The sequence below is a fragment of the Chiloscyllium plagiosum genome, unplaced genomic scaffold, assembly GCF_037043375.1.
Source record: "Chiloscyllium plagiosum isolate Xiang-an unplaced genomic scaffold, Cpla_swu_hap1 HiC_scaffold_43, whole genome shotgun sequence".
Lineage (NCBI taxonomy): Eukaryota > Metazoa > Chordata > Chondrichthyes > Orectolobiformes > Hemiscylliidae > Chiloscyllium > Chiloscyllium plagiosum.
This window is the reverse complement of record NW_028270181.1, coordinates 12,350,211-12,422,299: the sequence shown is the minus strand read 5'-3', so window position 1 is coordinate 12,422,299 and position 72,089 is coordinate 12,350,211.

Sequence of the window (72,089 nt, the reverse complement as noted above, 5' to 3'; positions counted from 1 at the left end):
CACCCTGTCATACTCCCCTCTGACACACGCCCCCCCCTGACACAATGCACTCTGACACACTACACCCTGGCACACTGCCCCTGACACACTGCCCCCTGATACACCGACACCCGACACGCAGCACTCTGACACACTCTCCCTGACACACAGCCACCTGACACACTACACCATGACACACTGCACCCTGACACACTGCACCCTGACACAATCTCCCGACACACTTCACCCTAACACACTGCCCCCTGACACACTGCCACCTCACACACTTCACCCTGACACACTGCCTCATGACACACTGCCCCCTGAAACACTGCACCCTGACAACTGCCCCCTGACACACTGCACCCTGACACACTACACCCTGACACACTGCCCCGACACACTGCCCCCTGACACACAGCCCCCTGACACACTGCACCCTGACACACTCCCCCGACACACTTCACCCTGACACACTGCCACCTCACACACTTCACCTTGACACACTGCACCCTGACACACTGCCCCCTGACACACTGCCCCCTGACACACTGACCCCCTGACACACTGACCCCCTGACACGCTGCACCCCGACACACTGGACACTGACACACTGCACCCGACGCACTGCACCCCGGCACACTGTCCCCTGACACATTGCCCCCTGACACACTGCATCCCGACACACTGCCCCCTGACACACTGACCCCCTGACACACTGCACCCGACACACTGCACACTGACACACTGCCCCCTGACACACTGACCCCTGACACACTGCACTCTGACACACTGCACTCTGACACACTGCACACCGACGCACTGTCCCCTGACACATTGCCCCCTGACACACTATGCCCTGACACACTGCTTCCCAACACACTGCCGCCTGACACACTGCCCCTGACACATTACATCCTGACACTGCCCTTTGACTCACTGCCCCCTGACACACGGCATCCTGACCCACTGCCCCCTACCGCCCTGCCCCCTGACACACTGCACTCTGACACACTGCCCCCTGACACACTGCCTCTGACACACTACACCCTGACAAACCGCCCCCTGACACACTGCACTCTGACACACTGCCCCCTGTCACACTGATCCCGTGACACACTACACTCTGACACACTGCACCCCTGACACACTGATCCCCTGACGCACTACAACCTGACACACTGCCCCTGACACACTACACCCTGACACACTGCCCCCTGACACACTGCCCCCTGACACATTTCCCCCTGACACACTGCACCCTGACACACCTCCCCAAACACACTGCTCCCTGACACACTGACCCCTGACACACTATACCTGGACACAATGCCCCCTGGCACACTGCACCGTGACACACTGCCCCCTGACACACTACACCCTGACACACTGCCCCGACACACTGCCCCCTGACACACTGACACCCGACACACAGCATCCTGACACACTCTCCCTGACACACAGCACCCTAACACACTGCACCCTGACACACTAAACCATGACACACTGCACCCTGACACACTGCACCCTGACACAATCGCCCGACACACGTCACTCTAACACACTGCCCCCTGACACACTGCCACCTCACACACTTCACCCTGACACAATCTCCCTGACACACAGCCCCCTGACCCACTGCCCCCCGACAAACTGCGCCCCTCACACACTGCACACTGACACACTGCACCCTGACACACTGCCCCCGGCACACAAAAACCTGACACACTGCTCTCGGACACACTGCCCCCTGACACACTGCCCCCGACACACTGCACACTGACACACTTCACCCTGACATACTGCCCCCGAACGCACTGCCCCCTAACGCACTGCCCCCTGACAAACTCTCCCTGACACACTGCCCCCTGACACACTGCCCCCGACACACTGCACACTGACACACTGCACACTGACACACTTCACCCTGACACACTGCCACCTCACACACTTCACCTTGACACACTGCACCCTGACACACTGCCCCCAACACACTGCACACTGACACACTGCACACTGACACACTTCACCCTGACACACTGCCACCTCACACACTTCACCTTGACACACTGCACCCTGACACACTGCCCCCAACACACTGCACTCCAACACACTGCGCCCCGGCACACTGCCCCCGACACACTGCGCCCCGACACACTGCACCCTGACACACTGCACCCTAACACACTGCACCCTGACACACTGCACCCTGACACACTGCCCCCTGACACACTGCCCCCTAACGCACTGCCCCCTAACAGACTGCCCCCTGACACACTCTCCCTGACACACAGCCCCCTGACACACTGCACCCTGACACACTTACCTTAACACACTGCCCCCTCACTCACTTCTCCTGACACACAGCCCCCTGACAAACTACACCCTGACACACTTCCCCTAACACACTGCCCCCTGACTCACTACCTCCTGACACACTGCCCCCTAACACACTGCCCACTGACCCCTGACACACTCCCCCGACACACTGCACTCCCACACACTGCGCCCTGACACACTGCCCCCGACACACTGCACTCCGACACACTGCCCCCGACACACTGCACCCTGACACACTGCCCCCTGACACACTGCCACCTCACACACTTCACCCTGTCATACTCCCCTCTGACACACGCCCCCCCTGACACAATGCACTCTGACACACTACACCCTGGCACACTGCCCCTGACACACTGCCCCCTGACACACCGACACCCGACACGCAGCACTCTGACACACTCTCCCTGACACACAGCCACCTGACACACTACACCATGACACACTGCACCCTGACACACTGCACCCTGACACAATCTCCCGACACACTTCACCCTAACACACTGCCCCCTGACACACTGCCACCTCACACACTTCACCCTGACACACTGCCTCATGACACACTGCCCCCTGAAACACTGCACCCTGACAACTGCCCCCTGACACACTGCACCCTGACACACTACACCCTGACACACTGCCCCGACACACTGCCCCCTGACACACAGCCCCCTGACACACTGCACCCTGACACACTCCCCCGACACACTTCACCCTGACACACTGCCACCTCACACACTTCACCTTGACACACTGCACCCTGACACACTGCCCCCTGACACACTGCCCCCTGACACACTGACCCCCTGACACACTGACCCCCTGACACGCTGCACCCCGACACACTGGACACTGACACACTGCACCCGACGCACTGCACCCCGGCACACTGTCCCCTGACACATTGCCCCCTGACACACTGCATCCCGACACACTGCCCCCTGACACACTGACCCCCTGACACACTGCACCCGACACACTGCACACTGACACACTACTCCCTGACAAATTGCCCCCTGACACACTGCTCTCTGACACACTGCCCCCTGACACACTGCCTCTGACACACTACACCCTGACACACTGCCCCCTGACACACTGCCACCTCACACACTTCACCCTGACACACAGCCCTCTGACACACTCACCCCTGACACACTACACCCTGACACACTACACCCTGACACACTACTCCCTGACAAATTGCCCCCTGTCACACTGCTCTCTGACACAATGCCCCTTGACACACTGCCTCTGACACACTTCACCCTGACACACTGCCCCCTGACACACTGCACCCTGACACAATCTCTCTGACACACAGCCCCCTGACACACTGCCCCCCAACACACTGCGCCCCTCACACACTGCACACTGACACACTGCACCCTGACACACTGCCCCCGGCACACAAAAACTTGACACAATGCCCTTGGACACACTGCCCCCTGACACACTGCCCCCTGACACATTTCCCCCTGACACACTGCACCCTGACACACTCTCCCTGACACACTGCCCCCTAACGCACTGCCCCCTAGCACACTGCACTCCGACACACAGCGCCACGACAAACTGCCCCCGACACACAGCGCCCCGACACACTGCCCACGACACACTGCACCATGACACAATACACCCTGACACACTACTCCCTGAAAAATTGCCCTCTGACACACTGCACTCTGACACACTGCCCCCTGACACACTGCCCCTGACACACTGCACCCTGACACACTTCCCCGAACACACTGCTCCCTGACACACTGACCCCTGACACACTATACCTTGACACACTGCCCCCTGACACACTGCACCGTGACACACTGCCCCCTGACACAGTACACCCTGACACACTGCCCCAACACACTGCTCCCTGACACACTGACCCCTGACACACTATACCTTGACACACAGCCCCCTGATACACTGCACCCTGACACACTACACCATGACACATTGCACCCTGACACACTGCCACCTCACACACTTCACCCTGACACACTGCCCCATGACACACTGCACCCAGACACACTCCCCCCCGGCACACTACGCCCCTCACACACTGCACACAGACACACTGCACCCTGACACACTGCCCCCTGGCACACAAAACCCTGACACACTGCCCTCTGACACAGTGCGCAGTGTATCAGGGGGTCAGTGTGTCAGGGGACAGTGTGTCAGGGGGCAGTGTGTAAGGGTGTAGTGTGTCAGTGGGCAGTGTGTAAGGGTGCAGTGTGTCAAGGGGCAGTGTCTCACGGTGCAGTGTGTCAGTGTGCAGTGTGTCAGGGCGTCAGTGTGTCAGGGTGTAGTGTGTCAGGGTGCAGTGTGTCAGCGTGTAGTGTGTCAGGGTGCAGTGTGTCAGGATGTAGTGTGTCAGGGGCAGTGTGTCAGGGTGAAGTGAGTCGGGAGAGTGTGTCAGGGTGCATTGTGTCATGGTGCAGTGTGTCGTGGGCAGTGTGTCGGGGCGCTGTGTGTCGGAGTGCAGTGTGCTAGGGGGCAGTGCGTTCGGGGGCAGTGTGTCAGGGAGAGTGTGTCAGGGTGCAGTGTGTCAGAGTGCATTGTGTCAGGGGGGAGTGTGTCAGGGGGCAGTGTGTCCAAGGGCAGTGTGTCAAGTTTTTGTGTGCCGGGGGCAGTGTGTCAGGGTGCAGTGTGTCAGTGTGCAGTGTGTGAGGGGCGCAGTGTGTCGGGGGGCAGTGTGTCAGGGTGAAGTGAGTCGGGAGAGTGTGGCAGGGTGCAGTGTGTCAGGTGCAGTGTGTCGTGGGCAGTGTGTCGGGGCGCTGTGTGTCGGAGTGCAGTGTGCTACACCCTGACACACTGCCCCCTGACACACTGCCCCCTAACACACTACACCCTGACACACTGCCCCCTGACACACTACACCCTGACACACTTCACCCTGACACACTGCCCCCTGACATACTGCACCCTGACACACTACACCCTGACACACTGCACCCTCACACACTGCCCCCGACACACTGCCCCCTGACACACTACACCCCGACACACTACACCCTGACACACTGCCCACTGACTCATTGCCACCTAACAAATTGCCCCCCGACTCACTGCCCCCTGACACATTCCCCCTGACACACTGCCTCCTGTCACACTGGCCCCTGACACATGGCCCCCTAACACACTGCCCACTGACACACTGCCCGCTAACACACTGCCTCCCAACACACTGCCCCTTGACACACGGCCCCCTGACACACTGCCCCCTGACACACTGCCCACTGACACACTGCCCCCTAACACACTGCCCCCTAACACACTGCCCCCAACACACAACTCCCTGACACACTGCCCCCTGACACATTCCCCCTGACACACTGCTTCCTGTCACACTGCCCCCTGACACATTGCCCTCGGACACACTGCCCCTGACACACTACATCCTGACACACTGCCCCCTAACACACTACACCCTGACACATTGCCCCCTGACACACTACACCCTGACACACTGCCCCCTGACACATTCCCCCTGACACACTGCCTCCTGTCACACTGTCCCCTGACACATTATCCCGACACACTGCCCCCTGACAGACTCCCCCTCAAAACACTGCCCCCGACACACTGCCCCCTGGCACACTGGACATGAACACAGTGCCCTCCGACTCACTACACCCTGACACACTGCACCCTGACACACTCCCACTGACACACTGCGCCCCTCACACACTGTTCCCTTACACGCTGCCTCCTGACACACTGCGCCCCTCACACACTGCACCCAGACATACTACACCCTGACACACTGCCCCCTAACACACTACACCCTGACACTCTACACCCTGACACACTGCCCCCTGACACACTACACCCTGACACACTTCACCCTGACACACTGCCCCCTGACACACTGCACCCTGACACACTGCCACCTCACACGCTTCACCCTGACACACTGCCCCCGACACACTGCCCCCTGACACACTACACCCCGACACACTACACCCTGACACACTGCCCACTGACTCATTGCCACCTAACAAATTGCCCCGCGACTCACTGCCCCCTGACACACTGCACCCTGACACACTGCACCCTGACACACTGCTCCCTGACACACTGACCCCTGACACAGGGCCCCCTGACACACGGCCCCCTGACACACTGCCCACTGACACACTGCCCCCTAACACACTGCCCCCAACACAAGACCCCCTGACACACTACCCCCTGACACATTCCCCCTGACACACTGCTTCCTGTCACACTGCCCCCTGACACATTGCCCTCGGACACACTGCCCACTGACACACTACCCCCTAACACACTGCCCCCCAACACACTGCCCCCCAACACACGACTCCCTGACACACTGCCCCCTGACACATTCCCCCTGACACACTGCACCCTGACACACTGCACCCTGCCACACTCTCCCTAGACACTCCACCCTGACACACTGGCCTCTGACACACTGCACCCTGACACACTGCCCCCTGACACATTCCCCCTGACACACTGCCTCCTGACACACTGCACCCTGACACACTGCACCCTGCCACACTCTCCCTAGACACTGCCCCCTGACACACTGCCCCCTGACACACTACACCCTGACACACTGCACCCTGCCACACTCTCCCGAGACACTTCACCCTGACACACTGCCCCCTGACACACTACACCCCGACACACTACACCCTGACACACTGCCCACTGACTCATTGCCACCTAACAAATTGCCCCCCGACTCACTGCCCCCTGACACATTCCCCCTGACACACTGCCTCCTGTCACACTGGCCCCTGACACATGGCCCCCTAACACACTGCCCACTGACACACTGCCCGCTAACACACTGCCTCCCAACACACTGCCCCCTGACACACGGCCCCCTGACACACTGCCCCCTGACACACTGCCCACTGACACACTGCCCCCTAACACACTGCCCCCTAACACACTGCCCCCAACACACAACTCCCTGACACACTGCCCCCTGACACATTCCCCCTGACACACTGCTTCCTGTCACACTGCCCCCTGACACATTGCCCTCGGACACACTGCCCCTGACACACTACATCCTGACACACTGCCCCCTAACACACTACACCCTGACACATTGCCCCCTGACACATTGCCCCCTGACACACTACACCCTGACACACTGCCCCCTGACACATTCCCCCTGACACACTGCCTCCTGTCACACTGTCCCCTGACACATTATCCCGACACACTGCCCCCTGACAGACTCCCCCTCAAAACACTGCCCCCGACACACTGCCCCCTGGCACACTGGACATGAACACAGTGCCCTCCGACTCACTACACCCTGACACACTGCACCCTGACACACTCCCACTGACACACTGCGCCCCTCACACACTGTTCCCTTACACGCTGCCTCCTGACACACTGCGCCCCTCACACACTGCACCCAGACATACTACACCCTGACACACTGCCCCCTAACACACTACACCCTGACACTCTACACCCTGACACACTGCCCCCTGACACACTACACCCTGACACACTTCACCCTGACACACTGCCCCCTGACACACTGCACCCTGACACACTGCCACCTCACACGCTTCACCCTGACACACTGCCCCCGACACACTGCCCCCTGACACACTACACCCCGACACACTACACCCTGACACACTGCCCACTGACTCATTGCCACCTAACAAATTGCCCCGCGACTCACTGCCCCCTGACACACTGCACCCTGACACACTGCACCCTGACACACTGCTCCCTGACACACTGACCCCTGACACAGGGCCCCCTGACACACGGCCCCCTGACACACTGCCCACTGACACACTGCCACCTAACACACTGCCCCCAACACAAGACTCCCTGACACACTGCCCTCTGACACATTCCCCCTGACACACTGCTTCCTGTCACACTGCCCCCTGACACATTGCCCTCGGACACACTGCCCACTGACACACTACCCCCTAACACACTGCCCCCCAACACACTGCCCCCCAACACACGACTCCCTGACACACTGCCCCCTGACACATTCCCCCTGACACACTGCCTCCTGACACACTGCACCCTGACACACTGCACCCTGCCACACTCTCCCTAGACACTCCACCCTGACACACTGGCCTCTGACACACTGCACCCTGACACACTGCCCCCTGACACATTCCCCCTGACACACTGCCTCCTGACACACTGCACCCTGACACACTGCACCCTGCCACACTGCACCCTGACACACTGCTCCCTGACACACTGACCCCTGACACAGGGCCCCCTGACACACTGCACCCTGCCACACTCTCCCGAGACACTTCACCCTGACACACTTCCCCCTGACACACTGCACCCTGACACACTGCCACCTCACACGCTTCACCCTGACACACCGCCCCCGACACACTGCCCTCTGACACACTACACCCTGACACACTGCCCCCTGACACACTGCACCCTGACACACTGCCACCTCACACGCTTCACCCTGACACACCGCCCCCGACACACTGCCCCCTGACACACTACACCCCGACACACTACACCCTGACACACTGCCCACTGACTCATTGCCGCCTAACAAATTGCCCCCCGACTCACTGCCCCCTGACACACTGCACCCTGACACACTGTTCCCTGACACACTGCTCCCTGACACATTCCCCCTGACACACTGCTTCCTGTCACACTGCCCCCTGACACATTGACCACGACACACTGCCCCCCGACTCACTGCCCCCTGACACACTGCCCCCTGACACACTGCCCCCTGACACACTGCACCCTGACACAGTGCTCCCTGACACACTGGCCCCTGACACGTGGCCCCCTAACACACTGCTCCCTGACACACTGGCCCCTGACACACTACCCCCTAACACACTGCCCCCCAACACACTGCCCCCCAACTCACGACTCCCTGACACACTGCCCCCTGACACATTCCCCCTGACACACTGCCTCCTGACACACTACACCCTGACACACTGCACCCTGCCACACTCTCCCTAGACACTTCACCCTGACACACTGCCCTCTGACACACTGCACCCTGACACACTGCCACCTCACACACTTCGCCCTGACACAGTGCCCCTGACACACTGCATCCTAACATACTGCCCCCGACACACTGGCCCCTGACACACTACACCCCGACACACTACACCCTGATACACTGCCCACTGACCCATTGCCCCCTGACACACTGCCTCCTGACACACTGCACCCTGACACACTGCTCCCTGACACACTGGCCCCTGACACATTGCCCGCTAACACACTGCCCCCCAACACACGACTCCCTGACACACTGCCCCCTGACACATTGACCCCAACACACTGCCCCCTGACAGACTCCCCCTCAAAACACTGCCCCCGACACACTGCCTCCTGATACACTACACCCCGACACACTACACCCTAGCACACTGCCCACTGACACATACACACCAACAGAACACCCTGGCACACTGGACATGAACACAGTGCCCTCCGACTCACTACACCCTGACACACTGCACCCTGATACACTCCCACTGACACACTGCGCCCCTCACACACTGTTCCCTTACACGCTGCCTCCTGACACACTGCGCCCCTCACACACTGCACCCAGACATACTACACCCTGACACACTGCACCCTGACACACTCCCACTGACACATTGCACCCCTCACACACTGTTCCCTGACACGCTGCCTCCTGACACACTGCGCCCCTCACACACTGCACCCTGACATACTACACCCTGACACACTGCCCCCTGACACACTGCCCCCTGACACACTGCCTCCCGACACACTGCCCCCTGACACATTGCCCTCGGACACACTGCACCCTGACACACTCCCACTGACACACTGCGCCCCTCACACACTGTCCCCTGACACGCTGCCTGCTGACACACTGCGCCCTTCACACACTGCACCCTGATACACTCCCCCCTGACACGCTGCCCCCTCACACACTGCCCCCTGACACACTACACCCTGACACACTGCACACTGACTCACTGCCCCCTGACACACTACACCCTGACACACTGCCCCCTGACACATTGCCACCTCACACACTTTACCCTGACACACTGCCCTCTGACACACTCTCCCCTGACACACTACACCCTGACACACTGCACCCTGACACACTACCCCCTGACAAACTGCCCCCTGTCACACTGCTCTCTGACACAATGCCCCCTGACACACTGCCTCTGACACACTACACCCTGACACACTGCCCCCTGACACACTGCCCCCTGACACATTCTCTCTGACACACAGCCCCCTGACACACTGCACCCCTCACACACTGCACACTGACACACTGCACCCTGACACACTGCCCCCTGACACACTGCACCCTGACACACTGCCACCTCACACACTTCACCCTGACACACTGCCCCCGACACACTGCCCCCTGACACACTACACCCCGACACACTACACCCTGACACACTGCCCACTGACTCATTGCCACCTAACAAATTTCCCTCCGACTCACTGCCCCCTGACACACTGCTCCCTGACACACTGGCCCCTGACACATGGCCCCCTAACACACTGCCCACTGACACACTGCCCGCTAACACACTGCCTCCCAACAGACTGCCCCCTGACACACGGCCCCCTGACACACGGCCCCCTGACACACTGCCCACTGACACACTGCCCCCTAACACACTGCCCCCAACACACAACTCCCTGACACACTGCCCCCTGACACATTCCCCCTGACACACTGCTTCCTGTCACACTGCCCCCTGACACATTGCCCTCGGACACACTGCCCCTGACAGACTACATCCTGACACACTGCCCCCTAACACACTACACCCTGACACATTCCCCCTGACACACTGCCTCCTGTCACACTGCCCCCTGACACTTTCCCCCTGACACACTGCCTCCTGTCACACTATCCCCTGACACATTATCCCGACACACTGCCCCCTGACAGACTCCCCCTCAAAACACTCCCCCCGACACACTGCCTCCTGATACACTACACCCTGACACACTACACCCTAGCACACTGCCCACTGTCACATACACACCGAAAGAACACCCTGGCACACTGGACATGAACACAGTGCCCTCCGACTCACTACACCCTGACACACTGCACCCTGACACACTCCCACTGACACACTGCGCCCCTCACACACTGTTCCCTTACACGCTGCCTCCTGACACACTGCGCCCCTCACACACTGCACCCAGACATACTACACCCTGACACACTGCCCCCTAACACACTACACCCTGACACACTGCCCCCGACACACTGCCCCCTGACACACTGCCCCCTGACACACTGCCTCCTGACACACTACACCCTGACACACTTCACCCTGACACACTGCCCTCTGACACACTGCACCCTGACACACTGCCACCTCACACGCTTCACCCTCACACACTGCCCCCGACACACTGCCCCCTGACACACTACACCCTGACACACTGCCCACTGACTCATTGCCACCTAACAAATTGCCCCCCGACTCACTGCCCCCGACACACTGCCCCCTGACACACTGCTCCCTGACACACTGGCCCCTGACACATGGCCCCCTAACACACTGCCCACTGGCACACTGCCCGCTAACACACTGCCTCCCAACACACTGCCCCCTGACACACGGCCCCCTGACACACGGCCCCCTGACACACTGCCCACTGACACACTGCCCCCTATCACACTGCCCCCAACACACAACTCCCTGACACACTGCCCCCTGACACATTCCCCCTGACACACTGCTTCCTGTCACCCTGCCCCCTGACACATTGCCCTCGGACACACTGCCCCTGACAGACTACATCCTGACACACTGCCCCCTGACATACTACACCCTGACACACTGCCCCCTGACACATTCCCCCTGACACACTGCCTCCTGTCACACTGCCCCCTGACACTTTCCCCCTGACACACTGCCTCCTGTCACACTATCCCCTTACACATTATCCCGACACACTGCCCCCTGACAGACTCCCCCTCAAAACACTCCCCCCGACACACTGCCTCCTGATACACTACACCCTGACACACTACACCCTAGCACACTGCCCACTGTCACATACACACCGAAAGAACACCCTGGCACACTGGACATGAACACAGTGCCCTCCGACTCACTACACCCTGACACATTGCACCCTGACACACTCCCACTGACACACTGCGCCCCTCACACACTGTTCCCTTACACGCTGCCTCCTGACACACTGCGCCCCTCACACACTGCACCCAGACATACTACACCCTGACACACTGCCCCCTAACACACTACACCCTGACACACTGCCCCCTGACACACTACACCCTGACACACTTCACCCTGACACACTGCCCTCTGACACACTGCACCCTGACACACTGCCACCTCACACGCTTCACCCTGACACACTGCCCCCGACACACTGCCCCCTGACACACTACACCCCGACACACTTCACCCTGACACACTGCCCCCTGACCCACTGCATCCTAAAACACACTGCCCCCGACACACTGGCCCCTGACACACTACACCCCGACACACTGCCCCCCGACTCACTGCTCCCTGACACACTGCCCCCTGACACACTGCCCCCTGACACACTGCCTCCTGACACACTACACCCTGACACACTTCACCCTGACACACTGCCCTCTGACACACTGCACCCTGACACACTGCCACCTCACACGCTTCACCCTGACACACTGCCCCCGACACACTGCCCCCTGACACACTACACCCCGACACACTACACCCTGACACACTGCCCACTGACTCATTGCCACCTAACAAATTTCCCCCCGACTCACTGCTCCCTGACACACTGCACCCTGACACACTGCCCACTGACACACTGCCCGCTAACACACTGCCTCCCAACACACTGCCCCCTGACACAGGGCCCCCTGACACACGGCCTGCTGACACACTGCCCACTGACACACTGCCCCCTAACACACTGCCCCCAACACACGACTCCCTGACACACTGCCCCCTGACACATTCCCCCTGACACACTGCTTCCTGTCACACTGCCCCCTGACACATTGCCCTCGGACACACTGCCCCTGACACACTACATCCTGACACACTGCCCCCTAACACACTACACCCTGACACACTGCCCCCTGACACACCGCACCCTGCCACACTCTCCCGAGACACTTCACCCTGACACACTGCATCCTAAAACACACTGCCACCTCACACGCTTCACCCTGACACACTGCCCACTGACTCATTGCCACCTAACAAATTGCCCCCCGACTCACTGCCCCCTGACACACTGCACCCTGACCCACTGCTCCCTGACACACTGATCCCCTGACACATTGGCCTCTGACCACTCCCTCCGTGACTCCCTTGTCAGATCCATACCCCCCACCGACCCAACCTCCACTCCCGGCACCTTCCCTTGCAACCGCAGGAGGTGCAACACTTGCGCCCACACCTCCCCCCTCACTTCTCTCCAAGGCCCCAAAGGAAACTTCCATATCCGCCACAGATTCACCTGCACCTCCACCCACATCATCTACTGCATCCGCTGCAGCCGGTGTGGCCTCCTCTATATTGGGGAGACAGGCCGCCTACTTGCGGAGCGATTCAGAGAGCACCTCTGGGCCACCCGGACGAACCAACCCAATCACCCTGTAGCACAGCATTTCAACTCCCCCTCCCACTCCACCGAGGATATGCAGGTCATTGGACTCATCCACCACCAAACCACAACAACCCGACGGTCGGAGGAGGAACGTCTTATCTTCCGACTGGGAACCCTCCAACCACAGGGGATGAACTTGGACTTCACCAGTTTCTTCATCCCCCCTCCCCCCACCTTGTCTCAGCCGGATCCCTCCAGCCCGGCACCGCCTTCCTGACCTGCAGTCTTCTTCTTGACCTCTCCGCCTCCATCCTACTCCGACCTATCACCCTCACCTTGACCTCTTTCCACCTATCACATTTCCAACGCCCCTCCTCCAAGTCCCTCCTCCCTACCTTTTATCTTCTCCTGCTGAACACTCTCTGCTCATTCCTGAAGAAGGGCCTGTGCCCGAAACGTCGAATCTCCTGTTCCCTGGATGCTGCCTGACCTGCTGTGCTGTTCCAGCAATAAAGTTTCAACATTGCCCCCGGCACACTGCCCCCTGACACACTGCCCCCCGAAACACTACACCCTGACACACTGCCCCCTGACACACTGCCCCCCGAAACACTACACCCTGACACACTGCCCCCTGACACACTGCCCCCCGAAACACTACACTCTGACACACTGCCCCCTGACACACTGTCCCCCGAAACACTACACCCTAATACACTGGCCCCTGACACACTGCCCCCTGACACACTGCCCCCCGAAACACTACACCCTGACACACTGCCCCCTGACACACTGCCCCCCGAAACACTACACTCTGACACACTGCCCCCTGACACACTGTCCCCCGAAACACTACACCCTAATACACTGCCCCCTGACACACTGATCCCCTGACTCACTGCCCCTTAACACAATGCCCGCTGACACACTGCCCCCTGACACACTGGCCCCTGACACACTGGCCCCTGACACACTGGCCACCGACACACTGCATCCTGACACAATGCCCCACGACACACTACCCACTGACTCACTCCCACTGACACAGTGCCCCCCTGACACACTGCCCCAGACACACTACACCCTGAACCACTGCCCCTCTGACACACTACATCCTGACACATTGCCCTCTGACACACTGCCCCCTGACACACTGCCCCTTAACACACAGCCTCCTGACACACTGCCCCCCGAATCTCTACACCCTAACACATTGCCCCCTGACATACTGATCCCCTGACACATTGTCCTCTGGCACACTGCCCCCTGACACACTGCACTCTGACACACTGCCTCCTGACACACTGTCCCCCGACACACTACACCCTGACACACTGCCCCCTGACACACTGTCCACTGACAAACTGCCCCCTGACACACTACACCCTGACACATTGCCCTCTGACACACTACAACCTAACACACTGCCACCTGACACACTGCCCCCTGGCACAATGATCCCCTGACACATTGCCCTCTGACACACTGCCCCTTGACACACTGCCCCCGACATACTGCACTCTGACACACTGCCCCCGGCACACTACACCCTAACACACTGCCCCCTGACACACTGCCCCCTGACACATTTCCCTCTGACACACTACCCCCTGACACACTGCACTCTGACACATTGCCCCCTGACACATTCCCACCTGACACACTGCACTCTGACACACTGCCCCCTGACACACTACACCATAACACACTGCCCCCTGACACACTGATCCCCTGACACATTGCCCTCTGACACACTGCCCCCTGACATACTGCCCCCTGACAAGCTGCCCCGCGACACACTACACCACAACACACTGCCTCTGACACACTGCACTCTGACACACTGCCCCCTGACAAACTACACCCTAACACACTGCCCCCTGACACACTGATCCCCTTACACACTGCACTCTGACACACTGCCCCTTGACACACTGCACTCTGACACACTGCCCCCTGACACACTGCACCCTGACACATTGCCCCCTGACACACAGCACTGTGACACACTGCCCCATGACACACTGCATCCTGACACACTGCCCCCTGGCACAATGATCCCCTGACACATTGCCCTCTGACACACTGCCCCCTGACATACTGCCCCCTGACAAGCTGCCCCGCGACACACTACACCACAACACACTGCCCCTGACACACTGCACTCTGACACACTGCCCTCTGACAAACTACACCCTAACACACTGCCCCCTGACACACTGATCCCCTTACACACTGCACTCTGACACACTGCCCCTTGACACACTACACCCTGACACATTGCCCTCTGGCACATAGTGAACTAACACACTGCCCCCAGATACACTGCACCCCTGACACACTGCCCCCTGACACTATACACCCTAACATACTGCCCCCTGACACACTGATCCCCTGACACATTGCCCTCTGACACACTGCCCCCTGACACACTGCCCCCTGACATACTGCACTCTGACACACTGCCCCCCGACACACTACACCCTAACTCTCTGCCCCCTGACACACCGCCCCCTGACACACTGCCCCCTGACACACTGCACTCTTACACATTGCCCCCTGACATACTACATCCTGACACATTGCCCTCTGACACACTGCCCCCTGACACACTGCCCCTTAACACACAGCCTCCTGACACACTGTCCCCCGAAACACTACATCCTAACACATTGCCCCCTGACACACTGATCCCCTGACACATTGTCCTCTGGCACACTGCCCCCTGACACACTGCACTCTGACACACTGCCTCCTGACACACTGTCCCCCGACACACTACACCCTGACACACTGCCCCCTGACACACTGTCCACTGACAAACTGCCCCCTGACACACTACACCCTGACACATTGCCCTCTGACACACTACAACCTAACACACTGCCCCCTGACACACTGCCCCCTGACACATTGCCCTCTGACACACTGCACCCTGACACACTGCCCCCTGGCACAATGATCCCCTGACACATTGCCCACTGACACACTGCCCCCTGACACACTGCCCCTTAACACACTGCCCCCCGAAACACTACACCCTGAAACACTAACCCCTGACAAGTTGTCCTGCGACACACTACACCCTAACACACTGCCCCCTGACACACTGATCCCCTGACACATTGCCCCCGACATACTGCACTCTGACACACTGCCACCGACACACTACACCCTAACACACTGCCCCCTGACACACTGCCCCCTGACACATTGCCCTCTGACACTCTACCCCCTGACACACTGCACTCTGACACATTGCCCCCTGACACATTGCCCCCTGACACACTGCACTCTGACACACTGCCCCCTGACACACTACACCATAACACACTGCACCCTGACACACTGATCCCCTGACACATTGCCCGCTGACACACTGCCCCCTGACACACTACATCCTGACACATTGCCCTCTAACACACTGCCCCTTAACACACTGCCTCCTGACACACTGCCCCCCGAAACACTACACCCAAACACATTGCCCCCTGACACACTGATCCGCTGACACATTGTCCTCTGACACACTGCCCCCTGACACACTGCACTCTGACACACTGCCCCCTGACACACTACACCCGAACACACTGCCTCCTGACACACTGATCCCCTTACACACTGCACTCTGACACACTGCCCCTTGACACACTGCACTCTGACACACTGCCCCCTGACACACTGCACCCTGACACACTGCACCCTGACACACTGCACCCTGACACACTGCACTCTGACACACTGCCCCCTGACACACTACACCCGAACACACTGCCTCCTGACACACTGATCCCCTTACACACTGCACTCTGACACACTGCCCCTTGACACACTGCACTCTGACACACTGCCCCCTGACACACTGCACCCTGACACACTGCACCCTGACACACTGCACTCTGACACACTGCCCCCTGACACACTACACCCTAACACATTGCCCCCTGACACACTGATCCCCTTACACACTGCACTCTGACACACTACCCTCTGACAAACTACACCCTAACACACTGCCCCCTGACACACTGATCCCCTGACACACTACACCCTAACACACTGCCCCCTGACACAATGATCCCCTGACACATTACCCTCTGACACACTTCCCCCTGACACACTACATCCTGACACATTGCCCTCTGACACACTGCCCCCTGACACACTGCCCCTTAACACACTGCCTGCTGACACACTGCCCCCCGAAACACTGCACCCTAACACATTGCCCCCTGACACACTGATCCGCTGACACATTGTCCTCTGACACACTGCCCCCTGACACACTGCACTCTGACACACTGCCCCATGACACACTACACCCGAACACACTGCCCCTGACACACTGCCCTCGGACACATTGGCCTCTGACACACTGCACTCTGACACACTGCCCCCTGACAAACTACACCCTAACACACTGCCCCCTGACACACTGATCCCCTTACACACTGCACTCTGACACACTGCCCCTTGACACACTGCACTCTGACACACTGCCCCCTGACACACTGCACCCTGACACACTGCACCCTGACACACTGCACTCTGACACACTGTACTCTGACACACTGCCCCCTGACACACTACACCCTAACACATTGCCCCCTGACACACAGCACTCTGACACACTGCCCCATGACACACTGCACCCTGACACACTGCACCCTGGCACAATGATCCCCTGACACATTGCCCTCTGACACACTGCCCCCTGACACACAGCCCCCTGACAAGCTGCCCCGCGACACACTACACCATAACACACTGCCCCTGACACACTGCCCCCTGACACACTGCACTCTGACACACTGCCCTCTGACAAACTACACCCTAACACACTGCCCCCTGACACACTGATCCCCTGACACACTGCACTCTGACACACTGCCCTCTGACACACTACACCCTAACACACTGCCCCCTGACACACTGATCCCCTTACACACTACACCCTGACACACTGCTCTCCTAATACATAGCCCACTGACACACCGCCCCCTGACACACTGATCCCCTGACACATTGCCCTCTGACACACTGCCCCCGACACACTGCACTCTGACAACTGCCTCCTGACACACTGTCCCCCGACACACTACACCCTGACACACTGCACCCTGACACACTGTCCACTGACAAACTGCCCCCTGACACACGACACCCTAACACACTGCCCCCTGACACACTGCCCCCTGACACATTGCCATCTGACACACTACACCCTAACACACTGCCCCCTGACACACTGCCCCCTGACACATTGCCCTCTGACACACTGCACCCTGACACACTGCCCCCTGGCACAATGTCCCCTGACACATTGCCCTCTGACACACTGCCCCCTGACACACTGCCCCCTGACACACTGCCCCCTGACACACTGCACTCTGACATACTGCCCTCTGACACACTGCCCCCTGACACACTGCACTCTGACATACTGCCCCCTGACACACTACACCATAACACACTGACCCCTGACACACTGCTCCCTGACACACTGATCCCCTGACACATTGGCCTCTGACCACTCCCTCCGTGACTCCCTTGTCAGATCCACACCCCCCACCGACCCAACCTCCACTCCCGGCACCTTCCCTTGCAACCGCAGGAGGTGCAAGACTTGCGCCCACACCTCCCCCCTCACTTCTCTCCAAGGCCCCAAAGGAAACTTCCATATCCGCCACAGATTCACCTGCACCTCCACCCACATCATCTATTGCATCCGCTGCAGCCGGTGTGGCCTCCTCTATATTGGGGAGACAGGCCGCCTACTTGCGGAGCGATTCAGGGAGCACCTCTGGGCCACCCGGACGAACCAACCCAATCACCCTGTAGCACAGCATTTCAACTCCCCCTCCCACTCCACCGAGGATATGCAGGTCATTGGACTCATCCACCACCAAACCACAACAACGCGACGGTCGGAGGAGGAACGTCTTATCTTCCGACTGGGAACCCTCCAACCACAGGGGATGAACTTGGACTTCACCAGTTTCTTCATCCCCCCTCCCCCCACCTTGTCTCAGCCGGATCCCTCCAGCCCGGCACCGCCTTCCTGACCTGCAGTCTTCTTCTTGACCTCTCCGCCTCCATCCTACTCCGACCTATCACCCTCACCTTGACCTCTTTCCACCTATCACATTTCCAACTCCCCTCCTCCAAGTCCCTCCTCCCTACCTTTTATCTTCTCCTGCTGAACACTCTCTGCTCATTCCTGAAGAAGGGCCTGTGCCCGAAACGTCGAATCTCCTGTTCCCTGGATGCTGCCTGACCTGCTGTGCTGTTCCAGCAATAAAGTTTCAACATTGCCCCCGGCACACTGCCCCCTGACACACTGCCCCCCGAAACACTACACCCTGACACACTGCCCCCTGACACACTGCCCCCCGAAACACTACACCCTGACACACTGCCCCCTGACACACTGCCCCCCGAAACACTACACCCTAATACACTGCCCCCTGACACACTACATCCTGACACATTGCCCTCTGACACACTGCCCCCTGACACACTGCCCCTTAACACACAGCCTCCTGACACACTGCCCCCCGAATCTCTACACCCTAACACATTGCCCCCTGACACACTGATCCCCTGACACATTGTCCTCTGGCACACTGCCCCCTGACACACTACACCCTGACACACTGTCCCCCGAAACACTACACCCTAATACACTGCCCCCTGACACACTGATCCCCTGACTCACTGCCCCTTAACACAATGCCCGCTGACACACTGCCCCCTGACACACTGGCCCCTGACACACTAGCCCCTGACACACTGGCCCCTGACACACTGGCCACCGACACACTGCATCCTGACACAATGCCCCACGACACACTACCCACTGACTCACTCCCACTGACACAATGCCCCCCTGACACACTGCCCCAGACACACTACACCCTGAACCACTGCCCCTCTGACACAATGCACCCTTGACACACTGCCCTCCTAACACACTGCATCCTGACACACTGCCCTCCTAACACACTGCACCCTAACACACTGCCTCCTGACACACTGCCCCCTGACACACTGCCCCCTGACACACTGCCCCCTGACACAATGCCCGCTGACACACTGCACCCTGACACACTGCCCCCTGACACACTGGCCCCTGACACACTGGCCATCGACACACTGCATCCTGACACAATGCCCCACGACACACTACCCACTGACTCACTCCCACTGACACAGTGCCCCCCTGACACACTGCCCCAGACACACTACACCCTGAACCACTGCCCCTCTGACACAATGCACCCTTGACACACTGCCCTCCTAACACACTGCCCCCCTGACACACTGTCCCCCAACACACTGCCCCCTGATACTCTTGCCCACGGCACACTACACCCTGACACACTACACCCTGACACACTGCCCCCTGACACGCTGCCCTCCTGACACACTGCCCCTGACACACTCCCCCATGGCACACTCCACCTGGCACACTGCCCCCTGACACACTGCCCCCGACACATTTTCCCCCTGACACACTTCCCCCGACACACTACAACTGACACACTGCCCCCTGACACACTGCCCCACCGACACACTGCACCCTGACACACTGTCCCTCTGACACACTGCCCCCTTACACATTGCCCCCTCACACATTACACCCTGACACATTGCCCCCTGACACACTACACCCTGACACACTGACCCCCTGACACACTGCATCCTGACACACTGCCCCCTAACACCCTGCACCCTAACACACTGCCTCCCGACACACTGCCCCCTGACACACTGCACCCTGACACACTGCCCCCTGACACATGCCCCCTGACACACTGCACCCTGACACACTGCCCCCTGACACACTGGCCCCTGACACACTGGCCACCGACACACTGCATCCTGACACAATGCCCCACGACACACTACCCACTGACTCACTCCCACTGACACAGTGCCCCCCTGACACACTGCCCCAGACACACTACACCCTGACACACTGCCCCTCTGACACAATGCACCCTTGACACACTGCCCTCCTAACGCACTGCCCCCCTGACACACTGTCCCCCAACACACTGCCCCCTGATACTCTTGCCCACGGCACACTACACCCTGACACACTACACCCTGACACACTGCCCCCTGACACGCTGCCCTCCTGACACAGTGCCCCTGACACAATCCCCCATGGCACACTCCACCTGGCACACTGCCCCCTGACACACTGCCCCCGACATATTTTCCCCCTGACACACTTCCCCCGACACACTACAACTGACACACTGCCCCCTGACACACTGCCCCACCGACACACTGCACCCTGACACACTGTCCCTCTGACACACTGCCCCCTTACACATTGCCCCCTCACACATTGCACCCTGACACATTGCCCCCTGACACACTACACCCTGACACACTGACCCCCTGACACACTGCATCCTGACACACTGCCCCCTAACACACTGCACCCTAACACACTGCCTCCCGACACACTGCCCCCTGACACACTGCCCCCTGACACACTGCCCCCTGACACAATGCCCCCTGACACACTGCACCCTGACACACTGCCCCCTGACACACTGGCCCCTGACACACTGGCCACCGACACACTGCATCCTGACACAATGCCCCACGACACACTACCCACTGACTCACTCCCACTGACACAGTGCCCCCCTGACACACTGCCCCAGACACACTACACCCTGACACACTGCCCCTCTGACACAATGCACCCTTGACACACTGCCCTCCTAACACACTGCCCCCCTGACACACTGTCCCCCAACACACTGCCCCCTGATACTCTTGCCCACGGCACACTACACCCTGACACACTACACCCTGACACACTGCCCCCTGACACGCTGCCCTCCTGACACAGTGCCCCAGACACACTCCCCCATGGCACACTCCACCTGGCACACTGCCCCCTGACACACTGCCCCCGACACATTTTCCCCCTGACACACTTCCCCCGACACACTACAACTGACACACTGCCCCCTTACACATTGCCCCCTCACACATTACACCCTGACACATTGCCCCCTGACACACTACACCCTGACACACTGACCCCCTGACACACTGCACCCTGACACACTGTCCCTCTGACACACTGCCCCCTTACACATTGTCCCCTCACACATTACACCCTGACACATTGCCCCCTGACACACTACACCCTGACACACTGACCCCCGACACACCGCCCCCTGACACACACCCCCACGACCCACTACACCTTGACACACTGCACCCTGACACACTGCCCTTCTGACACACTGCCCCCTAACACACTGCACTCCTGACACACTGCACCCCAGAAACACTGCACCCCCAACACACTGCCCCCTGATACACTCGCCCACGGCACACTACATCCTGACACACTACACCCTGACACACTGCCTTCCGGACACACTACAACTGACACACTGCCCCCCGACACACTGCCCCTCTGACACACCGACCCCCTGACACAGTGTCCCCCTGACACACTGCCCCAGACACACTACACCCTGACACACTGCACCTCTGACACACTGCACCCTGACACACTACACCCTGACACACTGCCCTCTGACACACTGCCCCCGACACACTGCGCCTGACACACAATGCCATGACACACTGCCACCTGACACACTGCCCCCCTGACACACTACACCCTGACACTCTCCCTGACACACTGCCTCCTGACACACTGCTCCCTGACACACTGCCCCCTGACACACTGCCCCTTGACACACTCGCCGACAACACACTACCCCGACACACTGCTTCCTGACCCACTACAACTAACACATCGCCCCCCGACACACTACCCCCTGACACATTGGCCGCCGGACACACTGCACCCTGGACACACTGCCCCGCTGACACACTGCCCCATGACACACTGCCCTGTCGACAGACTGCACCTTGACACACTCCCCCACGACACACTACTCCTTCACACATTGCCCCTCTGACACACTGCCCCCTGACACACTGCCCCCTGACACACTGACCCCTGACACACTGCCCCCTGACACACTGCCCCTCTGACACACTGTCTCCTGACACACTGCACCCTGACACACTGACACCCCATACACTGCATCCTGACACACTGCCCCCTGACACACTGCCCTCTGACACACTGCACCCTGAAACACTGCTCCCTGACAAAGGGCCCCCCGACACACTGCCCCCTGACACACTGCCCCCTGACACACTGCCCCTCTGACACACTGTCTCCTGACACACTGCACCCTGACACACTGACACCCCATACACTGCATCCTGACACACTGCCCCCTGACACACTGCCCTCTGACACACTGCACCCTGAAACACTGCTCCCTGACCCTTCCCCCCCCGACACACTGACCCCCGACACACTACACCCTGACACACTGACCCCTGACACATTGTTTCCCGACACACTGCACCCTGACACACTGTCCCTCTGACACACTGCCCCCTTACACATTGCCCCCTCACACATTACACCCTGACACATTGCCCCCTGACACACTACACCCTGACACACTGACCCCCTGACACACTGCATCCTGACACACTGCCCCCTAACACACTGCGCCCTACACACTGCCTCCCGACATACTGCCCCCTGACACACTGCACCCTGACACACTGCCCCCTGACATACTGCCCCCTGACACACTGCACCCTGACACACTGCCCCCTGACACACTGGCCACCGACACACTGCATCCTGACACAATGCCCCACGACACACTACCCACTGACTCACTCCCACTGACACAGTGCCCCCCTGACACACTGCCCCAGACACACTACACCCTGACACACTGCCCCTCTGACACAATGCACCCTTGACACACTGCCCTCCTAACACACTGCCCCCCTGACACACTGTCCCCCAACACACTGCCCCCTGATACTCTTGCCCACGGCACACTACACCCTGACACACTACACCCTGACACACTGCCCCCTGACACGCTGCCCTCCTGACACAGTGCCCCTGACACAATCCCCCATGGCACACTCCACCTGGCACACTGCCCCCTGACACACTGCCCCCGAAACATTTTCCCCCTGACACACTTCCCCCGACACACTACAACTGACACACTGCCCCCTGACACACTGCCCCACCGACACACTGCACCCTGACACACTGTCCCTCTGACACACTGCCCCCTTACACATTGCCCCCTCACACATTACACCCTGACACATTGCCCCCTGACACACTACACCCTGACACACTGACCACCTGACACACTGCATCCTGACACACTGCCCCCTAACACACTGCACCCTAACACACTGCCTCCCGACACACTGCCCTCTGACACACTGCACCCTGACACACTGCCCCCTGACACAATGCCCCCTGACACACTGCACCCTGACACACTGCCCCCTGACACACTGGCCCCTGACACACTGGCCATCGACACACTGCATCCTGACACAATGCCCCACGACACACTACCCACTGACACAGTGCCCCCCTGACACACTGCCCCAGACACACTACACCCTGAACCACTGCCCCTCTGACACAATGCACCCTTGACACACTGCCCTCCTAACACACTGCCCCCCTGACACACTGTCCCCCAACACACTGCCCCCTGATACTCTTGCCCACGGCACACTACACCCTGACACACTACACCCTGACACACTGCCCCCTGACACGCTGCCCTCCTGACACAGTGCCCCTGACACACTCCCCCATGGCACACTCCACCTGGCACACTGCCCCCTGGCACACTGCCCCCTGACACACTGCCCCCGACACATTTTCCCCCTGACACACTTCCCCCGACACACTACAACTGACACACTGCCCCCTGACACACTGCCCCACCGACACACTGCACCCTGACACACTGTCCCTCTGACACACTGCCCCCTTACACATTGCCCCCTCACACATTACACCCTGACACATTGCCCCCTGACACACTACACCCTGACACACTGACCCCCGACACACCGCCCCTGACACACACCCCCACGACCCACTACACCTTGACACACTGTACCCTGACACACTGCCCTTCTGACACACTGCCCCCTAACACACTGCATTCTTGACACACTGCACCCCAGAAACACTGCACCCCCAACACACTGCCCCCTGATACACTCGCCCACGGCACACTACATCCTGACACACTACACCCTGACACACTGCCTTCCGGACACACTACAACTGACACACTGCCCCCCGACACACTGCCCCTCTGACACACCGACCCCCTGACACAGTGTCCCCCTGACACACTGCCCCAGACACACTACACCCTGACACACTGCACCTCTGACACACTGCACCCTGACACACTACACCCTGACACACTGCCCTCTGACACACTGCCCCCGACACACTGCGCCTGACACACAGTGCCATGACACACTGCCACCTGACACACTGCCCCCCTGACACACTACACCCTGACACTCTCCCTGACACACTGCCTCCTGACACACTGCTCCCTGACACACTGCCCCCTGACACACTGCCCCCTGACACACTCGCCGACAACACACTACCCCAACACACTGCTTCCTGACCCACTACAACTAACACATCGCCCCCCGACACACTACCCCCTGACACATTGGCCGCCGGACACACTGCACCCTGGCACACTACCCCTGGACACACTGCCCCGCTGACACACTACCCTCTGACACACTGCCCCCGACACACTGCCCCCTGACACACTGCCCTGTCGACACACTGCACCTTGACACACTCCCCCACGACACACTACTCCTTCACACATTGCCCCTCTGACACACTGCCCCCTGACACACTGCCCCCTGACACACTGACCCCTGACACACTGCCCCCTGACACACTGCCCCTCTGACACACTGTCTCCTGACACACTGCCCCCTGACACACTGCCCCTCTGACACACTGTCTCCTGACACACTGCCCCCTGACACACTGCCCCATGACACACTGCACCCTGACACACTGTCCCTCTGACACACTGCCCCCTTACACATTGCCCCCTCACACATTACACCCTGACACATTGCCCCCTGACACACTACACCCTGACACACTGACCCCCTGACACACTGCATCCTGACACACTGCCCCCTAACACACTGCACCCTAACACACTGCCTCCCGACACACTGCCCCCTGACACACTGCACCCTGACACACTGCCCCCTGACACAATGCCCGCTGACACACTGCACCCTGACACACTGCCCCCTGACACACTGGCCACCGACACACTGCATCCTGACACAATGCCCCACGACACACTACCCACTGACTCACTCCCACTGACACAGTGCCCCCCTGACACACTGCCCCAGACACACTACACCCTGACACACTGCCCCTCTGACACAATGCACCCTTGACACACTGCCCTCCTAACACACTGCCCCCCTGACACACTGTCCCCCAACACACTGCCCCCTGATACTCTTGCCCACGGCACACTACACCCTGACACACTACACCCTGACACACTGCCCCCTGACACAATGCCCCCTGTCACACTGCCCCCTGACACGCTGCCCTCCTGACCACTGCCCCTGACACACTCCCCCACGGCACACTCCACCTGGCACACTGCCCCCTGACACACTGTCCCCGACACATTTTCCCCCTGACAACCTTCCCCCGACACACTACAACTGACACACTGCCCCCGGACACACTGCCCCGCCAACACACTTCCCCCTGACACACTAGCCCGCTGACACACTACCCCTGACACACTGCCCCCGACACACTGCCCTATCGACACACTGCCCCCGGACACACTCCCCCCGACACACTTCCCCCCTGACACAAAGCCACCCGACACACTACACCCTGACACACTGACCCCTGACACACTGCACCCCCGACACACTGCTCTCCCGACACACTAAACCCTGACACACTGACCCCGACACACTGACCCCCAACTCACTGCCCCCTGACACACTGCCCCCTGACACACTGCCCCCTGACACACTACACCCTGACACACTGCCCCCTGACACACTGACCCCGAGACAGTGCCCCCTGACACACTGCACCCTGACACACTGACCCCCGACACACCACCCCCTGACACACTCCCCCACGACCCACTACACCATGACACACTGCACCCTGACACACTGTCCCCTGTCACACTACACCCTGACAAATTGCCCCCTGACACACTAACCCCCGATACACTGCATCCTGACACAGTGCCCCCCGACACACTGACCCCCGACACACTGCACCCTGACACACTGCCCCCTGACACACTGCTCCCCGACACACTGCGCCTGACACACTGCCCCCCTGACATACTACACCCTGACACTCTCCCTGATACACTGCCCCCTGACACACTACACCCTGACACACTGACCCCTGACACACTGCCCCCGACACATTTTCCCCCTGACACACTTCCCCCGACACACTACAACTGACACACTGCCCCATGACACACTGCCCCACCGACACACTGCACCCTGACACACTGTCCCTCTGACACACTGCCCCCTTACACATTGCCCCCTCACACATTACACCCTGACACATTGCCCCCTGACACACTACACCCTGACACACTGACCCCCGACACACCGCCCCTGACACACACCCCCACGACCCACTACACCTTGACACACTGCACCCTGACACACTGCCCTTCTGACACACTGCCCCCTAACACACTGCATTCTTGACACACTGCACCCCAGAAACACTGCACCCCCAACACACTGCCCCCTGATACACTCGCCCACGGCACACTACATCCTGACACACTACACCCTGACACACTGCCTTCCGGACACACTACAACTGACACACTGCCCCCCGACACACTGCCCCTCTGACACACCGACCCCCTGACACAGTGTCCCCCTGACACACTGCCCCAGACACACTACACCCTGACACACTGCACCTCTGACACACTGCACCCTGACACACTACACCCTGACACACTGCCCTCTGACACACTGCCCCCGACACACTGCGCCTGACACACAGTGCCATGACACACTGCCACCTGACACACTGCCCCCCTGACACACTACACCCTGACACTCTCCCTGACACACTGCCTCCTGACACACTGCTCCCTGACACACTGCCCCCTGACACACTGCCCCCTGACACACTCGCCGACAACACACTACCCCAACACACTGCTTCCTGACCCACTACAACTAACACATCGCCCCCCGACACACTACCCCCTGACACATTGGCCGCCGGACACACTGCACCCTGGCACACTACCCCTGGACACACTGCCCCGCTGACACACTACCCTCTGACACACTGCCCCCGACACACTGCCCCCTGACACACTGCCCTGTCGACACACTGCACCTTGACACACTCCCCCACGACACACTACTCCTTCACACATTGCCCCTCTGACACACTGCCCCCTGACACACTGCCCCCTGACACACTGACCCCTGACACACTGCCCCCTGACACACTGCCCCTCTGACACACTGTCTCCTGACACACTGCCCCCTGACACACTGCCCCTCTGACACACTGTCTCCTGACACACTGCCCCCTGACACACTGCCCCATGACACACTGCACCCTGACACACTGTCCCTCTGACACACTGCCCCCTTACACATTGCCCCCTCACACATTACACCCTGACACATTGACCCTGACACACTACACCCTGACACACTGACCCCCAGACACACTGCATCCTGACACACTGCCCCCTAACACACTGCACCCTAACACACTGCCTCCCGACACACTGCCCCCTGACACACTGCACCCTGACACACTGCCCCCTGACACAATGCCCGCTGACACACTGCACCCTGACACACTGCCCCCTGACACACTGGCCACCGACACACTGCATCCTGACACAATGCCCCACGACACACTACCCACTGACTCACTCCCACTGACACAGTGCCCCCCTGACACACTGCCCCAGACACACTACACCCTGACACACTGCCCCTCTGACACAATGCACCCTTGACACACTGCCCTCCTAACACACTGCCCCCCTGACACACTGTCCCCCAACACACTGCCCCCTGATACTCTTGCCCACGGCACACTACACCCTGACACACTACACCCTGACACACTGCCCCCTGACACAATGCCCCCTGACACACTGCCCCCTGACACGCTGCCCTCCTGACCACTGCCCCTGACACACTCCCCCACGGCACACTCCACCTGGCACACTGCCCCCTGACACACTGCCCCCGACACATTTTCCCCCTGACAACCTTCCCCCGACACACTACAACTGACACACTGCCCCCGGACACACTGCCCCGCTAACACACTTCCCCCTGACACACTAGCCCACTGACACACTACCCCTGACACACTGCCCCCGACACACTGCCCTATCGACACACTGCCCCCGGACACACTCCCCCCGACACACTTCCCCCCTGACACAAAGCCACCCGACACACTACACCCTGACACACTGACCCCTGACACACTGCACCCCCGACACACTGCTCTCCCGACACACTAAACCCTGACACACTGACCCCGACACACTGACCCCCAACTCACTGCCCCCTGACACACTGCCCCCTGACACACTGCCCCCTGACACACTACACCCTGACACACTGCCCCCTGACACACTGACCCCGAGACAGTGCCCCCTGACACACTGCACCCTGACACACTGACCCCCGACACACCACCCCCTGACACACTCCCCCACGACCCACTACACCATGACACACTGCACCCTGACACACTGTCCCCTGTCACACTACACCCTGACAAATTGCCCCCTGACACACTAACCCCCGATACACTGCATCCTGACACAGTGCCCCCCGACACACTGACCCCCGACACACTGCACCCTGACACACTGCCCCCTGACACACTGCTCCCCGACACACTGCGCCTGACACACTGCCCCCCTGACATACTACACCCTGACACTCTCCCTGATACACTGCCCCCTGACACACTACACCCTGACACACTGACCCCTGACACACTGCCCCCTGACACACTGCCCCCGATACACTCGCCCAAGGCACACTACACCCTGACACACTGCCCCCTGACACACTGACCCCTGACACACTCGCCCACAACACACTACCCCCTGACACACTGCTTCCTGACACACTACAACTAACACACCGCCCCCGATACACTCGCCCATGGCACATTATCCCCTGACACATTGGCCGCCTGACACACTGCCCCTGAACACACTGCCCCGCTGACACACTACCCTCTGACACACTGCCCCCTAACACACTGCCCTGTCGACACACTGCACCTTGACACACTCCCCCACGACACACTACTCCTTGACACATTGCCCCTCTGATACACTGCCGCCCAACACACTGCACCCTGACACACTGCCCCCCCGACAGACTACACCCTGACACTCTCCCTGACACACTGCCCCTGACACACTGCCCCCTGACACACTGCGCCTGACACACTGCCCCCCGACAGACTACACCCTGACACTCTCCCTGACACACTGCCCCTGACACACTGCCCCCTGACACACTGCCCCCTGACACACTGCCCCACCGACCCACTGCCCCTCTGACACACTGCCCTCTGACACACTGCCCCCTGACACACTACACCCTGACACACTACACCCTGACACACTGACCCCCGACACACCGCCCCTGACACACACCCCCACGACCCACTACACCTTGACACACTGCACCCTGACACACTGCCCTTCTGACACACTGCCCCCTAACACACTGCATTCTTGACACACTGCACCCCAGAAACACTGCACCCCCAACACACTGCCCCCTGATACACTCGCCCACGGCACACTACATCCTGACACACTACACCCTGACACACTGCCTTCCGGACACACTACAACTGACACACTGCCCCCCGACACACTGCCCCTCTGACACACCGACCCCCTGACAGTGTCCCCCTGACACACTGCCCCAGACACACTACACCCTGACACACTGCACCTCTGACACACTGCACCCTGACACACTACACCCTGACACACTGCCCTCTGACACACTGCCCCTGACACACTGCGCCTGACACACAGTGCCATGACACACTGCCACCTGACACACTGCCCCCCTGACACACTACACCCTGACACTCTCCCTGACACACTGCCTCCTGACACACTGCTCCCTGACACACTGCCCCCTGACACACTGCCCCCTGACACACTCGCCGACAACACACTACCCCGACACACTGCTTCCTGACCCACTACAACTAACACATCGCCCCCCGACACACTACCCCCTGACACATTGGCCGCCGGACACACTGCACCCTGGCACACTACCCCTGGACACACTGCCCCGCTGACACACTACCCTCTGACACACTGCCCCCTGACACACTGCCCCCTGACACACTGCACCCTGACACACTGTCCCTCTGACACACTGCCCCCTTACACATTGCCCCCTCACACATTACACCCTGACACATTGACCCTGACACACTACACCCTGACACACTGACCCCCAGACACACTGCATCCTGACACACTGCCCCCTAACACACTGCACCCTAACACACTGCCTCCCGACACACTGCCCCCTGACACACTGCACCCTGACACACTGCCCCCTGACACAATGCCCGCTGACACACTGCACCCTGACACACTGCCCCCTGACACACTGGCCACCGACACACTGCATCCTGACACAATGCCCCACGACACACTACCCACTGACTCACTCCCACTGACACAGTGCCCCCCTGACACACTGCCCCAGACACACTACACCCTGACACACTGCCCCTCTGACACAATGCACCCTTGACACACTGCCCTCCTAACACACTGCCCCCCTGACACACTGTCCCCCAACACACTGCCCCCTGATACTCTTGCCCACGGCACACTACACCCTGACACACTACACCCTGACACACTGCCCCCTGACACAATGCCCCCTGACACACTGCCCCCTGACACGCTGCCCTCCTGACCACTGCCCCTGACACACTCCCCCACGGCACACTCCACCTGGCACACTGCCCCCTGACACACTGCCCCCGACACATTTTCCCCCTGACAACCTTCCCCCGACACACTACAACTGACACACTGCCCCCGGACACACTGCCCCGCTAACACACTTCCCCCTGACACACTAGCCCACTGACACACTACCCCTGACACACTGCCCCCGACACACTGCCCTATCGACACACTGCCCCCGGACACACTCCCCCCGACACACTTCCCCCCTGACACAAAGCCACCCGACACACTACACCCTGACACACTGACCCCTGACACACTGCACCCCCGACACACTGCTCTCCCGACACACTAAACCCTGACACACTGACCCCGACACACTGACCCCCAACTCACTGCCCCCTGACACACTGCCCCCTGACACACTGCCCCCTGACACACTACACCCTGACACACTGCCCCCTGACACACTGACCCCGAGACAGTGCCCCCTGACACACTGCACCCTGACACACTGACCCCCGACACACCACCCCCTGACACACTCCCCCACGACCCACTACACCATGACACACTGCACCCTGACACACTGTCCCCTGTCACACTACACCCTGACAAATTGCCCCCTGACACACTAACCCCCGATACACTGCATCCTGACACAGTGCCCCCCGACACACTGACCCCCGACACACTGCACCCTGACACACTGCCCCCTGACACACTGCTCCCCGACACACTGCGCCTGACACACTGCCCCCCTGACATACTACACCCTGACACTCTCCCTGATACACTGCCCCCTGACACACTACACCCTGACACACTGACCCCTGACACACTGCCCCCTGACACACTGCCCCCGATACACTCGCCCAAGGCACACTACACCCTGACACACTGCCCCCTGACACACTGACCCCTGACACACTCGCCCACAACACACTACCCCCTGACACACTGCTTCCTGACACACTACAACTAACACACCGCCCCCGATACACTCGCCCATGGCACATTATCCCCTGACACATTGGCCGCCTGACACACTGCCCCTGAACACACTGCCCCGCTGACACACTACCCTCTGACACACTGCCCCCTAACACACTGCCCTGTCGACACACTGCACCTTGACACACTCCCCCACGACACACTACTCCTTGACACATTGCCCCTCTGATACACTGCCGCCCAACACACTGCACCCTGACACACTGCCCCCCCGACAGACTACACCCTGACACTCTCCCTGACACACTGCCCCTGACACACTGCCCCCTGACACACTGCGCCTGACACACTGCCCCCCGACAGACTACACCCTGACACTCTCCCTGACACACTGCCCCTGACACACTGCCCCCTGACACACTGCCCCCTGACACACTGCCCCACCGACCCACTGCCCCTCTGACACACTGCCCTCTGACACACTGCCCCCTGACACACTACACCCTGACACACTACACCCTGACACACTGACCCCCGACACACCGCCCCTGACACACACCCCCACGACCCACTACACCTTGACACACTGCACCCTGACACACTGCCCTTCTGACACACTGCCCCCTAACACACTGCATTCTTGACACACTGCACCCCAGAAACACTGCACCCCCAACACACTGCCCCCTGATACACTCGCCCACGGCACACTACATCCTGACACACTACACCCTGACACACTGCCTTCCGGACACACTACAACTGACACACTGCCCCCCGACACACTGCCCCTCTGACACACCGACCCCCTGACAGTGTCCCCCTGACACACTGCCCCAGACACACTACACCCTGACACACTGCACCTCTGACACACTGCACCCTGACACACTACACCCTGACACACTGCCCTCTGACACACTGCCCCTGACACACTGCGCCTGACACACAGTGCCATGACACACTGCCACCTGACACACTGCCCCCCTGACACACTACACCCTGACACTCTCCCTGACACACTGCCTCCTGACACACTGCTCCCTGACACACTGCCCCCTGACACACTGCCCCCTGACACACTCGCCGACAACACACTACCCCGACACACTGCTTCCTGACCCACTACAACTAACACATCGCCCCCCGACACACTACCCCCTGACACATTGGCCGCCGGACACACTGCACCCTGGCACACTACCCCTGGACACACTGCCCCGCTGACACACTACCCTCTGACACACTGCCCCCTGACACACTGCCCCCTGACACACTGCCCTGTCGACACACTGCACCTTGACACACTCCCCCACGACACACTACTCCTTCACACATTGCCCCTCTGACACACTGCCCCCTGACACATTGCCCCCTGACACACTGACCCCTGACACACTGCCCCCTGACACACTGCCCCTCTGACACACTGTCTCCTGACACACTGCACCCTGACACACTGACACCCCATACACTGCATCCTGACACACTGCCCCCTGACACACTGCCCTCTGACACACTGCACCCTGAAACACTGCTCCCTGACACAGGGCCCCCCGACACACTGACCCCCGACACACTACACCCTGACACACTGACCCCTGACACATTGTCTCCCGACACACTGCCCCCTGACACACTGCCCCACCGACACACTGCACCCTGACACACTGTCCCTCTGACACACTGCCCCCTTACACATTGCCCCCTCACACATTACACCCTGACACATTGCCCCCTGACACACTACACCCTGACACACTGACCCCCTGACACACTGCATCCTGACACACTGCCCCCTAACACACTGCACCCTAACACACTGCCTCCCGACACACTGCCCCCTGACACACTGCACCCTGACACACTGCCCCCTGACACAATGCCCGCTGACACACTGCACCCTGACACACTGCCCCCTGACACACTGGCCACCGACACACTGCATCCTGACACAATGCCCCACGACACACTACCCACTGACTCACTCCCACTGACACAGTGCCCCCCTGACACACTGCCCCAGACACACTACACCCTGACACACTGCCCCTCTGACACAATGCACCCTTGACACACTGCCCTCCTAACACACTGCCCCCCTGACACACTGTCCCCCAACACACTGCCCCCGATACTCTTGCCCACGGCACACTACACCCTGACACACTACACCCTGACACACTGCCCCCTGACACGCTGCCCTCCTGACACACTGCGCCTGACACACTCCCCCATGGCACACTCCACCTGGCACACTGCCCCCTGACACACTGCCCCCGACACATTTTCCCCCTGACAACCTTCCCCCGACACACTACAACTGACACACTGCCCCCGGACACACTGCCCCGCTAACACACTTCCCCCTGACACACTAGCCCGCTGACACACTACCCCTGACACACTGCCCCCGACACACTGCCCCCGACACACTGCCCTATCGACACACTGCCCCCGGACACACTCCCCCCGACACACTTCCCCCCTGACACAAAGCCACCCGACACACTACACCCTGACACACTGACCCCTGACACACTGCACCCTCGACACACTGCTCTCCCGACACACTAAACCCTGACACACTGACCCCGACACACTGACCCCCAACTCACTGCCCCCTGACACACTGCCCCCTGACACACTGCCCCCTGACACACTACACCCTGACACACTGCCCCCTGACACACTGACCCCGAGACAGTGCCCCCTGACACACTGCCCCCGACACACTGACCCCCGACACACCACCCCCTGACACACTCCCCCACGACCCACTACACCATGACACACTGCACCCTGACACACTGTCCCCTGTCACACTACACCCTGACAAATTGCCCCCTGACACACTAACCCCCGATACACTGCATCCTGACACAGTGCCCCCCGACACACTGACCCCCGACACACTGCACCCTGACACACTGCCCCCTGACACACTGCTCCCCGACACACTGCGCCTGACACACTGCCCCCCTGACATACTACACCCTGACACTCTCCCTGATACACTGCCCCCTGACACACTACACCCTGACACACTGACCCCTGACACACTGCCCCCTGACACACTGCCCCCGATACACTCGCCCATGGCACACTACACCCTGACACACTGCCCCCTGACACACTGACCCCTGACACACTCGCCCACAACACACTACCCCCTGACACACTGCTTCCTGACACACTACAACTAACACACCGCCCCCGATACACTCGCCCATGGCACATTATCCCCTGACACATTGGCCGCCTGACACACTGCCCCTGAACACACTGCCCCGCTGACACACTACCCTCTGACACACTGCCCCCTAACACACTGCCCTGTCGACACACTGCACCTTGACACACTCCCCCACGACACACTACTCCTTGACACATTGCCCCTCTGATACACTGCCGCCCAACACACTGCACCCTGACACACTGCGCCTGACACACTGCCCCCCCGACAGACTACACCCTGACACTCTCCCTGACACACTGCCCCTGACACACTGCCCCCTGACACACTGCCCCCTGACACACTGCCCCACCGACCCACTGCCCCTCTGACACACTGCCCTCTGACACACTGCCCCCTGACACATTACACCCTGACACATTGCCCCTGACACACTGACCCCCTCACACACTGACCCCCTGACACACTTCATCCTGACACACTGCACCATGACACACTGCCGCCTGACACACTGCCCCCCGACACACTACACCCTGACACACTGACCCCTGACACATTGCCCCCTGACAAGTGCCCACCGACACACTGCCCCCGACACACTGCCTCCCGACACACTGCCCCCGACACACTGCCCCCTGATACTCTTGCCCACGGCACACTACACCCTGACACACTACACCCTGACACACTGCCGCCTGACACGCTGCCCTCCTGACACACTGCCCCTGACACACTCCCCCACGGCACACTCCACCTGGCACACTGCCCCCTGACCCACTGCCCCCGACACATTTTCCCCCTGACACACTTCCCCCGACACACTACAACTGACACACTGCCCCCCGGACACACTGCCCTGCTGACACACTTCCCCCTGACACACTAGCCCGCTGACACACTACCCCTGACACACTGCCCCCGACACACTGCCCTATCGACACACTGCCCCCGGACACACTCCCCCCGACACACTTCCCCCCTGACACAAAGCCACCCGACACACTACACCCTGACACACTGACCCCTGACACACTGACCCCTGACACACAGTTCCCTGACACACTCCCCAATGCCCCACTACACCTGGCACACTGCCCCCTGACACGTTACAATTGACACACTGCCCCCCGACACACTCACCCCGACACACTGCCCCCCCGACACACTGCTCTCCCGACACACTAAACCCTGACACACTGACCCCGACACACTGACCCCCAACTCACTGTCCCCTGACACACTGCATACTGACACACTGCCCCCGACACACTGCCCCCTGACACACTACACCCTGACACACTGCCCCCTGACACACTGACCCCCGACACACCACCCCCTGACACACTCCCCCACGACCCACTACACCTTGACACACTGCACCCTGACACACTGTCCCCTGACACACTACACCCTGACACACTGCACCCTGACACACTGCACCCTGACACACTGCTCCCTGAGACAGTGCCCCCCGACACACTGACCCCCGACACACTGCACCCTGACACACTGCCCCCTGACACACTGCTCCCCGACACACTGCGCCTGACACACTGTGCCATGACACACTGCCCCCCTGACACACTGCCCCCTGACACACTGCCCCCGATACACTCACCCATGGCACACTACACCCTGACACACTGCCCCCTGACACACTGACCCCTGACACACTCGCCCACAACACACTACCCCCTGACACACTGCTTCCTGACACACTACAAATAACACACCGCCCCTGATACACTCGCCCATGGCAAACTATCCCCTGACACACTGCCCTCCTAACACACTGCCCCCCTGACACACTGTCCCCCAACACACTGCCCCCTGATACTCTTGCCCACGGCACACTACACCCTGACACACTACACCCTGACACACTGCCCCCTGACACAATGCCACCTGACACACTGCCCCCTGACACGCTGCCCTCCTGACCACTGCCCCTGACACACTCCCCCACGGCACACTCCACCTGGCACACTGCCCCCTGACACACTGCCCCCGACACATTTTCCCCCTGACAACCTTCCCCCGACACACTACAACTGACACACTGCCCCCGGACACACTGCCCCGCTAACACACTACCCCTGACACACTGCCCCCGACACACTGCCCCCGACACACTGCCCTATCGACACACTGCCCCCGGACACACTCCCCCCGACACACTTCCCCCCTGACACAAAGCCACCCGACACACTACACCCTGACACACTGACCCCTGACACACTGCACCCCCGACACACTGCTCTCCCGACACACTAAACCCTGACACACTGACCCCGACACACTGACCCCCAACTCACTGCCCCCTGACACACTGCCCCCTGACACACTGCCCCCTGACACACTACACCCTGACACACTGCCCCCTGACACACTGACCCCGAGACAGTGCCCCCTGACACACTGCCCCCTGACACACTGACACCCGACACACCACCCCCTGACACACTCCCCCACGACCCACTACACCATGACACACTGCACCCTGACACACTGTCCCCTGTCACACTACACCCTGACAAATTGCCCCCTGACACACTAACCCCCGATACACTGCATCCTGACACAGTGCCCCCCGACACACTGACCCCCGACACACTGCACCCTGACACACTGCCCCCTGACACACTGCTCCCCGACACACTGCGTCTGACACACTGCCCCCCTGACATACTACACCCTGACACTCTCCCTGATACACTGCCCCCTGACACACCACACCCTGACACACTGACCCCTGACACACTGCCCCCTGACACACTGCCCCCGATACACTCGCCCATGGCACACTACACCCTGACACACTGCCCCCTGACACACTGACCCCTGACACACTCGCCCACAACACACTACCCCCTGACACACTGCTTCCTGACACACTACAACTAACACACCGCCCCCGATACACTCGCCCATGGCACATTATCCCCTGACACATTGGCCGCCTGACACACTGCCCCTGAACACACTGCCCCCTAACACACTGCCCTGTCGACACACTGCACCTTGACACACTCCCCCACGACACACTACTCCTTGACACATTGCCCCTCTGATACACTGCCGCCCAACACACTGCACCCTGACACACTGCCCCCCCGACAGACTACACCCTGACACTCTCCCTGACACACTGCCCCTGACACACTGCCCCCTGACACACTGCCCCCTGACACACTGCCCCACCGACCCACTGCCCCTCTGACACACTGCCCCCTGACACACTACACCCTGACACATTGCCCCTGACACACTGACCCCCTCACACACTGACCCCCTGACACACTTCATCCTGACACACTGCACCATGACACACTGCCGCCTGACACACTGCCCCCCGACACACTACACCCTGACACACTGACCCCTGACACATTGCCCCCTGACAAGTGCCCACCGACACACTGCCCCCGACACACTGCCTCCCGACACACTGCCCCCTGATACTCTTGCCCACGGCACACTACACCCTGACACACTACACCCTGACACACTGCCGCCTGACACGCTGCCCTCCTGACACACTGCCCCTGACACACTCCCCCACGGCACACTCCACCTGGCACACTGCCCCCTGACACACTGCCCCCGACACATTTTCCCCTGACACACTTCCCCCGACACACTACAACTGACACACTGCCCCCCGGACACACTGCCCTGCTGACACACTTCCCCCTGACACACTAGCCCGCTGACACACTACCCCTGACACACTGCCCCCGACACACTGCCCTATCGACACACTGCCCCCGGACACACTCCCCCCGACACACTTCCCCCCTGACACAAAGCCACCCGACACACTACACCCTGACACACTGACCCCTGACACACTGACCCCTGACACACAGTTCCCTGACACACTCCCCAATGCCCCACTACACCTGGCACACTGCCCCCTGACACGTTACAATTGACACACTGCCCCCCGACACACTCACCCCGACACACTGCCCCCCCGACACACTGCTCTCCCGACACACTAAACCCTGACACACTGACCCCGACACACTGACCCCCAACTCACTGTCCCCTGACACACTGCATACTGACACACTGCCCCCTGACACACTGCCCCCTGACACACTACACCCTGACACACTGCCCCCTGACACACTGACCCCGACACAGTGCCCCCTGACACACTGCCCCCTGACACACTGACCCCCGACACACCACCCCCTGACACACTCCCCCACGACCCACTACACCTTGACACACTGCACCCTGACACACTGTCCCCTGACACACTACACCCTGACACACTGCACCCTGACACACTGCACCCCGACACACTGCTCCCTGACACAGTGCCCCCCGACACACTGACCCCCGACACACTGCACCCTGACACACTGCCCCCTGACAAACTGCTCCCCGACACACTGCGCCTGACACACTGTGCCATGACACACTGTCCCCCGACACACTGCCCCCTGACACACTGCCCCCGATACACTCACCCATGGCACACTACACCCTGACACACTGCCCCCTGACACACTGACCCCTGACACACTCGCCCACAACACACTACCCCCTGACACACTGCTTCCTGACACACTACAAATAACACACCGCCCCTGATACACTCGCCCATGGCAAACTATCCCCTGACACATTGGCCGCCTGACACAGTGCCCCTGAACACACTGCCCCGCTGACACACTACCCTCTGACACACTGCCCCCTAACACACTGCCCTGTCGACACACTGCACCTTGACACACTCCCCCACGACACACTACTCCTTGACACATTGCCCCTCTGATACACTGCCGCCCAACACACTGCACCCTGACACACTGCGCCTGACACACTGCCCCCCGACAGACTACACCCTGACACTCTCCCTGACACACTGCCCCTGACACACTGCCCCCTGACACACTGCCCCCTGACACACTGCCCCACCGACCCACTGCCCCTCTGACACACTGCCCCACCGACCCACTGCCCCTCTGACACACTGCCCTCTGACACACTGCCCCCTGACACACTACACCCTGACACATTGCCCCTGACACACTGACCCCCTCACACACTGACCCCCTGACACACTTCATCCTGACACACTGCACTATGACACACTGCCGCCTGACACACTGCCCCCCGACACACTACACCCTGACACACTGACCCCTGACACATTGCACCCTAACACACTGCCCCCTGACACACTGCCTCCCGACACACTGCCCCCGACACACTACACCCTGACACACTGCCCCTGGACACACTGCCCCCTGACACACTACACCATGACACACTGACCCCTGACACACTGACCCCTGACACACTGCCCTGTCGACACACTGCACCTTGACACACTCCCCCACGATACACTACTCCTTGACACATTGCCCCTCTGACACACTGCCCCCCCAACACACTGCCCCCTGACACACTGCCCCGCTTACACACTGCCCCCTAACACACTTCCCCGCTGACACACTGCCCTCTGACACACTGTCTCCTGACACACTGCACCCTGACACACTGCTCCCCCGATACACTGCCCCCTGACACACTGCCCCCTGACACACTGCCCTCTGACACACTGCACCCTGACACACTGCTCCCTGACACAGTGCCCCCCGACACACTGACCCGCGACACACTGCACCCTGACACACTGTGCGATGACACACTGCCACCTGACACACTGCCCCTTGACACACTGCCCCCTGACACACTACACCCTGACACACTGCTTCCTGACACACTACAACTAACACACCGCCCCCGACACACTACCCCCTGACACATTGGCCGCCTGACACACTGCGCCCTGACACACTGACCCGGACACACTGCTCCGCTGACACACTAGCCTCTGACACACTGCCCCATGACACACTGCCCTCTGACACATTGCACCTTGACACACTCCCCCACGACACACTACTCCGTGACACATTGCCACTCTGACACACTGCCGCCCAACACACTTCCCCCTGACACACTGCCCTCTGACACACTGTCTCCTGACACACTGCTCCCTGACACAGTGCCCCCCAACACACTGACCCCCGACACACTGCACCCTGACACACTGCCCCCTGACACACTGTCCCCCGACACACTACACCCTGTCACGCTAACCCCTGACACATTCCCCCCTGACACACTGCCCCCTGACAAGTGCCCACCGACACACTGCCCCCGACACACTGCCTCCCGACACACTGCACCCTGACACACCGCCCCCGACACACTACACCCTGACACACTGCCCCTGGACACACTGCCCCCTGACACACTACTCCTTGACACATTGCCCCTCTGACACACTGCCCCCCAACACACTGCCCCCTGACACACTGCCCCGCTGACACACTGCACCCTGACACACTACACCTTGACACACTGCACCCTGACACACTGCCCCCCCGGCACACTGCACCCTGACACACTCCCTCCCCAATACACTGCCCCTCTGACACACAGTCCCCTGACACACTGCCCCCTGACAAGTGCCCACCGACACACTGCCCCCGACACACTGCCTCCCGACACACTGCCCCCGAAAAACTGCACCCTGACACACTGCCCCCTGACACCCTGCCCTCTGACACACTGACTCCTGGCACACTGCACCCTGACACACTGACCCCCGATACACTGTATCCTGACACACTGCCTCCTGACACACTGCCCCCTGACAAATTGCCCTCTGACACACTGCACCCTGACACACTGCTCCCTGACACAGTGCCCCCCGACACACTTCCTCACGACCCACTACACCTTGACACACTGCACCCTGACACACTGTCCCCCGGCACACTGCACCCTGACACACAGCCCCCGACACACTGCACCCTGACACACCGCCCCCGACACACTACACCCTGACACACTGCCCCTGGACACACTGCCCCCTGACACACTACACTCTGACACACTGACCCCTGACACACTGCCCCCTGACACACTGCCCTGTCGACACACTGCACCTTGACACACTTCCCCACGACACACTACTCCTTGACACACTGCCCCCTGACACACTGCCCCACTGACACACTGCCCCCTGACACACTGCCCCACTGACACACTGCCCTCTGACACACTGTCTCCTGACACACTGCCCCCTGACACACTTCATCCTGACACACTGCGCCATGACACACTGCCGCCTGACACACTGCCTCCCGACACACTACACCCTGACACACTGACCCCTAACACACTCCCTCACGACCCACTACACCTTGACACACTGCACCCTGACACACTGACCCCCGGCACACTGCACCCTGACACACTGCCCCCGACACACTGCACCCTGACACACCGCCCTCTGACACACTGTCTCCTGACACACTGCACCTTGACACACTGACCCCCGATACACTGGCCCCTGACACGCTGCCCTCTGACACATTGCACCCTGACACACTGCACCCTGACACACTGCCCCCTGACACACTGTCCCCCGACACACTACACCCTGACACACTGACCCCTGACACATTCCCCCCTGACACACTGCCCCCTGACAAGTGCCCACCGACACACTGCCCCCGACACACTGCCTCCCGACACACTGCCCCCGACACACTGCACCCTGACACACCGCCCCCGACACACTACACCCTGACACTCTCCCTGACACACTGCCTCCTGACACACTGCCCCCTGACACACTGCCCCCTGACACACTGCCCCCTGACACACTCGCCGACAACACACTACCCCGACACTCTGCTTCCTGACCCACTACAACTAACACATCGCCCCCCGACACACTACCCCCTGACACATTGGCCGCCGGACACACTGCACCCTGGCACACTACCCCTGGACACACTGCCCCGCTGACACACTACCCTCTGACACACTGCCCCCTGACACACTGCCCCCTGACACACTGCCCTGTCGACACACTGCACCTTGACACACTCCCCCACGACACACTACTCCTTCACACATTGCCCCTCTGACACACTGCCCCCTGACACACTGCCCCCTGACACACTGACCCCTGACACACTGCCCCCTGACACACTGCCCCCTGACACACTGTCTCCTGACACACTGCACCCTGACACACTGACACCCCATACACTGCATCCTGACATACTGCCCCCTGACACACTGCCCTCTGACACACTGACCCCCGACACACTACACCCTGACACACTGACCCCTGACACATTGTCTCCCGACACACTGCCCCCTGACACACTGCCCCACCGACACACTGCACCCTGACACACTGTCCCTCTGACACACTGCACCCTGAAACACTGCTCCCTGACACAGTGCCCCCCGACACACTGACCCCCGACACACTGCACCCTGACACACAGCCCCCGACACACTGCACCCTGACACACCGCCCCCGACACACTACACCCTGACACACTGCCCCTGGACACACTGCCCCCTGACACACTACACTCTGACACACTGCCCCCTGACACACTGCCCTCTGACACACTGCCCCACCGACCCACTGCCCCTCTGACACACTGCCCTCTGACACACTGCCCCCTGACACACTACACCCTGACACATTGCCCCTGACACACTGACCCCCTCACACACTGACCCCCTGACACACTTCATCCTGACACACTGCACTATGACACACTGCCGCACTGACACACTGCCCCCCGACACACTACACCCTGACACACTGACCCCTGACACATTGCACCCTAACACACTGCCCCCTGACACACTGCCTCCCGACACACTGCCCCCGACACACTACACCCTGACACACTGCCCCTGGACACACTGCCCCCTGACACACTACACCCTGACACACTGACCCCTGACACACTGACCCCTGACACACTGCCCTGTCGACACACTGCACCTTGACACACTCCCCCACGATACACTACTCCTTGACACATTGCCCCTCTGACACACTGCCCCCCCAACACACTGCCCCCTGACACACTGCCCCGCTTACACACTGCCCCCTAACACACTTCCCCGCTGACACACTGCCCTCTGACACACTGTCTCCTGACACACTGCACCCTGACACACTGCTCCCCCGATACACTGCCCCTCTGACACACTGCCCCCTGACACACTGCCCCCTGACACACTGCCCTCTGACACACTGCACCCTGACACACTGCTCCCTGACACAGTGCCCCCCGACACACTGACCCGCGACACACTGCACCCTGACACACTGTGCGATGACACACTGCCACCTGACACACTGCCCCCCGACACACTACACCCTGACACTCTCCCTGACACACTGCCCCTTGACACACTGCCCCCTGACACACTACACCCTGACACACTGCTTCCTGACACACTACAACTAACACACCGCCCCCCGACACACTACCCCCTGACACATTGGCCGCCTGACACACTGCGCCCTGACACACTGACCCGGACACACTGCCCCGCTGACACACTAGCCTCTGACACACTGCCCCATGACACACTGCCCTCTGACACATTGCACCTTGACACACTCCCCCACGACACACTACTCCGTGACACATTGCCCCTCTGACACACTGCCGCCCAACACACTTCCCCCTGACACACTGCCCCACTGACACACTGCCCTCTGACACACTGTCTCCTGACACACTGTCTCCTGACACACTGCACCTTGACACACTGCTCCCCTGACACACTACACCCTGACACTCTCCCTGACATACTGCCCCCTGACACACTGCCCCCTGACACACTACACCCTGACACACTGACCCCTGACACACTGCCCCTCTGACACACTGCACTCTTGACACACTGACCCCCCAGACACACTGCCCCCCCAACACACTGCCCCCGATACACTCGCCCACGGCACACCACACCCTGACACACTGCCCCCTGACACACTGCCCCCTGACACACTCGCCCACAACACACTACACCCTGACACTCTGCCCCCTGACGCATTGCACTCGTGACACATTGCACCCTGACACACTGCCCTTTGACGTACTGCCCCCCTGACACACCGCCCCCCCGACACACTAGCATTTGACACACTGTCCCCCGATACACTGCCCCCCTGACACACTGCACTCTGACACACTGCACCCTGTCATACTGCCCCCCTGACACAATGCCCCTTGACATACTGCCCCATGACACACTGCCCCCTGACACACTTCCCCATGACACACTGCCCCCAACACACTGCACCCTGACACACTGCCCCCCCGACACACTGCATCCTGACACACTGCGCTATGACATACTGCCGCCTGACACACTCACCCTGACACACTGACCCCTGACACACTAATCCCCGACACACTGACCACCTACACACCGCCCCCTGACACACTCCCCCCCCCAACACACTGTCCCCTGATACACTTGCCCACGGCACACTACACCCTGACACACTACACCCTGACACACTACACCCTGACACACTACAACTAACACACTGCCCCCCGACACACTCCCTCAGGACACACTACCCCCTGACACATTGGCCACCTGACATACTGCCCCCCCCGACACTGCACCCTGACACACTGCCCCCGGACACACTGCCCCACTGACACACTACCCTCTGACACACTGCCCTCTGACACACTGTCTCCTGACACACTGCACCTTGACACACTGCCCCTCTGACACACTACACCCTGACACTCTCCCTGACACACTGCCCCTGACACACTGCCCCCTGACTCACTACACCCTGACACACTGACCCCTGACACACTGCCCCTCTGACACACTGCCCCCCCAACACACTGCCCCCGATACACTCGCCCACGGCACACCACACCCTGACACACTGCCCCATGACACACTGCCCCCTGACACACTCGCCCACAACACACTACACCCTGACACACTGCCTCCTGACACACTACAATGACACACTGCCCCCCGACACACTCCCCCACGACACACTACACCCTGACACATTGGCTGCCTGACACACTGCACCCCCAACATACTGCACCCTGATACACGGCCCCTGGACACACTGCCCTGCTGACACACTACCCTCTGACACACTGCCCCCTGACACGCTGCCCTGTCGACACACTGCACCTTGACACACTCCCCCCTGACACACTGCCCCGCTGACACACTGTCCCCTGACACACTGCCCCGCTGACACACTGCCCCCTGAAAACACTGTCTCCTGACACCCTGCACCCTGACACACTGCTCCCCCGATACACTGCCCCTCTGACACACTGCCCCCTGACACACTTCCCCCCTGACACACCGCCCCCCCTGACACACTAGCATTTGACACACTGCCCCCCGACACACTGCCCCCCGGCACACTGCACTCTGACACACTGCACCCTGACATACTGCCCCCTGACACACTGCCCCCCTGACACACCGCCCCCCCTGACACACTAGCATTTGACACACTGCCCCCCGACACACTGCACTCTGACACAATGCACCCTGACATACTGCCCCCTGACACACTGCCCCTTGACACACTGCCCCACTGACATACTGCCCCATGACACACTGCCCCCTGACACACTGCCCCTTGACACACTGCCCCACTGACACACTGCCCCCTGACACACTGCCCCCGATACACTGCCCCCTGACACAACGCCCCACGACACACTTCACCCTGACACACTGCCCCCGACACACTGCACCCTGACACACTCCCCCCCGACACACTGCACCCTGACACACTGCCCCCCCGACACACTGCACCCTGACACACTGCCCCCCCGACACACTGCCCCCGATACACTGCCCCCGACACAACGCCCCACGACACACTTCACCCTGATACACTGCCCCCGACACACTGCACCCTGACACACTCCCCCCCGACACACTGCACTCTGACACACTGCCCCCTGACACACTACACCCTGACACACTCACCCTGACACACTGCCCCCCTGACACACTGCCCCCCGACGCACTACACCCTGACACACTGACCCCTGACACACTAACCCCTGACACAATGACCACCTACACACCGCCCCCTGACACACTCCCCCCCCCCCAACACACTGTCCCCTGATACACTTGCCCACGGCACACTACACCCTGACACACTACACCCTGACACACTACAACTAACACACTGCCCCCCGACACACTCCCTCAGGACACACTACCCCCTGACACATTGGCCACCTGACACTCTGCCCCCCCCGACACTGCACCCTGACACACTGCCCCCCCCGACACTGCACCCTGACACACTACCCTCTGACACACTACCCTCTGACACACTGCCCCGTCGAAACAATGCACCTTGACTCACTCCCCCATGACACACTACACCCTGACACACTGACCCCTGACACACTAACCCCCGACACACTGACCACCTACACACCGCCCCCTGACACACTCCCCCCCCCAACACACTGCCCCCTGATACACTTGCCCACGGCACACTACACCCTGACACACTACACCCTGACACACTACAACTAACACACTGCCCCCCGACACACTCCCTCAGGACACACTACCCCCTGATTCATTTGCCACCTGACACTCTGCCCCCCCCGACACTGCCCCCTGACACACTGCCCCCTGACACACTGCCCTCTGATACACTCGCCCACGGCACACTACACCCTGACACCCTGCCCCACTGACACACTGACCCCCTGACACACTGCCCCCCGACACACTGCCCTCTGATACACTTGCCCACGGCACACTGCACCCTGACACACTACACCCTGACACACTGCCCCCTGACACACTGCCCCACTGACACACTGCCCCCGACACACTCTCCCACGACACACTACCCCCTGACACACTCCCCCACGACACACTATACCTGGCACACTGCCCACTGCCACACTACAACTGACACACTGCCCCCCGACACACTCTCCCACGACACACTACCCCTGACACACTCCCAAACGACACACTGCACCCTGGCACACTGCTCCCTGACACTCTGTCCCCCTGACACACTGCACCCTGACACACTACACCCTGACACTCTGCACCCCTCAAATACTGCACCCTGACACACTGCCCCCGACACACTGCACCCTGGCACACTGCTCCCTGACACACTGTCCCCCTGACACACTGCACCCTGACACACTACACCCTGACACACTGCACCCTGGCGTACTACACCCTGACACACTGCGCCCCTCAAATACTGCACCCTGACACACTGCCCCCCGACACACTGCACCCTGACACACTGCACCCTGACACACTGCCCCCCCGACACACTGCACCCTGACACACTGCACCCCGGACGCCTTCACCCTGACACACTCCCCCCGACACACCGACCTCTGACACACTGCCCCCTGACACACTGCCCCCTGACACACTGCCCCCCTGACACTCTGCCCCCTGACACACTGCCTCCTGACACACTGACCCCTGACACACTGCCCCTGACACACTGCCCACTGACACACTGCCCCCGACACGCTGCTCCCTGACACACATCACCCTGACGCACTGCCCCCGACACACTGACCCCTGACAAACTGCACCCCTGACACACTCCCCCAAAACACTGCCCTTTGACACAATGTCCACTGACACACTGCCCACTGACACACTGCCCCCGACACACTGCTCCCTGACACACATCACCCTGACGCACTGTCCCTGACACACTGACCCCTGACACACTACACCCCTGACACACTGCCCCCTGACACAATGTCCTCTGACACACTAACCCCTGACACACTACACCCTGACACTCTGCCCCCTGACGCACTGCACTCGTGACACATTGCACCCTGACACACTGCCCTTTGACGTACTGCCCCCCTGACACACCGCCCCCCCGACACACTAGCATTTGACACACTGCCCCCCGACACACTGCCCCCCTGACACACTGCACTCTGACACACTGCGCCCTGTCATACTGCCCCCCTGACACACTGCCCCTTGACATACTGCCCCATGACACACTGCCCCCTGACTAACTTTCCCATGACACACTGCCCCCGATACACTGACCCCTGACACAACGCCCCACGATACACTTCACCCTGACACACTGCCCCCGACACACTGCACCCTGACACACTGCCCCCCGACACACTGCACCCTGACACACTGCGCTATGACATACTGCACCCTGACACACTGCCCCCTGACACAGTACACCCTGACACACTCACCCTGACACACTGCCCCCCTGACACACTGCCCCCCGACGCACTACACCCTGACACACTGACCCCTGACACACTAATCCCCGACACACTGACCACCTACACACCGCCCCCTGACACACTCCCCCCCCCCCCCAACACACTGTCCCCTGATACACTTGCCCACGGCACACTACACCCTGACACACTACACCCTGACACACTACAACTAACACACTGCCCCCCGACACACTCCCTCAGGACACACTACCCCCTGACACATTGGCCACCTGACACACTGTCCCCCCCGACACTGCACCCTGACACACTGCCCCCGGACACACTGCCCCACTGACACACTACCCTCTGACACACTGCCCCCTGACACACTGCCCCGTCGAAACAATGCACCTTGACTCACTCCCCCATGACACACTGCACCCTGACACACTGGCCCACCGGTCACATTGCCCCGCTGACACACTATCCTCTGACACACTGCACCCTGGCACACGGCCCCCCCCTGACACACTGCCCCCGACACACTGCACCCTGGCACACTGCTCCCTGACACACTGTCCCCCTGACACACTGCACCCTGACACACTGCCCCCTGACACACTACACCCTGACACACTGCACCCTGGCCTACTACACCATGACACACTGCGCCCCTCAAATACTGCCCCATGACACACTGCCCCCCGACACACTGCCCCCGACACACTGCCTCCCCGACACACTACACCCTGACACACTGCACCCTGACATACTGCCTCCTGACACACTCCCCCGACACATTGCCCTCTGACACACTGCCCCCTGACACACTGCCTCCTGACACACTGACCCCTGACACACTGACCCCTGACACACTACATCCCTGACACACTGCCCCCGACACACTGCCCACTGACACACTGCCCCCGACACACTGCTCCCTGACACACATCATCCTGACACACTGCCCCCGACAAACTGCACCCTGACACACTGCCCCCCCCGACACACCGACCTCTGACACACTGCCCTCTGACACACTGCACCCTGACACACTGCACCCTGACACACTGCCTCCTGACATACTGCCTCCTGACACACTCCCCCGACACACTGCCCTCTGACACACTGCCCACTGACACACTGCCCCCTGACACACTGCCCTCCTGACACACTGACCCCTGACACACTACACCCTGACACTCTGCCCCCTGACACACTGACCCCTGACACACTACATACCTGACACACTGCCCCCGACACACTGCCCACTGACACACTGCCCCCGACACACTGCTCCCTGACACACATCATCCTGACACACATCATCCTGACACACTGCCCCCGACACACTGACCCCTGACACACTACACCCCTGACACACTCCCCCGACAAACTGACCCCTGACACACTACACCCCTGACACACCCCCCCCGACACACTGCCCCCCGACACACTAACACACTGCACCCTGACACACGGCCCCACTGATACACTGCCCACTGTCACACTGCCCCTGACACACTGCACCCTGACACGCTGCCCCCTCACACACTGCCCCCTTGACACACTACATCCAGACACACCGCAACCTGGCGTACTACACCCTGAGACACTGTGCCCCTCAAATACTGTCCCCTGACACACTGCCCCCTGATACACTGCCCCCTGACACACTGCCCCCCAGACACACTGCCCCTGACACACTGCCCCCCAGACACACTGCCCCCTGATACACTGCCCCCTGACACACTGCCCCCCAGACACACTGCCCCCTGACACACATCACCCTGGCGAACTGCCCCCGACACACTGACCCCTGACACACTACACCCCAGACACACTGCCCCCGACACAATGTCCCCTGACACACTGACCCCTGACACACTACACCCTGACACACTGTCCCCTGACACACTACACCCTGACACATTCCCCTGACACACTGATCCCCTGACACACTGCCCCCTGACACACTGCCTCTTGACACACTGCTCCCTGACACACATCACCCCGACGCACTGCCCCCGACACAATGACCCCTGACACACTACACCCTGACACACTGCCCCCCGACACACTGCACCCTTACACACTGCGCCATGACAAACTGCACCCTGACACACTGCCCCCCGACACACTACACCCTGACACACTCCCCTGACACACTGCCCCCATGACACACTGCCCCCCGACACCATGACCCCCGACACACGCCAATTGACACACTCCCACACGACCTACTACACCTTGACACACTGCCCCACTGACACACTGCCCCACTGACACACTGACCCCCAACACACTGCCTTCTGATACACTCACCCACGGCACACTACACCCTGAAACACTACACCCTGACACACTGCCCCCCAACACACTGCCCTCTGATACACTCGCCCGCGGCACACTACACCCTGACACACTACACCCTGACACACTGCCCCTTGACACACTCCCCCACGGCACACTACACCTGGCACACTGCCCACTGCCACACTACAACTGACACACTGCCCCCCGACACACTCCCCCAGGACACACTATCCCCTGACACATTGGCCACCTGACACACTGCCCCTCCGACACTGCACCCTGACACACTGCCCCTTGACACACTCCCCCACGGCACACTACACCTGGCACACTGCCCACTGCCACACTACAACTGACACACTGCCCCCCGACACACTCCCCCAGGACACACTATCCCCTGACACATTGGCCACCTGACACACTGCCCCTCCGACACTGCACCCTGACACACTGCCCCCGGACACACTGCTCCACTGACACACTATCCTCTGACACACTGCCCCCTCGACACACTGCACCGTCGACACACTGCACCTTGACACACTCCCACATGACACACTACACCTGGCACACTTCACCCTGACACACTACAACTGACACACTGCCCCCGACACACTCTCCCACGACACACTACCCCTGACACACTCCCAAACGACACACTACACCTGGCACACTTCTCCCTGACACACTACAACTGACACACTGCCCCCCGACACACTCCCCCAGGACACATTACCCCCTGACACATTGGCCGCCTGACACACTGCCCCCTCCGACACTGCACCCTGACACACTGCCCCCGGACACACTGCCCCGCTGACACACTATCCTCTGACACACTGCCCCATGACACACTGCCCCATCGATACACTGCACCTTGACACACACCCACATGACACACTGCACCCTGACACACTACCCCCGACACATTGCCCCCTGACACACTGCCCCTGACACACTGCACCCTGGCAAATGGCCCCCCTGATACACTGCCCCCTGACACACTGCCCACGACACACTACACCCTGACACACTGCCCCCCAACACACTGCCCTCTGATACACTCGCCCACGGCACACTACACCCTGACACATTACACCCTGACACACTGCCCCCCTGACACACTGCCCCCCGAAACACTACACCCTGACACACTGACCGCCGACACACTGACCCCCGACACACCGCCCCCTGACACACTCCCCCCCCAACACTCTGCCCCCAAATACACTTGCCCACGGCACACTACACCCTCACACACTACACCCTGACACACTACAACTGACACACTGCCCCCCGACACACTCCCTCAGGACACACTGCCCCCTGACACATTGGCCGCCTGACACACCGCCCCCCCAGACACTGCACCCTGACACACTGCCCCCCGACACACTGCCCCCTGACACACTGCCCCCTGACACACTGCACCCTGGCACACTGCCCCCTGACACGCTGCCCCCCTCACACACTGCTCCCCCTGACACACTACATCGAGACACACTGCTCCCTGGCGTACTACACCCTGAGACACTGCACCCCTCAAATACTGCGCCCTGACACACTGCCCCCTGACACACTGCCCCCTGATACACTCCCCCCGACACACTGCCCCTGACACACTGCCCCCCAAACACACTACACCCTGACACACTGCCCCCTGATACATTGCCCTCTGATACACTCGTCCACGGCACACTACACCCTGACACACTACACCCTGACACACTGCCCCAGACACACTGCCCCTTGACACACTGTCCCCCTGACACACTCCCCTACTGACACACTGACCCCCTGACACACTGACCCCCAACACACTGCCCTCTGATACACTCGCCCACGGCACACTACACCCTGACACACTACACCCTGACAGACTACACCCTGACACACTGCCCCCTGACACACTGCCCCCTGACACACTGCCCCGCTGACACACTGCCCCATGACACACTCCCAAACGACACACTACACCTGGCACACTGCCCACTGCCACACTACAACTGACACACTGCCCCCGACACACTCTCCCACAACACACTACCCCTGACACACTCCCAAACGACACACTACACCTGGCACACTTCTCCCTGACACACTACAACTGACACACTGCCCCCCGACACACTCCCCCAGGACACACTACCCCCGACACATTGGCCGCCTGACACACTGCCCCTCCGACACTGCACCCTGACACACTGCCCCCGGACACACTGCCCCGCTGACACACTATCCTCTGACACACTGCCCCATGACACACTGCCCCATCGATACACTGCACCTTGACACACACCCACATGACACACTGCACCCTGACACACTACCCCCGACACATTGCCCCCTGACACACTGCCCCTGACACACTGCACCCTGGCAAATGGCCCCCCTGATACACTGCCCCCTGACACACTGCCCACGACACACTGCACCCTGGCACACTGCTCCCTGACACACTGTCTCCCGACACACTGCACCCTGACACACTGCCCCCTGACACACTACACACCGACACACTGCACCCTGACACACTGCCCCCTGACACACTGCCCCCAACGCACTGCCCCCCCGACTCACTGCACCCTGACACACTGCCCTATGACACACTGCCCTCTGACACACTGCACCCCGGACGTCTTCACCCTGACACACTCCCCCCGACACACCGACCTCTGACACACTGCCCCCTGACACACTGCACCCTGACACACTGCCCCTGACATACTACACCCTGACACACTCCCCCGACACACTGCCCTCTGACACACTGCCCACTGACACACTGCCCCCTTGACACACTGCCCCCTGACACTCTGCCCCCTGACACACTGCCTCCTGACACAATGACCCCTGACACACTACATCCCTGACACACTGCCCCCGACACACTACCCACTGACACACTGCCCCCGACACACTGACCCCTGACACACATTATCCTGATGCACTGCCCCCGACACACTGACCCCTGACACACTACACCCCTGACACACTCCCCCGACACACTGCCCTCTGACACAATGTCCACTGACACACTGCCCACTGACACACTGCCCCCTGACACACTGCTCCCTGACACACATCACCCTGACGCACTGCCCCCTGACACAATGTCCCCTGACACACTGACCCTGACACACTACACCCTGACACTCTGCCCCCTGACGCACTGCATTCGTGACACATTGCACCCTGACACACTGCCCTTTGATGTACTGCCCCCCTGACACACCACCCCCCTGACGCACTAGCATTTGACACACTGCCCCCCGACACACTGCCCCCCTGACACACTGCACTCTGACACACTGCACCCTGACACACTGCCCCCTTGACACACTGCCCCACTGACACACTGCCCCCCTGACACACTCACCCCTGACACACTGCCCCCGACACACTGCCCCCTGACATACTGCCCCACGACACACTACCCCCTGACACACTTCCCCATGACACACTGCCCCCTTGACACACAAACCCACTGACACACTGCCCCCCTGACACACTCACCCCTGACACACTGCCCCCCGACACACTGCACCCTGACATACTGCCCCCCGATACACTGCCCCCTGACACAACGCCCCCCGACACACTGCACCCTGACACACTGCCACCGGCACACTGCACCCTGACACACTTCCCCCCGACACACTGCACCCTGACACACTCACCCTGACACACTGCCCCCCGACACACTACCCCCCAGACACACTGCCCCCCGACACACTACACTCTGACACACTGACCCCGACACACCGCCCCCTGACACACTCCCCCCCACCAACACACTGCCCCCTGATACACTTGCCCACGGCACACTACACCCTGACACCCTCACCCTGACACACTACAACTGACACACTGCCCCCCGACACACTCCCTCAGGACACACTGCCCCCTGACACATTGGCCGCCTGACACACCGCCCCCCCAGACACTGCACCCTGACACACTGCCCCCCGACACACTGCCCCCTGACACACTGCCCCCTGACACACTACCCCCTGACACATTGGCCGCCTGACACACTGCCCCCCCCGACACTGCACCCTGACACACTGCCCCCGACACACTGCTCCCCTGAAACACTGCCCCCCGACATACTACACCTGGTACACTTCCCCCTGACACACTACAACTGACACACTGCCCCCCGACACACTCCCTCAGGACACACTACCCCCTGACACATTGGCCGGCCGACACACTGCCCCCCCCGACACTGCACCCTGACACACTGCCCCCTGACACACTGCCCCACTGACACATTACCCTCTGACACACTGCCCCCTGACACACTGCCCCGTCGACACACTGCACCTTGACTCACTCCCCCACGACATACTACCCCCTGACACACTGCCACCCTAACACACTACACGCTGACACACTCCCCCCGGACACACTGCCCACTGACACACGGCCTCCTGACACACTGCCCCCTGGCACACTGCCCCCTGACACACTGCCCCCTGGCACACTGCCCCCCTGACACATTAGACCCTGACACACTGCCCCCTGACACACTTGCCCCCCTGACACACTGCCCCCGACACACTCCCCCACAATACAGTACACCTGGCACACTGCCCCCTGACACACTACAACTGACACACTGCCCCCCAACACACTCTCCCACGACACACTACCCCCGACACACTCCCCCACGACACACTACACCTGGCACACTTCCCCCTGACACACTACAACTGACACACTGCCCCCCGACACACTCTCCCATGACACACTACCCCCTGACACATTGGCCGCCTGACACACTGCCCCTCCGACACTGCACCCTGACACACTCCACTGACACACTTCACCCGAACACACTGCCCCCTGACACACTGCACCCTGACACACTGCCCCCCGACACAACTGCCCCGACACACAGCACACTGACACACTTCACCTGAACACACTGGCCCCGACACAACTGCCCCGACACACAGCACAGTGACACACTTCACCTGAACACACTGGCCCCGACACACTCCACTGACACACTTCACCCGAACACACTGCCCCCTGACACACTGCCCCCTGACACACTGCCTCCCTGACAAACTGCCCCCTGACACACTGCACTTTGACACACTGACCCCCTGACACACTACACCCTGACACACTGTCCCCTGACACACTACCCCCCTGACACACTGCCCCCTGACACACTGCCTCCCTGACAAACTGCCCCCTGACACACTGCCCCCCTGACACACTGACCCCCTGACACACTGACCCCCTGACACTCTCACCCCCGGCACACTCCCCCTGACCCACTTCATCCGAACACACTGCACCCTGACACACTGCCCCCTGACACACTGCACCCTGACACACTTCTCCCGAACACACTGCCCCCTGACACACTGACCCCTTGACACTATGACCCTCTGACACACTGACCCCAACACACTCCCCCACAACACAGTACACCTGGCACACTGTCCCCTGGCACACTGCCCCCTGACACACTGCCCACTGATACTCTGACCCCCTGACACTTTGACCCCTGGCACACTCCCCCTGACACACTTCACCCGAACACACTGCACCCTGACACACTGCCCCTGACACAATGCACTCGAACACACTGCACCCTGACACACTGCCCCCTGACACACTGCACCTTGACACACTGACCCCCTGACACACTACACCCTGACACACTGTCCCCTGACACACTACCCCCCTGACACACTGCCCCCTGACACACTGACCCCCTGACACACTGACACCTGACACACTGCACCCGGACACACTGCCCCCTGTCACACTGCACCCTGACACACTGCCCCCCTGACACACTGACCCCCGACACACTGACCCCCGACACACTGCACCCAGACACACTGCACTCTGACACACTGACCCCCTGACACACTGACCCCCGACACACTGCACCCTGACACTCTGCCCCCTGACACACTGCACCCTGACACACTGCCCCCCTGACACACTCCCCCAACACACTGCACCCTGACACACTTCCCCCTGCCCACTGCCCCCCCGACACACTGCCCCCCCACACACTGCCCCGACACACTGCACCCTGACACACCTCACCCGAACACACTGCCCCGACACACTCCACTGACACACTGAACCCACACACACTGCCCCCTGACACACTCCCCCGACACACTGCCTCCCTGACACACTGCCCCCTGACACACTGCCCCTCTGACACACTGCCCCCCGACACACTGCCCCGACACACTGCACCCTGACACACTTCACCCGAACACACTGCCCCCTGACACACTCCACTGACACACTGAACCTATACACACTGCCCCCTGACACACTCCCCCGACACACTGCACTCTGACACACTGCACCATGACACACTACACCCTGACACACTTCCCCCCGACAAACTGCACCCCAACACACTGTCCGTTGACACAGTACCCCCGACACACTGACCCCCGACACACTGCACCCGGACACACTGCCCCCGGACACACTGCCCCCAGACACACTGCACCCTGACACACTCCACCCTGACACACTAGCCCCTGACACACTAGCCCCTGACACACTGCCACCTTACACACTGCCCACTGACACACTGCACCCTGACACACTGCACCCTGACACACTCCACCCTGACACACTAGCCCCTAACACACTGCCACCTTACACACTGCACCCTGACACACTGCCCCCCTGACACACTTCCCCAACACACTGCACCCTGACACACTGCACCCTGACACACTTCCCCCTGCCCACTGACCCCCCGACACACTGCGCCCCGACGCACTGCCCCGACACACTGCACCCTGACACACTTCACCCGAACACACTGCCCCCTGACACACTCCACTGACACACTGAACCCACACACACTGCCCCCTGACACACTCCCCCAACACACTGCCTCCCTGACACACTGCTCCCTGACACACTGCCCCCCCGACACACTGCCCCCCGACACACTGCCCCGACACACTGCACCCTGACACACTTCACCCGAACACACTGCCCCCGACACACTCCACTGACACACTGAACCCACACACACTGCCCCCTGACACACTCCCCCGACACACTGCCTCCCTGACACACTGCCCCCTGACACACTGCCCCCCTGACACACTGCCCCCCGACACACTGCCCCGACACACTGCACCCTGACACACTTCACCCGAACACACTGCCCCCGACACACTCCACTGACACACTTCACCCGAACACACTGCCCCCTGACACACTGCCCCCTGACACACTGCCTCCCTGACACACTGCCCACCGACACACTGCCCCGACACACTGCGCCCTGACACACTTCACCCAAACACACTGCCCCCGACACACTCCACTGACACACTTCACCCGAACACACTGCCTCCTGACACACTGACCCCCTGACACACTTCCCCCCCACACACTGACCGCCGACACACTACACCCCAACGCACTGCCCCTGACACATTACCCCCCTGACACACTGACCCCCACACACTGACCCCCTGACACACTACACCCTGACACACTGCACCGCCACACTGCACCCTCACACACTACCCCCCCGACACACTGCCTACTGGCACGCTCCCCCCAATACACTGCACCCTGACACGCTTCCCCCCCGACACACTCCCCCCGATACATTGCACCCTGACACACTGAGCCCCTGACACACTGAGCCCCCGACACACTGCACCCGGACACGCTGCCCCCCGACTCACTGCACCCTGACACACTGCCTCCCTGACACACTGCCCCCGGACACACTGCCCCGACACACTGCACCCGGACACACTTCACCCGAACACACTGCCCTCGACACACTCCACTGACACACTTCACCCGAACACACTGCCCCCTGACACACTGCCTCCCTGACACACTGCCCCCTAGCACACTGCCTCCCTGACACACTGCCTCCCGACACACTGCCCCGACACACTGCACCCTGACACACTTCACTCAAACACACTGCCCCCGACACACTCCACTGACACACTTCACCCGAACACACTGCCTCCTGACACACTGACCCCCTGACACACTTCCCCCCCACACACTGCCCCCTGACACACTGCACCCTGACACACTTCACCCGAGCACACAGCCCCCTTACACACTCTCCCTGACACACTTCACCCGAACACACTGCACCCTGACGCACTGACCCCCTGACACACTCCCCCCGATACACTGCACCCGGACACATTGCCCCCTGACACACTGCACCTTGACACACTGACCCCATGACACACTACACCCCAACACACTGCCCCCGACATACTACCCCCCTGACACACTGCCCCTGACTCACTGCACCCTGACACACTGCCCCCCTGACACACTCCCCCGACACACTGCACCCTGACACACTGCACCCTGACACACGCCCCCCTGACACACTACCCAGACACACTGCACCCTGACACACTGCACCATGTCACACTACACCCTGACACACTTCCCCTGACACACTGCACCCTGACACACTATCCCCGACACACTGACCCCCTGACACACTGACCCCCGACACCCTGCACGCGGACACACTGCATCCTGACACACTGCACCCTGACAGACTGCACCCTGAAACACTGACCCCCTGACACACTGACCCCCTGACACATTACCCCCCTGACACACTGCCCCCCACACACTGACCCCCTGACACACTACACCCTGACACACTGCCCCCGACACACTCCACTGACACACTTCACCCTGACACACTGCCCCCTGACACACAGCCCCTCTTACACACTCCCCCCGACAAACCTCACCCGAACAAACTGCCCCTTGACACACTGCCCCCTGATACTCTGACCCCTTGACACTCTGACCCCCTGACACACTCCCCCCGACACACTGCCCCTTGACACACTGCCCCCTGATACTCTGACCCCCTGACACTCTGACCCCCGGCACACTCCCCCTGACACACTTCACCCGAACACACTGCACCCTGACACACTGCACGCTGACACACTTCCACCCTGACACCCTGCACCCCAGACACACTGTCCAACGACACACTGCCCCACGACACACTGCCCCGTTGACACACTGCCCTGTGGCACACTCCCCACGACACACTGCACCCTGATACACTGCCCCCCGACCCACTCCCCCAATACCCTACACCCTGACAAACTGCACTCCTGACACACTCCGCCCCGACACACTGAGTCCCTGACACAATGCACTCTGACACTCTGCCCCGACACACTCCACCTGACACACTTCCCCTGACACACTCCCCCTGACACACTGCACCCTGACACACTACACCCTGACACACTACATCCTGACACACTACACTCTGACACACTGCACCCACACACACTGTCCACCTGACACACTCCCCCTGTCACACTCCCCCTGACACACTGCACCCCGACACACTCCCCCTGACACACTCCCCCTGACACACTACATCCTGACACACTACACTCTGACACACTGCACCCACACACACTCTCCACCTGACACACTCCGCCGACACACTCGTCCTGACACACTCCCCCGACACTCTGAGCCCCTGACACACTCCCCCCGACACACTACCCCTGACACAATGCACTCTGACACTCTGCCCCGACACACCTCACCTGACACACTTCCCCTGACACACTCCCCTGACACACTGCCCCCCTGACACACTGCCCCCCGACACACTGCCCCGACACACTGCACCCTGACACACTTCACCCGAACACACTGCCCCCTGACACACTCCACTGACACACTGAACCTATACACACTGCCCCCTGACACACTCCCCCGACACACTGCACTCTGACACACTGCACCATGACACACTACACCCTGACACACTTCCCCCCGACAAACTGCACCCCAACACACTGTCCGTTGACACAGTACCCCCGACACACTGACCCCCGACACACTGCACCCGGACACACTGCCCCCGGACACACTGCCCCCAGACACACTGCACCCTGACACACTCCACCCTGACACACTAGCCCCTGACACACTGCCACCTTACACACTGCCCACTGACACACTGCACCCTGACACACTGCACCCTGACACACTCCACCCTGACACACTAGCCCCTAACACACTGCCACCTTACACACTGCACCCTGACACACTGCCCCCCTGACACACTTCCCCAACACACTGCACCCTGACACACTGCACCCTGACACACTTCCCCCTGCCCACTGACCCCCCGACACACTGCGCCCCGACGCACTGCCCCGACACACTGCACCCTGACACACTTCACCCGAACACACTGCCCCCTGACACACTCCACTGACACACTGAACCCACACACACTGCCCCCTGACACACTCCCCCAACACACTGCCTCCCTGACACACTGCTCCCTGACACACTGCCCCCCCGACACACTGCCCCCCGACACACTGCCCCGACACACTGCACCCTGACACACTTCACCCGAACACACTGCCCCCGACACACTCCACTGACACACTGAACCCACACACACTGCCCCCTGACACACTCCCCCGACACACTGCCTCCCTGACACACTGCCCCCTGACACACTGCCCCCCTGACACACTGCCCCCCGACACACTGCCCCGACACACTGCACCCTGACACACTTCACCCGAACACACTGCCCCCGACACACTCCACTGACACACTTCACCCGAACACACTGCCCCCTGACACACTGCCCCCTGACACACTGCCTCCCTGACACACTGCCCACCGACACACTGCCCCGACACACTGCGCCCTGACACACTTCACCCAAACACACTGCCCCCGACACACTCCACTGACACACTTCACCCGAACACACTGCCTCCTGACACACTGACCCCCTGACACACTTCCCCCCCACACACTGACCGCCGACACACTACACCCCAACGCACTGCCCCTGACACATTACCCCCCTGACACACTGACCCCCACACACTGACCCCCTGACACACTACACCCTGACACACTGCACCGCCACACTGCACCCTCACACACTACCCCCCCGACACACTGCCTACTGGCACGCTCCCCCCAATACACTGCACCCTGACACGCTTCCCCCCCGACACACTCCCCCCGATACATTGCACCCTGACACACTGAGCCCCTGACACACTGAGCCCCCGACACACTGCACCCGGACACGCTGCCCCCCGACTCACTGCACCCTGACACACTGCCTCCCTGACACACTGCCCCCGGACACACTGCCCCGACACACTGCACCCGGACACACTTCACCCGAACACACTGCCCTCGACACACTCCACTGACACACTTCACCCGAACACACTGCCCCCTGACACACTGCCTCCCTGACACACTGCCCCCTAGCACACTGCCTCCCTGACACACTGCCTCCCGACACACTGCCCCGACACACTGCACCCTGACACACTTCACTCAAACACACTGCCCCCGACACACTCCACTGACACACTTCACCCGAACACACTGCCTCCTGACACACTGACCCCCTGACACACTTCCCCCCCACACACTGCCCCCTGACACACTGCACCCTGACACACTTCACCCGAGCACACAGCCCCCTTACACACTCTCCCTGACACACTTCACCCGAACACACTGCACCCTGACGCACTGACCCCCTGACACACTCCCCCCGATACACTGCACCCGGACACATTGCCCCCTGACACACTGCACCTTGACACACTGACCCCATGACACACTACACCCCAACACACTGCCCCCGACATACTACCCCCCTGACACACTGCCCCTGACTCACTGCACCCTGACACACTGCCCCCCTGACACACTCCCCCGACACACTGCACCCTGACACACTGCACCCTGACACACGCCCCCCTGACACACTACCCAGACACACTGCACCCTGACACACTGCACCATGTCACACTACACCCTGACACACTTCCCCTGACACACTGCACCCTGACACACTATCCCCGACACACTGACCCCCTGACACACTGACCCCCGACACCCTGCACGCGGACACACTGCATCCTGACACACTGCACCCTGACAGACTGCACCCTGAAACACTGACCCCCTGACACACTGACCCCCTGACACATTACCCCCCTGACACACTGCCCCCCACACACTGACCCCCTGACACACTACACCCTGACACACTGCCCCCGACACACTCCACTGACACACTTCACCCTGACACACTGCCCCCTGACACACAGCCCCTCTTACACACTCCCCCCGACAAACCTCACCCGAACAAACTGCCCCTTGACACACTGCCCCCTGATACTCTGACCCCTTGACACTCTGACCCCCTGACACACTCCCCCCGACACACTGCCCCTTGACACACTGCCCCCTGATACTCTGACCCCCTGACACTCTGACCCCCGGCACACTCCCCCTGACACACTTCACCCGAACACACTGCACCCTGACACACTGCACGCTGACACACTTCCACCCTGACACCCTGCACCCCAGACACACTGTCCAACGACACACTGCCCCACGACACACTGCCCCGTTGACACACTGCCCTGTGGCACACTCCCCACGACACACTGCACCCTGATACACTGCCCCCCGACCCACTCCCCCAATACCCTACACCCTGACAAACTGCACTCCTGACACACTCCGCCCCGACACACTGAGTCCCTGACACAATGCACTCTGACACTCTGCCCCGACACACTCCACCTGACACACTTCCCCTGACACACTCCCCCTGACACACTGCACCCTGACACACTACACCCTGACACACTACATCCTGACACACTACACTCTGACACACTGCACCCACACACACTGTCCACCTGACACACTCCCCCTGTCACACTCCCCCTGACACACTGCACCCCGACACACTCCCCCTGACACACTCCCCCTGACACACTACATCCTGACACACTACACTCTGACACACTGCACCCACACACACTCTCCACCTGACACACTCCGCCGACACACTCGTCCTGACACACTCCCCCGACACTCTGAGCCCCTGACACACTCCCCCCGACACACTACCCCTGACACAATGCACTCTGACATTCTGCCCCGACACACCTCACCTGACACACTTCCCCTGACACACTCCCCTGACACACTGCCCCCCTGACACACTGCCCCCCGACACACTGCCCCGACACACTGCACCCTGACACACTTCACCCGAACACACTGCCCCCTGACACACTCCACTGACACACTGAACCTATACACACTGCCCCCTGACACACTCCCCCGACACACTGCACTCTGACACACTGCACCATGACACACTACACCCTGACACACTTCCCCCCGACAAACTGCACCCCAACACACTGTCCGTTGACACAGTACCCCCGACACACTGACCCCCGACACACTGCACCCGGACACACTGCCCCCGGACACACTGCCCCCAGACACACTGCACCCTGACACACTCCACCCTGACACACTAGCCCCTGACACACTGCCACCTTACACACTGCCCACTGACACACTGCACCCTGACACACTGCACCCTGACACACTCCACCCTGACACACTAGCCCCTAACACACTGCCACCTTACACACTGCACCCTGACACACTGCCCCCCTGACACACTTCCCCAACACACTGCACCCTGACACACTGCACCCTGACACACTTCCCCCTGCCCACTGACCCCCCGACACACTGCGCCCCGACGCACTGCCCCGACACACTGCACCCTGACACACTTCACCCGAACACACTGCCCCCTGACACACTCCACTGACACACTGAACCCACACACACTGCCCCCTGACACACTCCCCCAACACACTGCCTCCCTGACACACTGCCCCCTGACACACTGCCCCCCCTGACACACTGCCCCCCGACACACTGCCCCGACACACTGCACCCTGACACACTTCACCCGAACACACTGCCCCCGACACACTCCACTGACACACTGAACCCACACACACTGCCCCCTGACACACTCCCCCGACACACTGCCTCCCTGACACACTGCCCCCTGACACACTGCCCCCCTGACACACTGCCCCCCGACACACTGCCCCGACACACTGCACCCTGACACACTTCACCCGAACACACTGCCCCCGACACACTCCACTGACACACTTCACCCGAACACACTGCCCCCTGACACACTGCCTCCCTGACACACTGCCCACCGACACACTGCCCCGACACACTGCGCCCTGACACACTTCACCCAAACACACTGCCCCCGACACACTCCACTGACACACTTCACCCGAACACACTGCCTCCTGACACACTGACCCCCTGACACACTTCCCCCCCACACACTGACCGCCGACACACTACACCCCAACGCACTGCCCCTGACACATTACCCCCCTGACACACTGACCCCCACACACTGACCCCCTGACACACTACACCCTGACACACTGCACCGCCACACTGCACCCTCACACACTACCCCCCCGACACACTGCCTACTGGCACGCTCCCCCCAATACACTGCACCCTGACACGCTTCCCCCCCGACACACTCCCCCCGATACATTGCACCCTGACACACTGAGCCCCTGACACACTGAGCCCCCGACACACTGCACCCGGACACGCTGCCCCCCGACTCACTGCACCCTGACACACTGCCTCCCTGACACACTGCCCCCGGACACACTGCCCCGACACACTGCACCCGGACACACTTCACCCGAACACACTGCCCTCGACACACTCCACTGACACACTTCACCCGAACACACTGCCCCCTGACACACTGCCTCCCTGACACACTGCCCCCTAACACACTGCCTCCCTGACACACTGCCTCCCGACACACTGCCCCGACACACTGCACCCAGACACACTTCACTCAAACACACTGCCCCGACACACTCCACTGACACACTTCACCCGAACACACTGCCTCCTGACACACTGACCCCCTGACACACTTCCCCCCCACACACTGACCCCCGACACACTACACCCCAACGCACTGCCCCTGACACATTACCCCCCTGACTCACTGACCCCCACACACTGACACCCTGACACACTACACCCTGACACACTGCACCGCCACACTGCACCCTCACACACTACCCCCCCGACACACTGCCTACTGGCACGCTCCCCCCAACACACTGCACCCTGACACGCTTCCCCCCCGACACACTCCCCCCGATACATTGCCACCCTGACACACTGAGCCCCTGACACACTGAGCCCCCGACACACTGCACCCGGACACACTGCCCCCTGACTCACTGCACCCTGACACAATCCACCCTGACACACTGCCCCCTGACACACCGCACCCGGACACACTGCCCCCTGACACACTGACCCCCTGACACACTGACCTTCGACACACTGCACCCGGACACACTGCCCCCGGACACACTGCACCCTGACACACTCCACCCTGACACACTGCACCCTGACACACAGCCTCCTGACACACTGACTCCCTGACACACTGCCCCCTGACACACTTACCCCCGACACACTACACCCGAACACACTGCCCCTGACATATTACCTCCCTAACACACTGCCCCCCACACACTGACCCCCTGACGCACTACACCCTGACACACTGCACCGACACACTGCACCCTCACACACTAGCCCCCCGACACACTGCCTCTTGGCACACTTCCCCCAACACACTGCACCCCGACACGCTTCCCCCCCCAGACACACTCCCCCTGATACATTGCAGCCTGACACACTGAGCCCCTGACACACTGCACCCTGACACACTGCCCCCAATACATTGCACCCGGACACACTGCCCCGACACACTGCACCCTGACACATTACCCCCCTGACACACTGCCCTCCACACACTGACCCCCTGACACATTACACCCGGACACACTGCACCGACACACTGCACCCTCACACACTACCCCCCTGACACACTGCCTCCTGGCACACTCCCCCAAACACACTGCACCCTGACACGCTTCCCTCCCAGACACACTCCCCCCGACACATTGCACCCTGACACACTGCCCCCGATACATTGCACCCCGACACACTGCACCCTGACACACTCTGCACCCTGACACACTCCACCCTGACACACTGCCCCCGACACTCTCCACTGGCACACTTCACCCGAACACACTGCCCCCAGACACACTGCCCCCTGAAACACTGCCTCCCTGACACACTGCCCCTGACACACTGCCTCCCTGACACACTGCCCCCAACACACTGCCCCGACACACTGCACCCTGACACACTTCACCCGAACACACTGCCCTCGACACACTCCACTGACACACTTCACCCGAACACACTGCCCCCTGACACACTGCCCCCTGACACACTGCCCCCTAACACACTGCCTCCCTGACACACTACCCCCCGACACACTGCCCCGACACACTGCACCCAGACACACTTCACTCTAACACACTGCCCCCGACACACTCCACTGACACACTTCACCCGAACACACTGCCTCCTGACACACTGACCCCCTGACACACTGACCCCCGACACACTACACCCCAACACACTGCCCCTGACACATTACCCCCCTGACACACTGACCCCCACACACTGACCCCCTGACACACTACACCCTGACACACTGCACCGCCACACTGCACCCTCACACACTACCACCCCGACACACTGCCTACTGGCACACTCCCCCAACACACTGCACCCTGACACGCTTCCCCCCCGACACACTCCCCCCGATACATTGCACCCTGACACACTGAGCCCCTGACACACTGAGCCCCCGACACACTGCACCCGGACACACTGCCCCCTGACTCACTGCACCCTGACACAATCCACCCTGACACACTGCCCCCTGACACACCGCACCCGGACACACTGCCCCCTGACACACTGACCCCTTGACACACTCCACCCTGACACACTGACCTACGACACACTGCACCCGGACACACTGCCCCCAGACACACTGCACCCTGACACACTCCACCCTGACACACTGCACCCTGACACACAGCCTCCTGACACACTGACTCCCTGACACACTGCCCCCTGACACACTTACCCCGACACACTACACCCGAACACACTGCCCCTGACATATTACCCTCTGACACACTGCCCCCCACACACTGACCCCCTGACGCACTACACCCTGACAGACTGCACCCTCACACACTACCCCCCTGACACACTGCCTCTTGGCACACTTCCCCCAACACACTGCAGCCCGACACGCTTCCCCCCCCAGACACACTCCCCCTGATACATTGCACCCTAACACACTGAGCCCCTGACACACTGCACCCTGACACACTGCCCCCAATACATTGCACCCGGACACACTGCACCCTGACACACTGCACCCTGACACACTCCACCCTGACACACTGCCCCCCGACACACTTCACCCGAACACACTGCCCCCGACACACTCCACTGACACACTTCACCCGAACACACAGCCCCCTGACACACTGCCCCCTGACACACTGCCTCCTTGACACACTGTCCCCCGACACACTGCCCCGACACACTGCACCCTGACACACTTCACCCGAACACACTGCCCCCGACACACTCCACTGACACACTTCACCCGAACCCACTGCCCCCTGATACACTGCCTCCCTGACAAACTGCCCCCCGACACACTGAACCCCTGACACACTGCACCCTGACACACTCCACCCTGACACACTGCATCCTGACACACTGCATCCTGACACACTACCCCCCTGACACACTTCCCCTGACATACTGACCCCCTGACACACTACACCCTGACACACTGACCCCCTGACACACTGCCTCTCTGACACACTGCCCCCTGGCACACTCATCCCGACACACTGCACCCTGACACACTGCCCCCCTCACACACTGCCCCCTGACACACTCCCTCTGAAACATGCACCCTGACACACTGCCCTCCGACACACTCCCCCCGATACACTGCACCCTGACACACTGACCCCGACACACTACCACCTGACACACTACCCCCCGACACACTTCCCCTGACACACTGACCCCCCGACACACTGCACCCTGACACACTGCCTCCCTCACACACTGCCCTGTGGCAGACTCCCCACGACACACTGCACCCTGATACACTGCCCCCCTGACCCACTCCCCCGATACACTACACCCTGACACACTGAGCCCCTGACACACTGCACTCCTGACACACTCCCCCCGATATACTGCACTCTGACACTCTGCCGCCTGACACACTCCACCTGACACACTTCCCCTGACACAGTCCCCCAACACACTGCACGCTGACACACTGCACCATACACACTGCCCCCTGACACACTGACCCCCTGACACACTGACCCCCGACACACTGCACCCTGACACACTGCACCCTGACACACTGCACCCTGACACACTCCACCCTGACACACTGCATCCTGACACACTGCATCCTGACACACTACACCCCAACACACTGCCCCTGACATATTACCCCCCTGACACACTGCCCCCCACACACTGACCCCCTGACACACTACACCCTGATACATTGCACCCTGACACACTGAGCCCCTGACATACTGCACCCCTGACACTCTCCCCCCGACACACTGACGCATGCACACTAAACTCCGGTACACTGTCCCCCTGACACACTGCCCCCTGACACCCTGCACCCTGACACACTTACCCCCCTGACACACTGCACCCTGACACTCTGACCCACAGACGCACTACATTCTGACACACTGCCCACTGACA